The sequence below is a fragment of the Dasypus novemcinctus genome, chromosome 9 (assembly GCF_030445035.2).
Source record: "Dasypus novemcinctus isolate mDasNov1 chromosome 9, mDasNov1.1.hap2, whole genome shotgun sequence".
Classification (NCBI taxonomy): Eukaryota; Metazoa; Chordata; class Mammalia; order Cingulata; family Dasypodidae; genus Dasypus; species Dasypus novemcinctus.
The window spans coordinates 25,956,151-26,028,239 of NC_080681.1; the positions used below are offsets into that span (position 1 = coordinate 25,956,151).

At 36.0% G+C, this 72,089-nt stretch overlaps 1 protein-coding gene across 1 annotated transcript; it reads right to left on the bottom strand.

Annotated features, from left to right (window-relative positions):
- Positions 1–8,613: 8,613 nt before the first annotated feature.
- Positions 8,614–56,658, bottom strand: PLPPR4 (phospholipid phosphatase related 4). Its single transcript, XM_004471692.3, has 7 exons — positions 55,896–56,658; positions 33,257–33,442; positions 26,054–26,183; positions 23,720–23,915; positions 22,036–22,093; positions 21,102–21,275; positions 8,614–12,493 (listed from the first exon to the last, which is right to left on the bottom strand). The coding sequence occupies exons 1-7, from the start codon at positions 55,971–55,973 to the stop codon at positions 11,168–11,170; spliced, it is 2,148 nt and encodes a 715-aa protein (XP_004471749.1). The 5' UTR covers positions 55,974–56,658; the 3' UTR covers positions 8,614–11,167.
- Positions 56,659–72,089: the final 15,431 nt, after the last annotated feature.

Consider the following 72,089-nt stretch of genomic DNA (forward strand, 5'->3'; position numbering starts at 1 on the left):
ACATTTTTTGTTTATACTTTTCTTCCTCACCAGTCTCTGAGCTCTTCTAAGAGAGGGCCAGAGAAGGTGCCACATGAGTCTGGAGTTTGTAGGCAACAGAAATTCCTATAGAGTAATAAAAGGGAGTTGAGTTAAGGTCTGGGGGGTCTGTCATAGAGCTTCTGTGGAATGGGGTGAGGTAAATCCACAAGGCCCCACATAGAGCAGGATAATGAATGTGACTGAAACTCAGAATATCTGGAATTCCAGTAGGTAGAAGTGTAGACTGAGTCAGGAAGGGTGATCACAGGGCCCAACATCCTAAAAGAACAGACCCTGAATTTCCTAGTTGACTACATTAGCAGGAGGTGTCAATAGTATAGAAAACATTGCCATGGAAACCAGTGAGGACCTAGAACAAAGCAGGAGGCTCAGCAGAAGGACTAGTCACTGCCAACCTCAGTGCCAGATGGACATGCTAGCAAAATGGAAACATCAAGCTTAGATGGGAGACTCAGGAGTTGATGATTTGCCAAGAGTGAAGGCAGTGATGCTGGGGAGAAGGGGATATAATTGGACTATATTTTGGCAGTGGAATGGAAAGGACTTGGTTTGGAAGAGAATGGTGAGGGACAGGAATGTATTAAGGATATAGCTTAGATTTTTACTCGAGCACTCGTGTTTGTAGTTTACTAATATGGAAATCCTGGGGTGGGAACAGGTTTGTGAATGGAAATCTGGAAATGTATTTTCAAACATTGAATCTGAGATACTTGTAGATATTTAAGTAGAGGCAGTTACATATTTGAGGCCAGAGTTCTAGAAAGAAGTGAGAGCTAGAGAAATAAAGAAATCACAGAACTGTTTCCAAGACTAAGAATAAAACTAAAACTAAATAAAAACTAAGAATAAAAACTAAATGCCACACAATATTCTGAATGCTTTACCTATATTTATTCGTTTAGCCTCATAACAATCTCAAATTGTTGAACAGGAAAGAAAATGGAGTAACATAGTAGGTAGTATTGGAATTTGAATACTTCTCAGCTTGACTCAAAAGCCTTTTTCACTATTCCAGAATTTGGAAAAATACAGAGATATCCTAGAGGCAGACTGGGTGTGAATAAGAGCCCAGTAGAAATGTCAGATATAAAGAAATCACTATAGTCCCTGGACTCTAATCTCTGACTTTGGATTTGAAAAATAACCTTGAATGTTGATTATAATTTTTAAATGTTAAAATAAGTAGGTACTCTTTAGTGGCACTTGCGTCTGCAGATATTCTGTGAAGGTGGAATATTTGAACAAACAACTGTTGCTAAATCATATTTATTGTGAGAAGACAGCTTGTTCTCAGAAATCTGGCTTGTACCATATCAACACATATTAAAGATGCCTCAAATAAGAAAATGGAGAAAAATATAAATAACATAAAATTGGCTTCAGAGTCTTAGAGGGGATTTTTTTTTTAGAACTGTAAAACTTCAGGGAATAATCAAATAGAAGACCACTTCTTTCTTTTTCAAATTCTCTTATATTTCCTTTTATTTAACAAATTCTACTATTTACTTATTTTAATGAAATTATTTCATTCATAAGAGACAGAACATGCTGTATTCCTTTAATTATTTTGATATTTATTGAACAACTATTGTGCTAGGAGCGCTTACAAAGACCTTACAATTTAATGTGCGGTAAATGTTGAATGCCTTGCTAGTCAAATTGTTTAATAGTACAATATATGTATGTGAATACATTGGTCATGCACAACAAAGATCTATGAATATTCTCAAAAATAGATTCATTAGCTCTTCTGAGAAAGGTACCACCCCTGGTGTCAGTGGATTTCAGATCCCATTTATTAATTTCATTTCAGAATGTTTATTGAATGCTCAACATATATGATGGACAATGTGATAAATCTTAGGAATTCAAAAATGAACAGAAGATAGTTGCTCTCTGCTCTTGGTGTCTCCTAACACCTACCAGTTGTGTCACTTTGGGTAAATTATTTCTGTATGTGTTCTACTCTTCTCTTATATAAAACATAGGAAATAATAGTAATTATACCTAAAGGGATGAGTACCTTCCATTTTTTAAGGAAGATTGAGAATTAGCCCTGAAGGACAAATAAGATTTTTTTAAAAAGTGAAAGAACAGTCTCCAGGGAGGAAGTTAAAATTTGAAAAACTTGTATATATGCACATTGGCTAATGAAGAGGCCACGTTTTTTGCAGCAATTGGTGTTCTTGGAGGAGGAGTGGAATAGAAGGGTCTGTAGGACACATTGTGAAGGGTTTGCAAGCTGATCATTAGCCCCCAGAAAGCATTCTCATCCTTTTTCACTTAATTAAAGAAAACACAAAATTTTGGATAAGCCCAGGGCCTTCTGGCTAGAGATGATATCCCCAGCCTCTCTTGCAACAAGGTGTGACCATTGATCTCGTCTGGGATGGTTGAGTGGATTATACGTGATTTGGTACAGCATCTCTATCATTTTCTCAAAGACAAAGCAGCTTATCCTCAACTTCCTTTTCCCAGGCCTCCATTCCTGCAGGAAAATTGTGACAACTACAGCAATCTTGGAAGCCATATGTTAAAGATGGCTAAATCCCCTCTCCAGCTGTGAGCTGCTCATATCTGGATTATTACATGAGATGCAACATACTTCTATTTTATTTAAATCAATTGATTTGGCAGTCTCTGATATGATGTCTCACACTGATTCTAATTAATATAAATATAACCACCATTCTAACTACATCCATTCTCAATCCTGGATTTTCATAAAGGTGAATTATTAAATATGTATTAAATAAATGTATTTAAATATATATATATTAAATATATGATTGAATATGATTTAACTTTTAATATTTTATAAACTTTCTTACAAATAACTCTGAAAATCAGAGATCCTTGGTTAAACTAAATGTCTGAATTATTAAGTGTATAAAATCCAGTCCTTGGGAAGATGATGTAGTTGGAGGAAGTGGGCTTCTACCTCCTGCATGAGAGATCCCTGGATCGGTTCCTGGTGCCTCCTGGAGAAGGTGAGCTGGCGTGATGGGCAAGCGCAGGGAAGAGCTGATACAAGATGATGCAACAAAAGAGACACAAAGAAGAAAGACACAACAAACCAGGGAGCTGAGGTGGCTCAGGTGATTGAGCACCTCTCTTCCACTTGGAAGGTACCAGGTTCACTTCTCAGCACCTCCTAAAGAGAAGACGATCAGACAGAGTGAGTGCACAGCAAATGGACACAGAGAGCAGTGACTGCAAACAATGGGGGAGGGGGAGGGGGGATAAATAAACAAAATAAATCTTAAAAAAAAATCCAGTCTCTATAGCAAACTTACCCTTTAGTAAATACATGAAACCTGAGACGGGACTCCAGAACTTTCTTCTGGTGCAAGCTTAATGGCACATGTGGTGTGATCTCTTCTCTCTCTACTTTCATAGGAGGAATAGTGGGACTGTTGCTGATCATTTTCTTTTCTCCATATTTCCATATTTTCTGTCATAAAAATGTAAATGTATACTAAAAAGGAGAATAATGTGTTTACAAAATTTGATTAATTATTTCAGGACCAGGATTTAGGGTGTCACAAGAGAGGCATTCGCTTTGGGCACAAAATTTAAAGGATGCCCCAAACTCAATAATCAAGATAAATAATATATTCAGGCCATATTAAAGAATCTAAATAAATGAAAAAATCCATGATGAGCAAAATACCCACATTTTAAATGAAGACAGGATTAGTGTTAATGCTTCCTCCTTTTGCCTCAGGCTCTGATATGGCTATGCAGGACTTGGTTACTAATCCTATCTTTCCACTCCTATAGCAAAGTACAGTGAACAAGTGCCTTGACCAAGCTACTTGTTACTAACGGGAGAAAGTAAGGAATAATAGTCATTTCTCTCGCGTTTGAGAACATCAGCACTTTTGAAGTCACCACAGAATCACTAAAATATATTTTCCAAAATTAATATTTCAAATAAAAATATTCTTCCCTTTCAAATTAAACTTTCAATTTTGAGATAATTGTAAATTTGTATGGAGAAATAATACATGGAAATCCCATGAATCCTTCACCTAAATGTTCCTGGTTGCAGCATCTCGTAAAACTGTATTACAGTGTCACAACCAAGATATAGCTATTGATAAGTTTTTCAGATCTCGTCAATTTTTTTTGTATTCATTTGTGTATGTGTGCCTGTAAGTGTGTATTTAGTTCTATTCAATTTTATCACATGTAGAGGTTTGTGTCTACCATGATAGTTAAGAAAGAGAATTGTTCTATCACCACAAGGATCCCTCCTAGTGCTTTTTTATAACCACATCTGCTCTTTTCTCTTTACCCACAATCCCTAACTCTGGGTGACCACTAATCTGCTCTCCATTCCTGTACTTTTGTTATTTCAAGAATTTAATATAAGTGGAATCAGTAGGTAATCTTTTAGTATTGGCTTTTCTCATTTAGCATTATTCCCTGGATACTCATCCAAGTTGTGTGCATTGCTACCTCCTTATTATTGCTGAGTAATATGCCGTGGTATGGCTACATCATAATTTGCTTAGCCATTAACCCATTGAAGGACATCTGGATTATTTCTAGTTTTTGTTCTTTATGAATAAGCTGTTAGGAATATGTGTGTACTGCTTTTTTGTGGGCATAACTTTTCATTTCTCTGGGATAAATGCACAAGAGTGCAATTGCTGGGTTGTATGGTAAGTGGATGTTTAGATTTTTTTTTTTTTTTTAAGAAACTCAAGATTTTCCAGGGTGGTTGCTTCTTTTTACATTCTTACTAGAAAGGTATGAGTTACCCAGTCCCTCTAAATCCTCACTAGTATTTGGTGTTTGTCACGATATATGTTTTTTTATTTTAGCCGTTCTGACAGGTGTGTAGTGATAGCTCACTGTGATTTTAATTTGCAGTTACTTAATGGCTAATGATGTTGAACTTCTTTTCATGTGCTTATTTGCCACCTGCATATCTTCTTTAGTGAAACATCTCTCTCTGTTTTTATCTATTTTTTAATTTAATCTTTTGCTCTTTTAACATTTAATGTTTTGCTAGGTTCTTTGTTTGTTTTTTAACTTTTGAATTTTGAGAATTATTTATATATCTCTAGATGCTGTCTTTTGCCAGATATGTATTTTGCAAATATTTCACCACGTCTGTAGTCTGTATTTTCATTCTCTTAACAGTTTCTTTTATAGTAAATGTTTTTAATTTTGGCAAGGTCCAATTTAGCTTTTTCCTTTATAGACCATACTTTTGGGGTCAAATCTAATAACACTTTGCATAACTTTAGAGTTAGAATATTTTCCCCTATGTTCTTTTGTTGATTATAGGTTTTATAGTTATGTTCTATATTTGTTGGTTGACACATTTTGAGTTACATTTTGAAAATACTTTTTGTTCTTTCATAACAGTACATATTTATGTCATTATTTAATTTACATGCAGAATGGACATCACAGCCTAGAATATAAAAACCAGCATAAAGAGAAAAAAAAAGGCTGCTGGTATAGAGAATAATGCAGTTGCTATAAGGTAGAAGCCAGGTATGAAGTGTTCTGAGCAGATTAAGGGAAAAGATTTTATATGAATACAAGTCTCATATTTTTCATCTCCAAACTCATTCATACAATTGCCAGTTGCATTGTTTTCAAAAAGTTTATTTTAAGACTTTCAATGGACTTTTCTGATAGGAAATAATGGAGAGTCTTAAGGAAAGTGGAGAAGAGGCGATAAAATGGGCACTCAAGAAGTTTGCTAAAGAGAATTGGAGGCATAAATACACTTTTGCTCAGTTCTCAAAGCTTTATTATTGGCCATAGTGCATAACCACATACAATTAGGGACTTACATTGAGTAACAATTATATGGACAGAAAAATAAAAATAATTTGCATATCAGAGGACTTCTCTAGATATTCTCCTGCAACTAGAAAGCATGGTCACTGGGATAGTCCTGTGGCTGGATTTTAGCTGTAATACCACATATAACTACTAAAAATCATGTTTTTTGCCAATTGGAGGTATTTGAATCTAGAGCATCTTAGAAGCTCTCTACAGAATAAAACTGAGAGCCACACTCAATAAGCAGAGGAACTGAAGTATCTACTCAGAAATAGACTGTTAACTATTTTCCAGGCCATGTTTCTAGTGAGGGGAGCATCTGATGTCACGCTGCTCCTTTTGACCTGGAGTCCACTTAACCTGGTTTGTTGCTATAGAGAAAAAAATGTCCTTTAATACTTAAATATTTATATCACTCATGTTTAAATGACTCCCTTCATTTTGGTTAGTTTTTCCAGGAAAATTCTGGTTTTCCCTCCTATCATCAGTCTGTATTTTTTTTTCCAAAATGAAAATGCATCCCATAATTCTTGTTTTCCATTCATAACTGCAAATTCCTTAAGACATTCATGTAGACACAAGAATTCTCTTTCTCTAGATCATTGTACTTGAGGTAAGGTTCTTGTATGGGTCAAGAGGTCAACAGTTTTCACCTGTTGAAGATTATAACTCCTATGCCTCCAACATAGCAAAGTAACAGCCCAGTGAGTTATTAACCAGGAATTTAAGGGAAAACTGTGTGAAAGCAACAAAACTAACTTTTCTTTGCTTCAAGTTTCAGGGAAATGTGTGATTGTATGGGAGAAAACAATGGAGGAATCTAGAAAGTTCTATTCCTGTCATTTTGTCTGGGAGAGTTGATGGGTTAGAAGATGGGACAACTGTGAAAATCCACTTTCTTATTCTGGTTATTTTTTTTCCATTTAGGTTTATGATTTCTCACTAGTTTTCCTAGTTGCTTTTTCTTTGATCATGCCCATTCATTCATTTAAAAGGCATTTATTTTACATCAACTTTGTAACAAACACTAGGTTAATTTCTGGCTCTTAAGTTTCCGTTCAGAACCATTATCTGTAAAAGTAGCCTAGTTATAGCAGAATCTGGTAGTTCAGTGTGTCCATAGCAGATGGGAAATAACTTTGAGGACACTGCCCATAGCTGGGTTTGGAGATTCTATACATATTTTCAGTAAATTAGTTTGCAACAAGAATCAGTATACATGTAGAAATTTAGTGCTTAAAATGAATTACAAGGTGTATTGTCTTTTTTTCAGTTAAAAAAAATTTTTTAAAGAAGCTTTAAATTATATAACTGTTACATCAAAAATATAGGGGAGATATTATTTTTATTCAAGAAAATTGATAAAATGGAATAGAATTGTAAGTCTATTAATAATTGCTCATTACCCACTAAATCATTTTCTTTGTAGAGGAAACATCCCATTTTCCTTTTATTTCCTTCAGTTAAATTATTTTAAGCAAATTATCTCTGAATCATACAAACATTTCTGTATTCCTTCTGAAATTTAACACAAAATGACCTACAGGTATCAATAAAGACTTTTGGAAGACAGAAATGACATGGCCCCTAGTGATATCTTCTTGCGTATAACCCAAAATCCACTCACTTGATGTCTCATGAGAAAGGTACTAGTATCAGGGGAACCCATTTTTAGTCACCTGTTTTGCTACATCATATGGTAAACCAGTTGATATAGGCTCATCCTCTCCCTGATCAGTTGACTTACATTAACCTCTGTGGTTAATGTAATAGTCCAAGTTGTCATTGATGACAACACTCATTAGTCAGTCATCTTAGACTACCAAGTTATTTCCTATTTTCTCTTCAAGCAGTTTTTGTTCCAGATAAAATACATCATGGAATAATCCATAGAAATTTTGAAAGGACTTTTGGAGACAACGTAGCTTAATGTCCCCATTTTAGAAATGACTAATTAAGGCCCAGAAAGGCCTAATTCTGTATTTCACTCATATAAGATACATATCTTTTTCACATGTGAACATCTCCAAAAACAGTACGTTTCTTACAGTTGATAGCATCTTTTGGTCAGACTCCTAGCAAGCCTGGAATGCCTGATCTTGATTGTTGAACAATTGCATGGAGCTGGCGGCATTACTGAACAGCTGCAACGTCACTCTTCAGTCAGTGAACCATTTAAGGATCATTTGAGTAAAGCATAAGTCATGATTGTGGCCTAAAACCTCGTGTTAATGCTTTCTAGTGTGAAGCACCGAGTATGAGCGTTAATACTTTTATAATGGTTGTCAATAGACTTTGAAGAAAATCCTGGAATAGGGAAGCATTCTTTTAAGAAAAGATGCAACACACATGCCCATGATGGCACAAAGGAAGAAGCTTGGAAAGTTATGCACACCTACTACTCCTAGTAAAAAAAATTGATTCAGAAGACTAGACTGTCTCTTTTGAATTTTCATACATATTTATATGTATATAACATTGTTATATGAAAAGTCTACTATGTCTAAGTAAGTTTAAAATCTCATAATAAGCTTAAAATAATGATATCTCATTATCAATGGCATCTTAGATTAAATGAAACAATATTTAATAGTTGGTTAAAGAAATATTAGAATTCAGCATATTAGGCTCACCATTTGATACTCTTTTCTCTAAATAATTATGGGTTTAATTCATTCTAATTTCTTCAGATATTTTCCTATAAACCAAGTTAGTGTCGGTTCATACTCTATCTGAAGTTAAAAAAAACAAAATGCTTAATTTTGATGAAGAAATCTAATCTTTATTTCTATGATGTTAGCACAATATAGTCACACAATAGTTTTAATCTGTACTTAACAAAATACATTTATAGCACTTTACAAACTTTTTCAGTTTGGAAAACATTGCATAACATTTTATTAAACACATACTTTATATATTTTTTATATATTCATAATTTAATTTACTTTAAAAAGATAATTAACTCTCTTTATTCAATACTTGGTTTTATCAATAAAGCACAGCCTAACAAAGGAAGAAGTGCTCCCATTAGCAAATAAGATAAATAGAACACTACGAAGAAATACCACCTGCTAGCCTGATTTATTTTAAATTAAGGTACCAGTGGAATGTAAACAAATACTTTTTGTAATTTTTTTTTACAAAAGATGTGTTATCAAATATACATGCAGAGGTCTGAGTTATAGTTACTATCATTATATTTCCTTAACAATGTGGTACAATTTTTTAAGTCATTAAAAACCATAGCCTTTGGCACTTTGAGTAGAAAAAGAATATATCAATATTTATGTAAAGAAAACAAACTTCGATGACTAGAGAATTACTTTAAAATCTTTGTTAAGAAATAGGAAATATTAGGAAATATCATACTGCCCCTGAAATGCTGCAGGGTTTTTTTTTTTTTCTTCAGAGTACTAAAACCAGCTCACCTTTCCCTCTTTATAAACTGGCAAAAGCCAGTAAGAGTGTCATGATGTTGGTGGTGGTGAGAAGTGGGGAAGGCAACATTTTACTCCCACTCCCCTCTCTGAGAAGGAAATTGCCAGAAGGGATATGGTTGAGTCTGTTTTATTGCCAGAGTTTTCAATTCTGCTGGTTTCAGCTAAATCCCTAATGCCCTAGGAGGGTGGTTTCTCTGTGAATGCTCTGCCCTCTTCCCATAGAAGCTGCTGCTGACGTGATACTACCTAGCTTAAAACAACTCATTTTGTTCTTCTCATTGAAAACTGAACTAAGACCAGATCAACCAGCTCTGTTGTTTCCTTTTTATCCCTTTGGCAATCACCAAGAATATATTAGAATTCTTAAGAAATGGTGTAAAAAAGGTTTAATACTAAATTCCAAGAACCAAATATTTCTTCATACTTAAAATATCATGTAAAGTTTTAAATTGGAAAGCACATCAAAATTTTTTGTTTTTATATTCTTATTGACAGTATTGGTTTCCTTTGATGTAGGCTCAAGACTTCATTCAGGATAGGTAGCAAAAACTGTTGGTTTCCATTTTAAGCACTAAAACTGTGCCTAGTCAGATATTTTGAAGAAATGCATTCTTAAGAGTGTGAAATACTTTTATTTACTAATTTGCATGTTTTCTCAGATTCTTCCTGTTCATGTCTAATTAAGAAAAAATATAGGAAAGAGGATAAAACCCATTTATTGTGGCTCTAATTTACTTATTTTTGGGATACCAAAAAAGTTTAATAATCTGGAACCAATGGAATTTTGGGGCTACTTGTTAAGGTAGCAACCTAAGTCAGAAGGTTGGAGACATCTGAGGGTAGATTTGACCAACACTGTTGGAAATGTAACCCAGACTGCCAAGTTTTGGTTCAGATTATATTTAAAAATTCAAAGCAGTATATTTTGCTCAAGGAATGTCAACTGTTACTTCCGTTTTTAAAGTAGAACATATCTATAACATCAAAAATTAAAACTGATAAAAGAGAAACCATAAAATGCAAAATATGATTAAAACAATTTTAAAAGATTCTCTGAAACAATATTTTTTAAATTATACAAATTTACTCACTAAGAAGCCAGATTCTTCATTAGCAGTACTTGTACTAAAATAAAAAGTAAGCAGGAGAAAACTATGCAGAAAACTGCTAGTTAGTCCCTTTCACTGAAAATGGCCCTATGCAAATTGTTGTTTAAAAAGCATAATTTTGAAGAAATGCACAAAACCTTTCCATTTTTTAACTGTGACAGAGCCACTAAGGAGAAGCTGCGGGGTGTCCTATTCTAACACAAAGCAGCCAGGGTCGTCTTAATAAAGTAGCATTTCTTTGACAAGGAGTTGCACACCACTATTTCACAACTAAATAGAGTTTAAGAGTTTACATGGTATATGTACTATAATAATAAGCACCACCCAAAATTGAGCTTTAGGTGCAGGTTCTGCAAAATGATTATATAATACTGCATGGCCTCTGCTGTAGGGGAAATCACGTGTTCTGGATTTCCACAGATAATTGTAAAGAAAATCACCAAAATTGGCACATTCAGGAAGTGACATAGTATACATTGATACTGTCCTCTGCAAAACTGCTGAGTTTGAAGACAGATCTTAAGAAAACTCCGCACATGATCACATTATTTAGGTTCTCGCATTGTGCTTTTCCCCCTCGTGATGTGAATGAAGTCTACAAGCTTGAGCGCAGCAGTCTCCAGTTTCAGAGCCCCGGGTTGACCGCGCGGTCGTCTGGCTGGGTGAGATGGGCGCCCAGTCCGCTGGCACAGAGCGCAAGTAGCATCAACACGTGGTCTTCTGGGGGGAGGGGGGGGTCGCCCAAATCCTGAATGGCCATACCTAATCTTTATACGCCCGTGTTGGAGAGGTTCCTTTGTAGAAGATATTTCTGGTGTTTTCGGGGCTGTTGCTTCTTTCGGGGATTAAAATGATGTTCCCTTTCCTCCGCAGGGTGGAGTCGCGGGAGGAGGAGATGGACAGCGTCTCCGACCCGCCCTCGCTCCCCTCCACGGGAGTCACGCGGATGGTGGTGATGCCGTGGTGATGATGCTCGTTGTTGTCGATGTTGCTTCTCTTCCGATCGCCGGAGCCGAAGCTGTCCTTGAGGGACTCGCAGCTTTCCGAGTCCCTGTTCAGATCATTGAGCTCGTAAGTCTGGCGGAGGCTGCCCTTCTCGGGGGCTTTCCATTTCCAGGAGCCGCTGCCTTCGCCCTCGGTGGACGGGATCTGGATGATGGGCCGGTTGTTCTCCGGGTGAGCCTCAACCCTGACGATGCCGCTGGGCTCGTGGTCCGTCAGGGTTTTGTAGCGGATGGAGCCGGTGCAGGAGACGGTGCTGCCCTCGGTGTTCTTGGGGCTGCTCTGGAGGACGCCCTGCTGCTTGGACATGGCGATGACCTGCATGATGCGGGGCTGGCTGTTGGTGCGATTACACGCCACGGTCTTCTCAGCGGCTTTCAGCCATTTGGCCCGGGCGGAGCTGCTTTTGGGGGAGCTGCTTATGTTCTCCTGGGTCTCTTCAGGGATGTGCACCAGCTGCGAGGACCCGGGGCGGGACTGGATGGACACCCTCGGGCCTCCGGGCATGCTGTTGTTGCAGCCGGGCACGGTGCCGGGCTGGATCTTGAGGTACTGATTGCCAGGCCCGTGGTGGTCTCCATTCACCCCGACCCGCGAAGGCTCTGAACTTGACCTCATTTCGATGGATCTGGGGGGTGATTGTCCAGGCTCAGTCTCTAATACTTGCAGGGACATCTTCCGACTCTCATTCTTATTCTTCCACTGGGTGAGAAGCTGCTTTGATCGAGCCGAATCCATGGAAGCATGAATGGTTGCATTTCTTCTGACGGGATCCTCCACGGATGGGGTGTTGGCCCTGGGCAGGGTATTGCTGAAGGTAACCATGTTCTCCTTCCCCATGGGACTTCGTGGAGTGATGATCTCTACATCAGCATTTGCCCTTTTGAGGTTCGTCAGGGAGGTAGCATCTCTGTGGTTTCGGTTGAGGATGCCTTCGGTGTGAGCGATTCCATCACTGCTGCTCCCATTTTTAGCAGCTAATACTCGGCTGGGGTCTTGATTGAGATCTGTCAGAGACCTGAGAGCTTCTCTGTGCTGAAACATACTTTCTTCACTAGGCAGAAAGTTCCCCACAGCATACAGGCCCTAATGTTCAAGACAAAACAATAAATGAGCACTAGAAAGCATGGCTACTAGGAGTTTCTCCTAGAATAACCGTAGAGGTACACGAATGAAATATATACTCTATACTAAAATATTGACTAATACAAACAATAGAAAACTAAAATTACAACAAATTATAGGGAAATAGGGTATACATTTCATCATAAATCACTGAAGTAATCATTCAGAAAAGTATAATATATTATTGTTTTATTATTAGTTGGATTTTTTCCTCCTTTCTTCATTCCACTGTATACTTTTGCGAATCCTATGCTGTGTAAGTTTTTAGTAGAAAAGTCATGCAATGAGAGAAATAAGCATATTCTTCTGCTTTTCAAAGCATTCCTTTTTTTCTCATTTTAGGAATCTCTTATTGAGTGACACATCAAGTGGCTTAAATGATTTATTTTACCTTCCATTTTCAATCATACCTTTTGATGGAAAGCAGAAGAGGTGTAGAAAAAATAGAACAATGGGTAATTCAAAAAGCATGATATTAGGTTTTGAAATGAGGACAGAGACACGTATTGTTACAAGTCATATTGAGTACAGACTTTGGTATTCAGCATTGTACAGAGTGATCTCCAATGCAAGGGCACACAGTGTAACCAGATTTCAACACCCACATTCTTTCCTTATTTAAATTTGGTCTTAAATTGGAAATAACATTTGTCCAATTTAGTGCTATTACAGTAAATTCGGCCCAAATATGAGCTATGGGCAGCTGCTTCTGCCTGCAGGGCAAATTCTGAGAGGGCAAGTCTGATAGCAATGTCCTGATTAAGGTTTTCAGGCTACCACCGGATAGACTGGCACTGACATGCAGGCACTCCTGTATGCACGTCAGAGTAATTCTGCTCCCTCCAGAATTAGGCCAGGGATCCACAATGGGAGCACATGCTAGATTTTCACAATACCAGATGGTGACGGGAGAGGAATCTGCAAGGCCCCATGAACTTCTCCTACCTTTTTTCAGTTGCATTTTTTAAAATTCATTATCTACCCTGTTACTGCAACCCATTAATTGCTTCCTGGAGTTTTGAAGAAGATGACTTTGCCAGTTTTTGCTAGTTGTTCAAAGACTCTGTAAGGGAACAGATCCCAAGAGCAACTTATGCTGTCATCTTGGTCGACTAGATGTACCAAGTACAATATTTAATAGAGTATTAGGTAGGGTCTGCTTATCTTTTAAAATTTTATTAGTGACAGCATAGACAGACATTATTTAAGGAAAGATTTTTATTTAGAAATTAAAGTAGTTGGAGAAGCAGGAGAGTGACTTTATCCCATTCCTGTTTGTACTCTGTACCCCGAATTGGAAATTTATCAGTTTTAAACCTAAGCTGTTGTTTATTGTGAGATACTCTATAAAATGCTAAATACATGAAATTCCTTTGCTTTAACTTTAAAAACATCCAATGACTGCCTTCTATTAAAATTAACATGCACTCAGGCATTTTCTACTTTATCATAGCTCTAAACTAACATCTCATAAACCGAAAATTCCTGAAAGATTACATCTTCTATGTGTGTGACAGATAAAAATCCTGAACCTGAATTTTAGCTCTTTCCTAATTTTCACCATCAAGATAAAAAAAAACTCAAAATATTGATAGTCTGAATATGAATAATACTATATATATGTCTAAAGCAGTTTATGAAACAATTAAATCAAAGTAACCTATATTATTGGCTTTAAGACAGACAACAGAATACTCTGGAGTGGGGGAAAGAGGAAGTGTCTACCATATAGGGAGTAGAGAGGAGACTCAGAGTTCTGTAAATGGGGCATTCATAAGGCCAGGAGTACAAGCCAAGGACAAGATGCAAGCTCAGAAAAGACTGAGGGGATCCTGCGTTTTACTTTAGGCTGATCTTCACGATAGGGCTAAACTCTGCAGGAAAGCACCAGCAACGCAGAGTGAATATTGACCATGAAAGGTATTTTTTTAAATAATGGTTTGTTTCTGTTAGCTCCTGACACTCAAGGAAATATCTGAGAGTTTGCTATCTGGATAGAAACTTAAGGAAAAGACAGCTCAGGGACAAATTTCTATAGATAATACATTAAAATATTAAAAAGCAAACAGGAAATTATAGTCCTTTCAAAAGAACAAGGTAATACTTCAAAAAGCATCAGTGAAAAAGACCAACTTTTGACATACCAAAGACTAAAACTATGATCTTCATATGCTCAAAGCTAAAGGAAAACACGAAGAACTAAAGTATGTAGGGAAAATGATGAATGTCCAGTATGAGAATCTCAATAAAGAGAAATAGACATTTTAAAGGAAACCAAAGAAAATTACTGGAGTTGAAGACCAAAATAACTGAAATTAAAAATTCCTAAATTTCAAGAAGATTAGAGCTGACTAAAGAGTTAATCAGAGAACTCAAAAGACCATAGGCATTCAGGCTTAGGAAAAGAAAGCAAAAAGAATTTTAAAAAGTTAACACAGCCTAAGAGACTAATGGGACACCATTAAGTGTACCAGTGTTTGTATTATGGGAGTCCCAGGAGGAGAAGAGAGAAAGGGGTGAAAGAATATTCAAAGTAATAATTCAAAGAAATATTCAAAGAAAAGGGGTGAAAGAATATTCAAAGAAATAACTCAAAGAAACAGTCAAAGAAAACTTCACAAATTTAATAAAAGAAATGAATATTTACTTTCAAGAAGCTCAGCAAACCCCGAATATTAAAAATGAAAAGAAAACCATGCCCAGACACATAGTAATCAAACCATCCAATACCAAGGACTAGGAGAGAATTCTGAAAGCTGAAAGAAATCAGCGAAGTATTGTATACAAGGAAGCTCCAGTAAGCTTAAGAGTCAATTTTTCATCAGAAATCATGGAGGCAAGAAGGCAGTGGGATGGAATATTTAAAGTGCTGGTAGAAAATAATTTCCAACCCAAAATTTTATATCCAGCAAGACTGTCATTCAAAATGAGGGAGAGAATGAGACAGTCCCAGATAAGCAAGAGCTGAGAAAGTTTGTCAAGAATAGAAACTGCCCTAAAAGCAATGCTAAAAGGAATTTTCAGGCCAAAAGGAAAGGACACTAGATAAGGGATTGAAGTGACATAAAGAAATAAAGACCTCTGGTAAAGGTAACTATATGCAATTATAAATGCTAGTATCATTGTCTTATTTGGTATGTGAATCCACTTTTTACTTCTTACAGGTTCTAAAATGAAAATTAAAAATGTAATGATAACTCTATGATTTTGGACATATACTGTATAAAGATATAATTTTTAATAAACACAAAAAAAGTTGGGCACATGGAGGAGTATAGGAATGGTGACTATGTATATTATTGGAATTAAGTTGGTATCAAATCAAATGTGATTGTTATAGACTTAAGGTGTAAAATTTATGCCACATTGTAAACACACACAAAAAATCTGAAAATATATACAGAAGAAAATGAAAAGGGATTCAGAATGGTACACTACAAAAAATCAAATAAATATGAAAGTAGGCATTAAGGAAGATTTGAGGAACAAAAAAAGGTATAAGACTTGAAACGGTCTAGTCAAAAGGCAGAGATTGGCAGAATGGGTAAAAAAAGCATGTCCCGACTAGATGATATTTACAAGACACTCACTTTAAATTCAAAGACACCAGTAGTTTGAACATGAAAGGATGGAAAAATATTCCATTTGAGTATTAAAGAGAGTTAGATTTCCTCTCTGTTATGAGGGACAAAGGAGCACACTGCATACTGAAAAAGGGGTCAGTTCAACAAGAAGATATAAAAATTGTAAGTGTATAAATATACAAAATATATGAGGTTAATAGTGACAGATTTGATGGGAAAAATAGATGGCTTTATATTAATAGTAGGAGACTTCATATACCTATTTCTCAATAAAGAAAAGAACATCTAGACAGCAGATTAATATGAAAACAAAGACTTTAATGATACCACAAACCTAACAGACCTAACAGACTTATATAGAATATTTCATCCAACAGCAGCATAATAAATATTATTCTCTAGTGAACATTGTTCACTCTCCAGCACAGACCATTTGTTAGTTCACAAAACAAATCCAAATAAATTAAAAAATATACAAATCATACAATGTATCTTCTCCAAACCCAATAGAATGAAGTTAGAAATCAATAACAGAGAGAGAGATGGAAAATTTACAAATGAAAATTAAGCAACATACTCTTAAACAACCAGTGGGTCAAAGAAGAAATCACAAGGAAAATTAGGAAATATCTTTAGGTGAATTAAAAAAAAACCCCACAATATATCAAAACTTATGATATGCAGCAAAGGTAGTGCTGAAAGGGATATTTATGGTTCTAAATGCTTATATCAAGAAAGAATAAAGATTCCCAATCAGACACCTAACCTCACAAGTAGAGATCTAGATACAGAAGAGCAAACTAAATCCAAAACATGCAGAAAGAAGAAAATAAAATAAAAGCAGGGACATATGAAATCAAGAATAAATAAGAAATAGAATCAACAAAATCAAAAGATGGCTTTTGGAAAAATCAATAAAGTTGATAACCAATAAACTTCTAACAGATGAAGAAAAAAGGAGAGAGGTAAAAGATAGCTAAAATAAGAAATGAAAGGGAGACTTCACAACAGACCCCACAAAATAAAACGGTTTATAGGAGGATACTGTGAACAAATGTATACCAAGAAATTCAATAACCAAGATGAAATGGACAAATTCCTATAAACACTCAAACTATCTACACCATCTCAAGAAGAAATTGAAATCTCCACAAAACAATAACAAATAAAGAGATTGAATCAATCATTAAAAGCCTCCCAACAAAGAAATGTCCAAGACCAAATGGATTCACTAGTGAATTTTACCAAACATTACAAGAAGGATTTTCACCAAACCCTGCCCAAAATCATATAAAAAATTAGCACAGAAGGAACACTTTCTAACTCATTTTATGAGGCCAGAGTCATCCTAATACCAAAGCCAGATAAAGATACCAAACGAAAAGTATATTACAGAACAATATCTCTTATGAAAATAGATGCAAATCCCTCAACAAAATACTACCAAACCTAATCCAACAGTACATTCAAAGAATTATACCATGGTCAAGTAGGATTTATCCCAGAATTGTAAGAGTCAAAATAAATCATTTCACGTAAAACACCGCCTCAATATAATGAAAGAAAGAAAAAAACCATGATCACCTTAACTGATGAAGAAAAAGCATTTTACAAAACACAGCACCCATTCTTGGTAAAAACAGTCACAAAACAAGGAATAGAAGGAAACTTCCTCAACATGATAAAAGGGCATATATGGAAATACCCACAGCTAACATCATACTCAGTGGAAAGATTGAAAACTTTCCTCCACTAAGATGAGGTACAGGACAAGGATGTCCACTGTCACAATTCTTAGTCAGCATTGTAGTGCATGTTCTTGCCTGAGCAACTAAGCAAGAAAAAGAAATAAAAGGCATACAAATGGAAAGGAAGAAGTAAAACTTTCCCTATTTTCAGATGACATGATTCTTTATAGAAAAATCATGAAAAATCCATATACAATAACAGAATTCATCAAAATGTCAGGGTATTAGACCAATACACAAAAACCAGTAGTGTTTCTATACAAGAGAAATGAACAAACAGAAGAGGAAATTAAGATAAAATTCCATTTACAATAGTAATTAAAAAATCAAATATCTAGGAATAACTTTAACCAAGGATGTAAAGATCTTTTACATGGAAAACTATGATACACTGCTGAAAGAAATTAAGGTCATCTAAATAAATGAAAAGACATTCTGTGTTCATGGATTGGAAGATTAAATATTGTCAATGTTTGAATTGTTGAGATTTCAAGTCTACCCAAGTGTTATACGAATTCAATGTAATCCTAGTGAAACTTCCAGCAGCCTTATCTGGAGAAATGGAAAAGTCAATCAAAGGGTAACAGTCTCTGAATAGCCAAAATCATGTTGAAAAAGAACAAAGTTGGAGGAATCACATTTCTCTATTTTAAAACTTATTACAAAGCTACAGCAAACAAAGTAGCATGGTATTGGCATAAGGACAGATATAGAACAATGGAATAGATTGAGAATTAAGAATTAAACTCTCACATCTATGGCCAACTGATTTTGATAAGGGTCTCAAGTCCATTCAATGGGAAAATAATAGTCTCCTCAACAAATTGGTGCTAAGAAAACTGGATATCTAGAGGCAAAAGAATGAAGGTGGACCCTCACATCACATCATATACAAAAATTAACTGAAAATGATTCAGAGTTAATATAAGAATGTAAACTATAAAACTCCCAGAAGAAAACAAAGGAAAACATCTTCAGGAACTTGTATGAGGCAATAGTGTCTTAGATCTTACCTGAAAATTAAAAAGACAATCTACACAAGGGGAGATAATATTTGGAAACCACGTATTTGATAAAGGTGTAATATCCAGAATATGTAGAGAAATCTTAAAATTCAACCACAATATGACAAACAACCTAATGAAAAAATAGTTGAAAACCTTAAATAGACATTTCTCCAAAGAAGATATACAAATGAACAGTAAGCACATGAAAAGATGTTCAACATTGTAAGTCATTAGGGAAATGCAACTTAAAACAACAATGAGATATCCTTTAAAATCCACAAGTAGGTACTATTTTTTAAAAATACAAAATGACATGTTGGAGAGGATGTAGAAAAATAAAAATATTCATTCATTATTGGTGGGAATGTAAAATGGTGCCACTGTGGAAAACAGTGGTCGATCCTCAGAGAGTTAAGTATAGAATTATCATATCACCTTGCAATCCCACTTCTGTGTATATACCCAAAAGATTTGAAAGCAGGGACATTGCACACTGATTTTTCATAACAGCATTATTCTCCGATGCCAAAAGTTAGAAGCAACCCAAGTGTCCATCAACTGGTGAATGGATAAACAAAATGTAGTATATACATATAATGGAATATTTTTCAGCCAAAAAAAGAAATGAAGTTCTGATGAACCTTGAAGTCATCATACTAAATGAAATAAGCCAGATGCCAAATGACAAATATCATATGATCTCATTTACATAAAATAGTTAGAATAAGAAAATTCATAGAGTCAGAAACTAGAATACAGGTACCAGAGGCTAGATTGGGTGTAGGGAATGGGGAGTCAATGCTCAATTGCTTCAGAGTTCCTTTTTGGGTGATTGAAAAATTTTGTTATAGTTTGTACCAACAAAAAATAAATCATACCACACCACAGCATTTTTACTACTTTTTTTAAATAAAATTTTCCTTATTACACCTTTTTGCAAGTGCACCCAGCCCACATGGCTGAGAACTGCTGCTATAGATGATTCTTTTATTTCTCTGTCATCAACTTCTCAATTTGCTTCATTATTGTTTTGCTTTGTGAGGAACTATTCCCTGGTGTTCCCTGGCTTCATTTGATTCTTATAATCTGACATTTCATGTACCCCCATAACTACAACAATGCTTCCCCCAATAATGTTGATAATTCTTAAATCTATTTATCCAGTACTGATTGCTCTTTTGAGCTTCAGCCCCAACTATTGAACTCCCTGTTTATCATCTTCCCCTTGATTCCTAAACTGAGCTTGGCAACTGTTCCCCCGAACCCCCTCTGCTTCCTTTATTTGATACCCAGTCTGCTAATAAAGTCACCATCTGCTTAGTCTCCCCAACTAGAAATCTGACTATCATCTTTCATCTCTCCGGTTCTCTCACCCTCCTATATTTGCATTGCTCTTTCACATGTCCTTATCTTTGCATATGTAATTTTATTCTGTTTGAATGCCCTTCCTTCTTTCCTTTCCCTGAGAAACTCTCAATTTTGACACTACATCACTTCTATGAATACTTTACTAACTTCCTTAGGCAGTTGGCTATTCCAAAAGCACTTTGTTCACATCCTATTCTATCATTTAATGTATTATAACTTTATTTTTATGCCAGTCTTTAGACTGTAAATTCCTCAAGGATAGATCTTATTTCTCATTGTTCAGATGCGTAGCATAGTGCCTGACACACATCAGATATTAAATAACTGTAGAAGGAAGGAAAGAAGGGAAGGAGGGAAGGAAGGAGGGAAAGTGAGGGAGGAAGGGAAGAAAGAAGGAAAGAAAGATGGGAACAAGTTAATTTACTTTGTACTGAAGGTATTTCCCTTGGAGGGAGATTAGATTTGTAAATAAATTACTGTGAAAATTTCGGCGTAAATTGGATTGCAGCTACATCCAGGTGCTACTTTTGCGTTGTTAGGCAAGTTATGTGACATTTCTATACTTCACTTTCCTCATTTGTAAAATAACTCTAGTAACAATATTCCTACCTCTTTTATGTTGTTGTTGCTGTTGTAAGGTTAAAATGTGATAATCCTTCTAAAATCAATTTCTGGTATATAGTGAAAGTGCAATAAATTATTTTAATTAAACTGTAGTACAGTTTTGACTTAGCATGGAGATGCAGCTAGAGATTTTCTTATGATAATAAAACATATTACTAGCAGATTATTTCAGTGCAAAATATTTTATGCATATTTTCTGTAAATTGTGGTTTGTCAAGTAAAATAATAAATTATTTACCAAGTACAAAGCAATTCCTCCTCCTATTAAAAATCCACAATACACATCAACTGGGTGGTTCTTATACTGAGTTATCCTTGTTAGCCCGCAGATGATTCCACAGATGATAAATGTAAAGACCAAGAGTGGTTTCAGAAGCTTAGAGGAATCTGTTAATGTGGAGTTGAAGTACATCTTAAAAAATGAAAGAAATGGGTTAAGCCTCCTAAAAAGTCCATTTTATTAAATTGCAATCAAATAAAAAGTTAAACTCAAAGTCTGATATGTTTGGCATTAATTTTATGTTCCATTTCCCTTGCTATGCTATATTCTACATCTACGAAGAAGGAAGATACATGTTGAGATTTATAAGATAAATAACAGATTTCTCATTTAATTACATAAAAGTCTGAACAAAAAATGAAGCAGAATATTTAACCAGACATCTGTTTAGTCTCCATGTTAATTGTCATATAATTTTAGTTTATTTTACTCACAAAAGACTTCAAGGCCTACTGTATTAAGCAGCTACAATGACCATTCATTGTATGGCATACATTAAATTTACACTGGCTTAGAATTCATGTTTCCTTATAATTTTACATAAGTAGTGAAAGTGTGAGGTGTGAACTTAAAAAACACAATTCTTTCAGATTTAGCACATAAAGCATCCATGTAGCTTATAATTCCCTCATGAAGTATAATATTACATTAAAAGGATACCAGACTAAATACACAGTATTATAACTGTACAGAAAATTCCTTTACTGTACTATTTTTTAATAGTAGCATCAAATTTCCCCCTTGCAATGCCATTGTATCCAAGGCCTGCAGTCCTAAAGCTTACTGTTCTATTATTACTCTGCTAAAGAATCTAATTAGTAACCTGAAAAAGACTCTTTTTCATCTGATTTTCTGTAGGATACAGCTTAACAAAAAACACCCAACTACTTACTGAAACATACACAGCTGCAAATGCGGCAAGGGTCGCATGTTGAGAAGGAAATGACTTTCTGCCAAAGAAAGACAGTCAAATTGAATTGTGTCACTTAGTTCATATACAATGCAAGCAATCATCTCAAGAACACTCAGGAGATAAAATGTTCAATATAATAGTCACAAGGCAATAAGCAATAACTTTATATCTACTTTGTTTTCTTTGTTTATTTTGTGAAAGAACTGGGTGCTAAAGTAAACACTTCTAATCACCATTAGTATTTAATAATGGTGATATACTTTCCAATATAAATATGAGCGCCAGCTGGGTAAGGGACCACTTGTTAACCTCATTGAAATGATGGTTGAAAGTAGGAACTGATTGGAAAACATTATAGTTGATCTTATGTATTAGAAATACTTTCAATTTAAAGTAAAAGTTCATAAAACCTGGAGTTTTAAATCTTCTAAACTTTTTCTATGCTCCTAAATACATGGCCTTATTTACATAAAATTTTTAAAAGAGGAAATTATTTTCTAACAACAGTGGATTAAATGTTTCTTTAACAGTCAGGAACACCAAAGTCTAATTTTAACAAAATGTTTATCTGTATATTCCACTTTGCAATAATTATCATGTCAAGAATCACAGATTTATAGGGCAGGGTGGGGAAAGTAGAACACAGGAGTGGGAGGGACACTGAAAAGGATAGATAAAAGAAGGAGAATATAGATTTGTTTCAATGGGTAAGAAAATCTGAGAAAAAATAACATTCAAAATTATATAAATGTCCTCTAATTATTTGGCACGAGAATAGAGTGCCTTACCATATAACAAAGGCAAAATATTACAAAAGCATCTAGACAGAATAGAGGATATAGGATTTGAATGTAAGTTCAAAATTATTGAATGGTTCACAGAACTTGAAAATGTATAATAGCATAACACCAGTATCTGGTTCTTTATATGTACCTATTTACTTATTTTAAGTTGATTACTGGGAATACACTTAAGAACAATACTAATTTGTATAATGTATATTAGTCCTCATCCCGAGTTTAGCTCTTTTGAAAGTATAGGATACTATCTCTTGACATACAAGCTTATTTTTACTTTATTGATTGAAAAAGTAATTTAATTCATTGGTACTTAAGTTTTTCTATCTCTTACTTTTTGAAATACAGGGTCGAAAATTATACAGGTCTTCTGGGGTCATTCAAAGAAAACCTGAAATCCCAGATGTTACCCTTCCTCAAGCTCTACCAAAAGGAACATTTACATGATTCTTTTGATAAAAGATATAATGATCATGTAAACATCACGTATTTAGCCTTGCACTTAAGCCAAAGCAAGTCACGTACTGACTGTAGGTCATTACTGACTATAAATATTCTAAAATAAACCAATTGGGGTAAAGTTAAAATCAAAGTAAGTATAGGGTGGATCACAGAACATGAGTGGAATTTGGTGTTACAAAGTCCAGTAGCAAGAATATAAGGCTGAAATTTGGAGAGACAGGGAAGTATTTGGAATGAGCCACTTAGGTGTTTCTATCATATATTGCTAAAGAGATCACGAAATTGAAAACAAAAATATAATACAAATTGTTATAACTGAAAAAGATGTGTGTAAGATAAAACTGCAGGTGATTATTAAGCATTAACAACAGGAAATGGAATGCTTTTAGGTCTCAGTTTCTAACCTTCCACTGTTGATAACGGTAAGGTCAGATCCTGAACAGATATCTTCTACTATGTAGGAGTTTTCTTTGCAAGACACATTGAGAGAGGTATAGTTTGGCTTGCACACAGTCAGAAAGTAGGGTGCCTGATAGCCTGTAGATAGTTGTATGATATCTGTAATGAGGGCTGTAGAGCATAGTCCAAATATATGAACACCTGAAAGCAAAAGGAAAGAAATCATCAATTTCATGAATGTTGCTGATGTACCATCATCATCAACCATGTTTATTACCTTGACAATTGTGAAATCTGCTGTGATCGTTTCACTATATTTATTTCAGGGAGATTGTATAGAAAATCCCCCAACTCATAAAAATATATTCAAGACCAAAATAAGGGCAATGAGTAGGTCCAAAGTAGTACTTTGGTTATCAATTAGGTTAAATACGGCCAATTCTTAATAACATTAACCCCAGGTCATTTATCAGACCCCTGGAGCATGTCAAGGTGAACGGCTGTTTGATTTGAGAAGTATTAATGTGGAGAATGAAGCCAAATTCAAAATAATCTAAAATTGTTTAGCATGCTTGAAATGCGAGGGCTGTCTCTCCCAAAGCTTAACTCTCTAGCACAGTCATCAAACCCTAGAGTTCACAAACGAAATGTTAAAGTCAGAGAGAGGGCCAGAAGGTCCTGTCCTGGAAATACACATTATTCCCTGAGTACATGGCCGTAGGAGCCTGCCCATCTGTTTTGAATCCCGAGATGCTGTTCACAGGTCTCTATCTTTTGTCATCTGGGGCTAGTTGTAAAATCATGAGATCACAAACCCCCATGCATGGTGTACTCAGACCTGTTCCTGCTTAAGGGATGGCTTTATCCTCAAGAGTCTCCCTCTTTGCTTACACACGTATGACCTGGAACATGCCTGCTTCCCCTGGATGTCTGGATAGCCTGTATTCTGAATTGAAAGCCTGGATTCTGATCATAATTTGTTTCTAGAAATCATTATGAGAGGCACGGGGTAATTCTTCCATGGCCTCCATCCATCTGCCCAAGATTGCTGGCCTGCATATTACCCTGTTTTGTACTTTTCGTTTTCTCCTTATTGTCACCTAACCACCACTGCCCCAATCCCTTTCCTCCCATACCACTGGGATTCATGACACAAGTCCTTATTTCCACACTCCAATTCCTAGCAGCATGCAATGGCTTGGAGAAGAGTAGGAATAGGACGGGAAGTCCACCTACTTTTACCTGTGGGGAATGAAAATTAGAGCCCCGGACCGGGAAGAATGGGATTGATGAGGGAGAACCTTGGGACACTGTTCTCTAGAATAAGATGGACCATCTTTACAGTCATACATATTTCAGAGGGATTTGTCCATAGCATTTTGTTAATTAGGGAACAATGTAATTAACATTGTGAGGTTTTATCCGCTTGCCTCTTACAGCTACACATTGTGAGGTTTTATCCGCTTGCCTCAGTTCATGGCCGTGCCCAGGGGCCTGTTGTCTTATCAGCTTTGATGTGTGTTGCTTAGTGGAGCAGAGTCCAGGGCACGATTTAGTCCAGATTTTCCCTCTCTTAGGAAAGAAGGTTATATTTAATTATCTAGGTGTTAAGTGAAGCTACCTATTTCTTTGAGCTGATAGTTTATGAGTAAAAAGAAACCTTTTGCTTATTTATTGGTAAAGAATTTAGGAATGTAAAACATTCTTGGTGTAATGTACCATGACTTGTCTACTCAGATCAATTACAAACAAACAAGTCTGTGACTCAAATGACATTCAGATGGTTCATGGAAATCAGAAGAGATAAAAGTTTAGATACTCTTAGGGTTCAGATGCTGGTCAACCCCGGTCTAATGATTTCCTGTAGGTCTCATAAAAAATAGGGGGTAAAATCAGAGAATATAACCAAGGAAAAACAGTCACAGATCCTGGTTGAAAATAGGACAAATGGAAAGGAATCACTGATGTGGCTAAAGTAGTTTCTGAAGTGTTGCCCATTCATACTGGCCTGCTGACATTTATTTTCCGCTTCAAAAACTGAACACAGAACCGGTGAAATCACTTTAAAGTAAATTCATGTTTCAACCAGAGCTAGACAAAGATATTCTGAAATGTATGGCCTGTTAACTCTGAAAACAAGGATTGTACTGTAAACAATACATTTCAGATACAAAGCACAAATTTTAGTGTTCTAAAATTTCTTGAATAATGTAAAGCTCATCATGTACCTGAAATTTTACATCTAAATTATAGCTTTAAAGACTTAATATCTGTAATTAAATATAACATTCTATCTGAAAAACCATTTCCTTTCTTTGTAATTGGTTCCCCACACCCACCAACAAATCTAACAGCTCTTCTAAGGAAAGAGTTGAAGTTGCAGCCTCCAGCATTAATGTTGGGCTCCAGTCCAACCCCGTTTCTTCTTTTGGACAGGCAACAGTAGAGAATTCCTTCCCCCACCATAATCTGCAAAGAAAAGAGGGTTTTCAGAATGAACTCAGTGGTTACAAATGAATTTATAGGTCATCTCTTAACCCTTCATCCATTCAATAAGACAAAGGTGTATTTTTCTTAAAAGCCTTAGAAATATAAGCATTTTTTTCTGAGTATTTCAGCAAGCAGTGAAAAGTAAGCGATCAGAGCCACTGTAAGTAGCATTAACTGGATGCCCTGCACTCCGATGACCTGGTCGAGGGTACTATAGTATCCTCACACTTTGAAATGGTTACAGCACTCAGGCTTTGGCCTTTTGCCCCAAAAAACCCAATGACACTTAATTGATTAATCACATGGTGTTTTTGCCTGGTTAGAGTCTTAACATTTTATCTGGAAAACCAGGAAAACCAGGAAAACAAGACGAAGTTGGGGGGGTGGGCGATGAGGGATAAAATAAGCACCAGTTTTAGGATTAAGAACATTTAATAAGCAGATTGATTCAACAAACTTAAATTAGAATTGAGCAGAAGAATCGATCTATGGAAAATATGTGTCGGGGTAGAAAGACACTCTCTATCTAGAGCAGAGCCTGCCAATAAAAACTTCTGGGATGAAGGAAATGTTTTCTGCACTGCCCAGTGAGGTAGCCCTCACTCACATATGGCTAGTGAGCACCTGAAATGGAGCTACTGCAACTGAGGAACTAAATTTTTTATTTCATTTCATTGGACTTAATTAATTAATTAAACTGAATGAAATAAATTTAAATGTAAAATTAAATAGCTATGGGAGCGGATGTAGCTCAAGTGGTTGATTGTTTGCTTCCCAGGTTTGATCCCCGGTACCTCCTAAAAACAAACAAACCGAAAAGCCACTGGGGAGTGGGTGTAGCTCAAATGGTTGAGTGCCTGCTTCCCATGTACGAGGTCCCAGGTTTGGTCCCCAGTATCTCCTAAAAACAAAGAAAGAAACTGGAAAACCATCTCTCACGGGGCTCAGTGGCTGAGCGTCTCTCAGTGGCTGAGCGTCTGCTTCCCATGTACAAAGTCCTGGGTTCAATCCCCGGTACCTCCTAAAAATAAACAAATAGCCAGAAATGACTAGTGGCTATCATACTGGAGAATGCAGATTGCAAAATAATCTAATGACCAGAATAGTATTTCCTGCACTATTAGGCATTTAGAAAATCTGTTCAGATGGAAAGAAAGCCTTATGTATCAGAAAGACTGTCTTAAGGTAAGGAATGGTGCAGGTTGCTGTAGGATTTTGGATGCAGGACATCATTTAAAGACCTCAGTATTATTTAGGCATCTTGTCCTTCAGGAAGTCGTCCTTGAAGCCCCGTATAATACCTTAAATTGAATTGGGTTCCCTTCTACTAATATGGCTGTGTGGCATTTTGTCCTCCCCTCTGCATAGCTTTGTTGAAGTACACTTTTTCTTGCTCATGTTTTTCTCTCACTAGATGAGGGCCTCCTGAGGGAAGAGCCATTTCTTATCTGCCTTTGTCCTCACTGCCTAGCACAGTGCCTGGCATGTAGGATTCACATTTGCTGTCTTCACCTGTTTGCTACCTAACCTGGGCATTTGGGTTGAAAATTGTTCTGCATGATACAAGCAAGATTTTAAATTATGAGGTTTCGTTATGCAAAAGTGCTTCAAATATTTGAGATTATTATGCCTAAGAGATTTTTGTGATATTCGATATTGACTTGTTTAAATGTGTGGCACTGAGAAAAGTTGAGTTACATGAAATACTTACCAACAGTCCTTCAGATGCACGTGATGGTCACTATAAAAATGACCCCTTATCGTCATCTGAAGGGGCTGAAACAGATGTTTTTTCAGGGAAACGTCTATTTCTCATGAATAGCTTAACACTTATTTTGTGACATGTTTAAAATCTATGTGTTTTTTTTTTTTACAATGACAGTAGGTCTACAGCCTTCTGCTTCAAATGTTCAAACCACTAGGCATAATTTGAATTAAATCGATATTTAGCCCTGTAGCTAATATAGTGGTATGTACAATGATAAAAAAAAAATCTTAATTAAATTTGTATTAAAACATCATTCTCCTAATGGAACTCTAACAATAATCATATATGTGTGGAAATCATGTGGCCTGCATGATAAACTACTTGAAGATCAATCAATTTTGGGGATTGACTTACGTAGCCCACCAAGGATATGAGCATATCCTAACCCCTGTTCCTGGGGGTATGGACTCATTTGTGATTAGATCTTTGGAGATTCTGTAGGAATGAGGGAAGTCCTTAATCACTATGACTGGACTCTTACAAGGAGAGGAAATCTAGACAGAGACACAGATGATTGAGAAGGAAAAGTAGAAACCAGAGGAGGAGACAGAGACAGATCACCACTTGACACCAGACGCTACGGTCTGTGAGAATGTAAGTTCCTGTTGTTTAAGTGAACCAATGTGTGTATTTGTCACTGCAGCCCTAGCAAACTAAGACATTCAGTATAGAAAGAATCAAAAGAATTTTTTCCCCAAATCATTGAGCATTGAGCTTACCATTAATGCCTCTTGAACAATATCATCCCACATTAGCACTTGATGTTAGAAATGGGAATACAAAAGGTTCTAACTCTGTGTAGATTGATGTGATGTGGCATACCATACATACAGAATAGTATAATGACTGTCTCAAATTGATCATTTCAAGAAAATTACCTCTCATTCTCAATGCATGTTGCATGGGTAAAAGAGATTGGTTTGATTTTCACTTCTTCAATAATAATTCTGTGAATAAGTTTTTTTCTTTTCAATTACATTTGTAACAACCTCACATTTTGTCCATGAAGACTAAATTATATGAGAATTTATTTGTACAGTCTCATCAGAGAAAAGTGTTTCATTATACAACACATGGGTCATTATCTCAGATGACCTTGAGATTTCAGAAGTTTCATTTTAGCTGTTTTAATATGCTGAAAAGTCGTATGTCAAGAGAGTGCTTCAACACCATTTTGGCTTGATTATGTAATCCGCGTAGAGGTTTCTTGTCAGTATTTTGACATCCCTCAGCCATCCCTCCCTATGAAGCACATCAATTTTCTCCTCACTCTTCTATTCATTTAATCTCAATATATATGTTGTTGCATGGATTTTCAAAATGATTAATTTGCATTAAAGGTAGAAATTTCCTCACTGGAAGGGAAGAGGCTTTCCAGTATATTTCTGTATCTCTTACTTATTTCTTCTTTCTGAACAGTACCTTTGCTGTGTTGCAATGTGGTATCAGGGATTAGGCTCTGAGGATAAAATTATTTGTAACTGTTGCTATTTGTAAACAGAAAACAGTTTATGACAAGCATTTTCTCACAACATTCAGCTTATGCTGTACAAAAGTTCAGAAAGAAACAATGCAATTTTTTTTTTTTTGTGGTTGCTGTGCCAAATGTCATGGACAGGGTTTTGAAAGAGACCTCAGAAAAGATGTTGAGAAGAAATATATGGCTTTTTTTATGCAGGAACTGCTTGGAGAATAGCCACCATCAGAAGAATTCACAATCCTGAGGGTCTTTCTTGTGAAAAAACAAAATAAAATAGCAGAAACAGTGTAATACTTACCATATATCTTTAATATTTAGTTTGCAATGAATATCTTTTGGGTACCCAAACATATTTAACAATCTGTGTTAGAGGTTTCTCCCTTACAAGGTTTATAATGGTTAACTGATCACAAGGTTTACACGTGCTTTCCCATGACATAGAACAGCCCCCCATTCAGAGCTTACATGTTCAGATACAGTTCATTTCCTCACAAAAATAGACAAAGGAGCCTCATGATACTACCAACCTCTCCTGCACCCCTAGAATTCACTACTCCTAGCCCAACACCCCCAAGCCATCCCTATGGGCCCTTGTGTCTTATCTAAGCCCCAATTTCCTCCCATTGACTAAACATTTTCCTGCCTAAAGATGTACTGTATAAATTCATGACCACCTCTTCCAGAGGCAGGTTGAAGTCTCTCTTCAGAACCTTGTTATGATGGCAGGGGTGCTAAGGTCTATACTTCAGTCCCCTTCTGTTGGGAAAGCTTCCCAGTAAACTTCCTGCCTACAATCATGTCAGGCTCAGTGTCCCAGTGGGGGCCATTTTTTTTCCCTAACATTCTGATGGTCTCTTAAATCTAAAGTTACCCTCTGGGAAACATAACCAAATGCCAACATAATTTTCCTATTAAATTAAATGGGTTCATCTTTGACAATATTTAATAAAATTGTATTTCCAGGGAAGAGAAAGAAACATTTTTTTACTCAAGTAAATTCTATGAAGATTTATCAGAAACCCAGATATTCTGTGTTGTTTTCTCTGCAAAGAATCTCCAAAAGATCTTAACAAAATGTGTGTTTCATTATTCTAAAGTAAGTGCAAATTGAATATTAAGGAAGAGATTTTCCAATTTAAGAACAATTTCAAGAATCTTTACAATTTCACATTCAATGTCACAAAGACAAATTATTTTTAAAACATCTCACAGAGCATAAACAAAATCTGAGCAAACATTAAATGATTTATATTTAAGCACTTATATAAAATTTCAATTGATTTTCCTTTTGCTTATGTGAAGGTCCTTTTAAAGAATACTACTGACATGAGGTCTTTTGATTTACTTTGTCTTCTTTCCATGTGAATTGGGTGAAAATAAGAAACCCTTTCCTCACATATCTATTTTAAAAGCCATTTGCAAATGAACGATTCCTGTTTCCCCTCTGACCTCCATCACCCAATTTTGGAACGTTTGACATACCATAAAGATAAAAGGAAAACAATATTCTTGAAAGGCAGAGATTACAATCTATTTATTCATTTTTAGGAAGAGAGAAAAAGGAGTTAGAGTAGTAAATGTATAATAAAATCAGAAACTCTGGGACCAATATTGAGAAAATTCATGTTTCAGGAGAAGGCCTTAAAAACAGAGGGGGAAATGAAATTACAAAGAAATCTACAAGAAGTATGGCATATGTTTGGAGAGAAAGGTGAGAGAAACAAACTGGCAGCAAAGTGAAGATTTGTCTCGTCTCTCATTTTCGTTACCCAAAACCCATGCAACCAACAGCAGAAATGAATCAGACATTTTCAAGTATCATTGAGCTTTAGGTGATAAGGGGAAATTAGGATCTTCAAGGTACAAATACTTCCCTAGTTTGCCTGTTGTTCCCATTCAAGAGTTTTTGGAGGCCCCATGGAGACCCACAAATCCAGTGGGGCTTTGGGAAGACTTCTTTACCCATAAGAACCTCAGGGTTCTGATGAGGCTCTTTGTGGAAAGGGTTAGGACTGGGGTTACCACGGTAGCTCTGTAGGAAAGAGTCACAGTAGATGCCCCTTTATTTCTTCAGGGCTCGAGACAGAAAGATTTGACCCAGAATCCCACGGAAAGCTCTCCTAGAGTGAATATGCAAATTTATTATAGGAATAGAGGGAGTCACAGAGGAGAAACACATGCCCAGGACATGCAACAGTGTCAGCAAAAGAAGACATGTGAGATAAATAATGCTGGTGTAGAGTGCAATTAGACTTGCTTTCTTAGCAGTATGATAAAATATTCTAGGGAAGAAAGACTTTTGCATATATAAAAAACAAATCATTTAAATGATTACACATTAACAAAATCTTTTCAACAGTCATGAACATATTTATAGTATTTTATTTATTTTATTTCAAATATGTCAACTATAATAAATTTGGGCATTATATCCCAATTTAGGAGAAATGCTGTTTGGTGTGATAAATGTAAAATATATATTCTTTCTGTTTTTGCCAAATAACGGGATGATATGGATTTTTAATAAATCTTTAGAGAAATGACAGGGATATGCTGTTATTCTGAGCAAGATTGCCCTTTAAAAATGTTTTACTAGTCTCGGTGTCTTAGTTACTTCCGTAGACATTATTAAATTTCTAATAACTGTGGATTCACTCTAGTTCAAACAACTCATTAATTTACAGAGTATTTTGATATCTTTTAAATAAAAAAAAATCTATGGAAAACTATTTCAATTTTACCTTCTGAGATTATTTTATATAACTTATTTACAATGTAAACAGGATGTTATAATTGTTTGATATATGGGGAATTCTTAAATCAAATCCATGGCTATATAAAAGCAAAGCACTTAAAAGGTCTATGAAAGACTTTTCTAAAATTGCTGATGTACTGAACCAGAATAAGCCAATTCATTAGGGAACCTTGTAAAAATTCCATTCAAATACAGCTTTTAATTTAATAGCCACCTTCTCTGACATTCATGGGCATGATAAAAGCAAAGTAAGCGTTCCTACTGGTAGAAACAAATATCATTAACCTTGAGATAGGATTCTTTTCATTTAGGTAGTATTCTAGGGGCAGAATAGATGGTAGAAAGGCTTGGCCAGTCTAATTTTTAATGGATTTATCTAAAAATGTGTTCTTTAATATACATACCAGTCTAAAAACAACTGTTTTTAATTAAATTGCAAGAGGTTAGGGAATTTCTCTTTTATGTTACATCTTTTAAAATGCTTATGCTAGTTCTGAATCTAAATTATCTGATTCTGTATGAGTGTGTATGTCTGTGTCTGCCAGGAATGAGAATTCTGCCATCTTTATTCTGCAATTGCTGATGCTCAGTGCTCATAATCAAGACAAATGCAAACCTAGTAAAAAAAATGAAACTGCATTTTTTTTTAGGAGAAAGTCTGTTTCTGTCAGCTATATAATTGTTTGTTTTTCCCACGGAGTTTTCCAGAGTTCAGATAACAAGTAAATGCATAAAAATACATTAACTAGACAGTGTATTGGAAATTTCATATCAGCCATCCAAGGAGAACTTTGTATTTACAAAACCTTTCAGAACGATTTATGAAAATAAATACTAGTGCACCACGATTTTTTTTGCAATCATATAATTTTCTTTATTAGTACAAATAATTTCAAGCTTTTAAGTATTCCCACATAACACTGTCTACCTCTCTCAAAAAAACATGATCTTTTCTTGACCTTTTGTTTTCTTTCAGCCCACTTATTGAACCAAATGTGATCGTTTTAGTTGTCTGGAATGGACAAACACAATTTGGGGGCAATCCTTACCGTAATTGCAGGTCCAGCAAAAGCCAAGCTGAGCAACATGAGGAATGGAATTGCCTCCTGGGTTGGTTCAATGTACGGCATGCTAAGACTCCGGTCATAGCAGCTGAATCCAGAATGAACAGGCTTGAAGACATCGGTGAGTTCGAGGAAGTAGAGGCTAACCACTGATGATGCCAATATAGGCAACTGAGAAGAAAGAATATAGAAGCTCAGTTTATTGTTATATGCAGGAGCATAAATATAATCGATACATCTTTCTGTAGGAAACATATTTTTCTACTGTTCTCTCACTATCCCTCTCCGACCCAGAATTAAAATCATTCTTGAGTACTAATGCTCCATCTTCAAAGTGTATCTCCCATCCATCCACTCCTGTTGGCAACCTACTACAAGCCCAAATCATCTCTCACCATTGCTCTTGGATTGCCTCCTAATTGGTCCTGTAGGTTCACTGTTGCCCTCTTAACCTCCCATCTCTTTTCCACTCAGCATCCAAATGATCTTTTGAAAATATTACAGATCTTATCAATCCCCGACTTAACGACTTCCAATGGTTCCCATTCTACTTAAATAAAAACAAAACATCATATCATGGCATGCGCAGCTCTGTGTGATTTGGTTCTTGCTTCAGCTTCTTACGTCTTATTGCGCCCCCCTTTCTCCATTCCTCACCCTACTAACTGCAATCAAGTCACAGTGATCTTCCTTTTCCTCTCACAAATTCACTTTTACCTAGGGGCCTTTGCACTTGCTATTCTTTCTTTCCTTCATACTCTGTCCCTGGCTTTTTGCACGAATGACTTCTTCCCATAATTTAGCAATGCCTTCTAGAACATTCCATGTAATGCAGCCCTTGCCCCATTCTCACTCTTTATACATCACCTAGCGCAATGTTTTTCATGACTCTTACCCCTCCTTTAATTCTTCACGTGTTTATTTTTTGTATCTCCCCCTGTAGCTCCTGAAATACATATTCCATGAAGTTAGAGTCTGCCTGTGTTATTTATTGCTGAGTCTCCAGTGTGTAAAATTGTTCCTGGCTCATGGTAGGCAGGCAGTACATCATTTAATAAGTTAATGGAGCAATAACTATTTGTTGACAAATGACTAAATGCATCAATGAATGAAGCTTAATTTATTTTAATAACTAGACTAGAGTTAGAAGATTTACCAAATAAAAATACAAGTTAACTACTTAAATTAAATTTTCAGATAAACAATAAATAAATTTTAGAAAAGTATGTTCCATGCAAACTTGGAATATATTTGTTCTAAAATGTTTTTTGTTATTTATGTAAAACTCATATCTAACTGGGTGTCCTATTAACCTGTTATTTTGTCTGGCAGCCCCACCTCAGACACAGTGTACTTTCTAGACACTATGTTATAAATTCAATTATTCAAACAGTCAACCTATAATGTGTCAGGCACTATGTAGGGATTTGCTTGTGGTGAATATGTTAAACATGGGATTGGCCATCAAGGAGTGTACATTAAGTGAGAGACCTGTTCTCAACTAAAGAGGAAATACTGTGCCAGGCCCTTCAGAACTTGCAAATGCAGAAATTAAAAATTGAAAGAATAGTTTAGCTTAAGACTTTGTTAGTTGTGAAGGACCCAATACTTCATGACTGAGATTTCCACTTAATTTTACTTTTTAAATTTTAAACTAAATTTCAAAATTATTAATTAAAACTACTTTAAATGATAAGTTCTACTTATTCAAGTTTTAACTTAAATACTTAATATAACACTATGTGACAATGTCCTAAGTGATTTATAAATTTTAATTAATTTGATAATTTAAAAAAATCTTTTAATTAGTACCTTTCAATTATGACATGTGTTATTATTATTGTCATTTTGCAGATGACTGAATAAACCCAGTCACTGCTAGAAAGTGGCAGAAGTAGGCTTTGATCCCATGAAATCTAGCTCCAAAGTCTGATTTTTTTGTTTAGGATAACAAAATCCAACAAGCTTCTATTAATATGGCCGTTGTTTTGCTCAAGGTTCTGGTTATTTAACGGTTTCAATTTGAAAATCGTTCGATAAATATGTACCATTTATTAAAAATATACTTTGTTTTAAAAGTATGGTTTCCATAAAATAAAACAAAAGATTTTCACCATTAATTCAAATGTTAAATATTTCACTTTTAATGCAGATTGCATAATTCGACCTTCTTCCCTTTCTTCTTGATGACGTCAGTTCATATTTCAGATCTTCTGCATGTATTTTGGATGTGGGAAGCAGATCTGAGATTTTCAGCAGCTACTCAACATCTTATCATCTCATTTTTAAATACTCATGTTCCAGGGAAATGAATTTGGTGTCTTCTGTGGAAAATTGGACACAATTTTATCATGACCAATCTGGATACTAACAAAAAACTTCCCTAGTACAGACATACTCACTATTGAATTTTATGGTTGATAACTGTATAATCTGTCCAACCTTGCCAATGAAGGTAAGGCCACAGAATAGAGAGTTACTGTGTGTGTGCGCATGCACGCAGGCGTGCATGTAGATTGCGGAGGAGATTCCGAAGGGGGTGATACGGCCTTCGAGGTATCTAAGGATTTTCTCATATCAGCGTTGCCACTCACTACTACCGGTGTGACCTTGGAAATGTTTTCTTAAATCTCAGTTTTCTCATCTATGAAATTGATAAATTGATAGCATTCATCATCACAGGACTGTTGTGAGGACTAAATGAAGTAGTGCAAGTAAAATTTAACAATTCCTGGGACGAAGAATGGCTATGTAATGGCGGTGTTTGTTGTTTTTATTGTTGTTGCTATAACTACTAACAATAACAGACTGGTCAAATATTACCTTTTTCAAATTGCCTTACATGATCATTTGTTTTGAGAGCAAATTCTTCACTCTTAATTCACTAGCTCCTATCTTCAGAAAATTTTCACACACTGTTCTGTACAGTTATCTGTTACAGTTTAGTTATATAGCCTTTCCTCTATTCTTAAAGGCAGGAGGCTAATCTTACTCATTTCCATAGTTCCACTAATAATATACATCATATTAACTTCCAAATATATATATAATGAATTAATATATGAATGAAAATAATTTCTGTCCTAATAGTCTGCTTCTTTCAGACTTTAGACTTCTTGAAATCCCCAAGTTTTCCTGTTATACCATTTTTCTATCCAGGTATTAATATCTTCTATAGTTCTATAGAAAAATGTCTCAGACTTTCATTAGTTTTCAAAATAGAAAGAATTTTCTTACATTTCCCCTTTTGATGTTTGTTTCTCTAATTTTCTAAAAGCATCATTTATTCTTTGCCTCTTTTATCAATTTTGTTATGAATAGTTATTTGAACAAAATATAATGTTGGAAGATAAGTTAATTTTAGCATTGTGTTTCTATAATGTATTTGGCTACTCAACAGTACAGTGAGTTAAATTACAGTGTTTACTTTTATCATATTTGTCTTCAAAGATGTCTATCATATCTGTTTTTCATTGTTTTGAAATGGTCATCAACAGAACATTCTTTTAAGTATAATAAACTAAACAAATGATACATGATGATCTTGGCATAGATATAGAATTGATATACATGTAATAAAATTACAGAGACATATTTATTGCATGCAAAATGAGATTTTGAGAAGAGATTTTGAAAAGTATAGCTAATCAGGCATTATGACCTGTATTCTCTAGTAATGATGTAGCCAAGAGAAAAGTGTGAACAAAGCTATTTTGATCCAGTAATACAGAGGAGCAGAATTACCTGAAGATTAGGTAAGTGGCTTTCAAAAAGAAAAGTTTATTTCTTACAATTATCATCTGCTAAGGAACTTGTGAGTAAAAATAATAGAGCAATTTTAAAGAGACACATTTCTAACTGTTTTAGAAGACAGGACAAACAAAAGAAATGTGATTTGAAAGATCACATTTCCTAGATAACATGTTTTGATGCCAATTTAAAAGATACAGATGTATAGTCAATATCAACTTTAGTGAAACATTTTATGGATTCTATCATGATATTTTATCTAGGTGAGATAGCTTACTTATTTTTAGCATAGTGATTATAAGACAAGTTTTACTTTTCAATACTATAGAGAAGATAAAAGAAAGCATTGCAGGAATTGAGTGCCTGTGTTACTATTTGAGAGGAAAGACGACTGATCTGAGTAGGTACCATTTAAATAGAGATTTGAGTGGACAAGAAAGAAACAACCAATAAAAATCTGAGTAAAAGGCATAGGTAAAAGTAGAAGTGATACTCAAATAAAAATTGAAACTCTCTCAACTTCTACAATACAAGATGAAATCAAGAAGTAAACAGGAACCCAGATGTTGCAGAGACTTAAAGGTTGTGGTAGGAGTTAGGATTTTATTTGAAGTACATTAGGAAATACTTTGGAGGATTTAAGTAGCAACATAATATAATTTGGAATATATTTTGCAAGTATTCTGGCTGTTAGATTGAGAATAGATTGTAGTTAGTCAAAAGTAGAAGCGGGAAAAATAAAACACTCAACAAATAATTATTTAATACCCAGTTTGTGCTAGGTCCTATCTAAGTGTGAGGAATATAACAGTAACCAAAAACATAGAGAAATCCCTGCACTTGTGAAGCTTACCTTCGAGTGGATGCATGTCTACTTGAGTAGTCTGGCTAAGAGGTGAAGGAGGCTTTTACTAGGCTGTAATACTGGGCATATAGAGAAGGTGGCAGAATCTGGATATGGTTTTAGGAACAGAAATGACAGGACCTGTTAATGTGTTAGTCATCAAAGAAGAGAAAACAAAGGTTGATTGGAAAGATTTGGGGCTTAAGGAATTGGATCAGTGGTGTCATTTGCTGCATAGGGGGGCCTGGAGTAAACTATGGTTTGGGGAAAAAAGAATCTTTGGTTCTGTTTTGGAAATATTAAAATTGAGACGCCTCTTTGATATTCAAGCATAGCTGCCAAGAAGAGAGCAAGATGAGAATCTGGAGTTCAGGGGAGAGTCCAAGGCTGGAGGTATCAAGTTTTAAGTCACTGATATGTAAATGATTTAACAGTATCATCTTCACTTTTGAAGAACAACACTTGCACAAAAAATTTCAAGTTAAATTATCTCGGTGAAATCATGTGTAATATTCCAGGAAGTCAAAGAATGTAACCATATATACATATCATTCGTATTTAAGATAAAAAGAATATTTTATATTAATAACAAGTTTTAAATGGGATGCTAGGCACCCATCCTGATAAAAATCCCAAAATGATATAAAATGTGAAAATTAAACATTAATACAATATATCAAGATGAAATTCATACTGGAAAAAAATATTTGCTGATCAGAATAATTTCCTGAAAGCCTGTGACCACTAAGGAGGTTGTCACAAGTCAATACGTAGTGATGAAGCATTTTTCACTTCCTCTAGTGCAATCTCTATTGACATTCCATGGTGGGTTTTTTTTTATGTTGTAGCTGGTAGAGATAAATATTTCCTTCAAATATTAACAATTATAATAAGTAACAATATAGCATTAGAGCTTTATGGTTTGTAAAACTACTTTTGTTCTAGTAGCAGCATATTCAGATTAGTTACAATGTTCCTCTAAATATAAACACACTGTGGTATCATTAGGGGGAAGAAGAGGTCAGGATGAGTCTGCAACATTACTCAAGGTTTATAGAAATAGAAACTAGTTTTCACAAATGACAAAGAAATTTGGCTCAATCTGGCCCAGAATATGGATAACCAAAACAGAATTAAGAAGTTGACAAAAGAGGTCTCGCTGTGTATTAAAATGATATATGATAAGGTAATCAATCACTTATAAACCATGGAGAAAGAAAAAATATATAATAAATTATATTGTTATAGAACTAGGTAGGTGTAAATTTGGAAAAAATAAAATCATGTGGACCCAGCCTACATCTCAGTGTGCTTCAGATGAAATAGTTAGATAAGAAGGAAAATTACTTGATTTATTTGCCAAAAATAAGATTTATTCTAGAAAAAAATCTTCACTTGCTCAGCTATGAAGAAACTGATGAAATTACAAAGATATATAAAATGTAAAATAATCATTGGAAATATAATAAAACTAAAAAAATTCAAACAGATTTAGAAGATATTTGCCTCAAATGTGTCTGACAAATATATTAAATAGACAAAGGAAATGCCCAGCTAATTCACAAAAAAGAAATATTTTAAAAATTGGGAAGAAATATTTCTCCTTATTAACAATCAGATAAACAAAGCAAACTTAATATAATTTTATAGTTTAATGGCAAAAGTAAAAAGCACTCAACTACCTAAGGTTGATGTGAATTGTTATATAGCTGCAAAGTAGTAAAACCTTTTAGGAAAGCAAAATATTAATACAATATAAATTATTCAGAAGACAAAAATTTTAGTCCTGGTCTGAAAAATTAACAGAATTTGAAAGTTATTTCTGTACACACACACACACACACACACACACTCATATACACACATTAGGATGTTCACTTAGCATTTATTTATACTACAGAGAATTGGAGATCAATCTAAAACCTCAATAATAGGGAAAAACGCAATTTTTAATATATTAATTTGGATAAATATTATGTATGCATAAAAACAATTTCTAAAACTCTGTAAGAACATGGAAAATCATTTATTATGTAAAACTAAGTATAATAAAACAATTAGATAATTTGTATGTATAGCTATACCTGTAAAATAGAAATAAAATAGAATATGTAAACGTAGAATTTTATTAGTATACTTTTGAGATTATTTTTCCAAAATACATTTTCATTATAACCTAAAAGAAATAAGTTAACATAATTATTAAGAAATTTCTCATTTTAATTTTAAAGGTAAAGTATAATGATGTGGGGGCATTTTCGGGGGTTGGAGTTGTCCTGGGTGGTGCTGCAGGGACAGTTACTGGACATTGTATGTCCTCCCATGGCCCACTGGGTGGAATGTGGGAGAGTGTGGGCTATGATGTGGACCATTGACCATGAGGTGCAGCGGTGCTCACAGATGTGTTCACCAAGTGCAAAGAATGTCCCATGATGATGGAGGAGGTTGTTGTTATGGGGGGAAGAGTGGGGTGAGGGGGGTGGGGAGTATATGGGGACCTTATATTCTTTTAATGTAACATTAAAAAAATAAAGACAAAAAGAAGTACCCGTTAAAAATAAATAAATAAATAAAGAAAGAAAGAAAGAAAGAAAGGAATGTGTAACAGACAAATCTTGTTGCAACATACACAGCATGCAATGATAATATGCCTTTATACAGTGAAATTTGAAAATTACACAAAAATATAAAAATATGGGGCCTCCTGTTTGAGCAATTTTTCTATACCAAATATTTCAGATGTTTGGGAAAAATAAATGTGCTCAAATTAACTCCCAACTACAGAGGGTGTAAGACTCCATAAATGGAGGTGGCATCTACGGCATGCATAGGTACAAATTAAAACAGGCTGGTGTGATAGGGAGGAAACACTCTGGCTTCAGAACCAAGAGAATCCAGTTTCTCCCCTCATTTATTTCATTAGCTTCTAGTATTTGGGCAAGTCTCTTCACCTCTTTGGGTCTTATTTCTGCAGAAACAAATGGGCCTCATTCCTTACCATTGTAATGAAGGATTTCTTATTGTGCCATCTCATTTTAAAATTCTGCATATGTAGTCATGATTTATGGAACATGCCTCTCATTTCTTTTCACATTGTCATTACACTGTATGACATATTAGATTTTTCTACCTCTAGTCACTCCACAATTTGTTTCATCTACAAAGCTTCCAGGGTAATTTTCCTAGAATTCACATCTCTTTTTGCCTTTAATAGCCCTCAATGATAACAAAATAAAGTGTATTTTTTTTAGAATGACACGACCTTTCATAATATGGCCTCAAGCTGTCTTTGACTTATTTAATTTTCCACCATACCTATTCTTTACAGCCACATTCCCATTAAACTCATGTCCCAAAATGACATGTCCTAGTCTCGGCTTTAAGCCAAATTTTCCAATTTGTTCCGCAAGAAAACTCTCCTCATTCTTTCAGACAGGGATGACATATTTATTTTACCCTAAAATATTTCCCCGTGTTTTCCATTCAGAATTAAAGACCCCTGTCTCGTGTACTCCATCTGTAACTACACTGTAAAAGCTGCTAACGTGCCTTGGATTGTAGTTATTTGTGTATTACTAGCTTTTATCCTAAGACCAGGTACATAAAAGTGAGAACTTTAATCGCACAGTGCTTTGAATGTTTTAGGTGTTCGGTAAATGTTTGCTGAATGAAACTGAAAGAAAGCAGTAATTACTATTAAATAAAGAGAAAATGTGGACAATTTCTTAACAATATACAACATGCATTAAGGACTTAAGTACCAGATACTCTCCTACGTTTTTAAAACAGATTGCTGTATTCAGTCTACATCTTATAAAGTAACAATTATTATTACCCCCAATTTACAGAAGAGAGAACTGAAGTAGAGATCGGTTACATAAATTGCCCAAGATTCACAAAGCCGTAAAGTGGGAGAACCCAGATTCCTACAGTGGCTCTTAAGTCCAGGAAACCTGCTATGAACTGCTTGCTGGTAGGTCTCAACCTGCTGTGTCTTCAATACCAACATACTGGTGGTAATTTCCAGATGGGAAGATGCTGATGTAGGGGATATGTGCAACATGAAAACAAGTCACCCAGGTGCTCATTGAAATAACTGTAAAGACTTTTTTTCTGTACTTCTTCCCCATTACTTGGACATGGAACTACTCATTTTGCTCATATATAAGATTTATCTTTTCTAGAGCCCATTTTATTGTTACCGAAAGCAGAATTTCTTGAGAACCTACTGAAACCTAGAAAGAAAAGAGTATTTATTATTTACTTAGATACCCCCTCCCTTAAGTTATCTAATTTAATTCTCTCACTCCGCTGGGGAAGTACTATCCCCATTATAGGATAAAGACTCTGCCCCAGATAAGTTACAAAGTATGCCTAGATTCTAAGTGACAAGGCTAGCAATTGAGACCTGATCTGTTGAATTCCTGAAAGCATGCACCCCACTTCTGCACCTTTCTGCTGCTCCACCATATGCTGCCATCTGGCACTAGTCTGACACTTTTCAGGAAAGGATGGCCCCGGGCTTTAATGGGAATGCCAGCTTAAAGGACAGTAGGCAGCCACGTGTGCAAGGGGTTTAGGTGGCCCCAAGACTGAAGTGGTGGCGTTCACTTTCAGACCACACACTTACTGACACAGAACTCCGAGGTCTTTAAGGTTTTTCCTGTGCAGCTTTTCCAAACTTGTTTTATTTTCTGTAATATCCTTAGAACCTTCAATTATATTTTGGATGTGGTCTGCTTTTACTTTCACTTCTGCCTTCCCTAGTGAATGACTTCTAATAAAACAGATCAGAAATTGGGATATTTAAGAGTCCAGATACTTTGCTGTCTTTAGTGCTTCCATTGGATTGCGTCCTCTGACTGCACAGATGAATGTGCAGACACAGTGAATGTGCAGACACTGATGAATGTCTCTACCATAGAAGTGGTCATATGGTAAGCCCGTTTTTCTTTACTTTTCTCTCTCCTATTCAATGTCATGATCCTTGAGAGTAGAGAAAATGTCTCATCCACCTCTGTATCTGTATCCCCAGGGTCTATAACAGGGAAGGCCCCAATATACTGGGTGTCTTTGATATTGAATGAAGTATTATATAAAATATATAATACTTCATATATGAGTGGTTTGAATAGAGATGCCAAATATTTGGTCAGTTCTTGTAGTGTGGTTAATTGGAGAACCACAAGAAAATGCTTCCTATTTTGAATTTCTGGAATACTATTGATTTTGTTAGCATTAAAGAACATACGAAACTCAAAGTGGTTTCTCCAAATAGCAATGGTAATTAATAAGGAACGCTACCAGACCTAATATATATGTTAGGTCTAATGGGAAAAATCTGTTCTAATTGTTTATGCCTGAACATGAACTACATCTTTATAGCTTTAAAACGACTAATTACAATCACTCAATGATCCAACAGTAAAGTCTAAAATAATGATGAGTGGCTGTTTTATTACCTAAATATTGATCTAGCCTTCAGCTTGGGGTAGTAGGCTTTGTAATCACCAGCTTTAACCTTGGGCACTGGTTTGCTCCTCTTAGATAATTAGACACTGAAGTATGTGCATTGTCTTGGAAAGCATTTTGTTCTTTAAGCCAAATTAGAAAATAAGACCCTAGGCAGGGGCATATATTTCAATTGTTAAAAGTAATTGCCTTTAAATACTTTCTTCCAGCTGTCATTTCTTTTCCCTTAGAAGATAAAGCTGACTTTCACAACTGTGGATACCAACAGCAATATAATGCTACTAATATTTGCTGGGTACTATTTAAAGTACTTTACATGTGTTAACTCACATAATCTTTACAATATCCTTTTGATGAAAATATTATGATCTCCATCTTCCAGATGAAGAACTTGTGGCACAGAAAGATTACATGATTTGCATAATGTTGTACAGACTGTTAGTTTGGCTTATAAACTCAAGCAAATTGGCCCATGAGTGCATCTTCATAATCATTATGCATACTGTTCTTCCTAGAAATTCCTACCACTGATGTATGCTTTTCCATAGATATTGAGAAATAGAAAAAATAAAATAATATGAAGCACATCTTTTCTTTACATCCTATAAATGTCACCCTACTATTTTTACTGTAAGTGGTACTGTGCATGTATTTTTGTCTCCCAAATATAAGGTAAGGTCTTTATTACCCAAATTAAATAAGCATTTTCACTATTTATGGGACTATTTTATTCATAAAGAGAAAGCATAAAAGCATATAGATACTCACCTGAACAACATTACAAAGGAAATACCTATCACATTTGTGGTTCAAAACATATTTCTTAATACCAAAGAAAAAGGGAGTTAGGGAAAATATTGTCATTACAATAATGTCAGAAAAATAAAATGTAACTAAAAAGTCCATACTTGAGATATGGTAGAAAGAAGAAGAAGAGCAAATTTCTGATTTTGAGATCTAGAATGACATATATTCTTGTGTTATATTCTCATGAATGATTGAATTAGAAACCATTAGTATGTTGCCATTTTTTCAAATTGCTTGCCGAATTCATGGTACCAAATTTATCATTATACCATGTTATATAAGCATTTATAACAGTTTGTATTTTCTATTATGTCATCAGCTTATTTAGTAAGTGCTGAATGTCAACTCTGTGCCTGATGTATTTTATTTGACCTATAAATTATACAGAGTAAAGAATGATAATTTTGGAGATGAAAACGTAGCAATGGATCATGAGTCCCTCCCTCTTTCAGCCTTGTCTCCTGTATACTTAGATGTACATTAAGAGTTGACCTTCAAGACTGAAGACTTTTTATTTAAGACTTTATTGGGAGATGGACTTGGCCCAGTGGTTAGGGCATCCATCTACCACATGGGAGGTCCGCAGTTCAAACCCCGGGCCTCCTTGACCCGTGTGGAGCTGGCCCATGTGCAGTGCTGATGCATGCAAGGAGTGCCGTGCCATGCAGGGGTGTCCCATGTAGGGGAGCCCCATACGCAAGGAGTGTGCCCTGTAAGGAGAGCTGCCAGTGCAAAATAAAGTTCAGCCTGCCCAGGAAATGCACTGCACACATGGAGAGCTGACACAACAAGATGACGCAACAAAAAGAAACACAAATTCCCGTGCCGCTGACAACAACAGAAGCGGACAAAGAACACATAGCAAAAAGACACAGAGAACAGACAACTGGGGCAGGGCGGGAGGGGGGGAATAAAATCTTAAAAAAAAAATGACTTTATTTACTTGACTGTTACTTTTGGAAGTGATTAATGTACATCAGAAATATTGAAGCTGGACTGATAATATAGGACATTAGTAACTTCTGTCTTCCAAGATCCTAAAGCTCTCTTTACATAATATGTAATTGTGTTACATGTCTCATTGTGAGATGCAGCAAGAAACCACATGTAATGTGACATGCAATACAGATACACTGACAAAGAAGAGCATTTTATTACAAAGGTTTAAATGAATAAGTCTAACTGTACATCTAATCCAGCTGATTTCTTGAACATAAGTACCTGATAAGGTAAGTGATTTGAGCCAAGAATAAATGAGATCAGACTCCTTAGTCATAACTCAGCTGGAGCTCTCCCTCACCTAGCTTTAAGGGAGTTTGAATTCCCGCAGGGACCATGCCCAGATCTTGGCAGGTAGTCCAATTAGAATAGAAAGAACCCTAGGCTGCATACACCTATAAGCAATGGTTTTTCAGTTGGTGAACATTTTTAACCAGCTTTACCACCAGTTCAAGGAATATCCATGGCATTAGAGATTTATTTGACCCTTGGTCATATCCAATCTTGAGCATCCCCATCTTATACATAGAGGAAATCAAGCTCAGCCTCTGTCCCTCTATTATGCTACATAGCTTCTTCCTAGATTGCAAATTGCTGTGTGGTTTTTAACATGACCTAGGAAATGAAAAAAATTCTTAGCTGCTAAGGAAATATTGTGGGACTGAGACAACACTCACTAAGATCTTTGTGCTTCTTGGGACCACCTCCTTGGAGCCACTTATTTCCTCTTCCTTCTCTACTCTGCTCCAGTGATATCTGTCATCTTGGGAAGGTGGAGGGGTGGTGAAAAGGGAAGGAACTGGAGCCTGTTCAGTTAGGTGGGCTGTGAGCTTTACAAGGGAAAGTTCTTGAAGGCTTTTTATACTCCCATAGAGCCACCATCTTCTAGGAGGTGCTATACTTGGCTTTTCTTGCTCATGTTGGAACATAAACCTGGACACTGAAGTCTTGGCATTTTCTTCTTCTGTTTCTGGGCCATCAGGTCAGCCAAAGAAGACTAAGGCCATGGTCAAGGCTGAAGCTGAGTTACTGGTCTAGGATCTATCTCCCCATTTCAATAAATTAAGTTGTTTTATTTCCTTATCAACACAGAAATTAAAGCAACAAAATCTACTGAAAGCCTACTATGTGCTCCCTGCTACTTGTGTTGCTCTAGATGCTGGATGTAAAAATCAGTAAGAAGAGGAATCTCCTGATCTAACCATCTAAAAAGTCACTAGAACACAAACTATTCATTAAATAACCTCATAGTTCTGAGACCAAAATAGCAAAGAATTTACCATAATCAAATAATTTTTCTTTGTGCAGGTAAAATTCAGCTGGAAGCTAGAACCCAAATAAAATCTTGGGGTAAAAGAGTTTTCAAAAGTTCATCATTTTATAGCATGCATTTTACATAGATAGCTGTCCATCTTTTTGTAAGATTTTCTCAAGTCAAAGCCTTTATAATCTATGTCAAAGTCTTTACAGTTTGAAGTTCTGCCTGTTTTAATGACCCAAATCTCAGCTGCTTCAATATGAAAACATCTCCAGATTACCACCCAAGAGGAAAAAATTTGTTTAGGGTGTAGCCTGATCACTCTAAAGAAAGAATCCAAATAAATCTCACCCTAATAGCCTAAACAAGGTCCGTTATTCCCCATGGTTGGATTATCCTTTGATTCATTCATTATTTTGTGGCAAATATATTTTACTTTATCCCATATATGTTCAAGCTGAGAAATGGGAAGATATATAATTTGCACTGGACAGACTTGCTGCTAAGTTAATATGTGATGGCATAGAAATCTGGAAAGATGAGACTATTACAGTCTTACAAAATCATGGATCTACCAACATCTTTGGAGATTGGATGCACAGTAGAGTGTTACACTGGTCTATAGCAGGTGCTCAGTAAATAGAATTCTGCTCTATTGACAAGATCAATAAGGTTACTTAATACTTAAGACTTGTGGTCTCCTGTGTGTGTGCGTGTGCATGTGTGTACCTCTATCAATAAAAATTGACCATGATTTTAATAAGTGTTGCTTGTGTATTTAAAATTATAATGAATTATTCTAATTATTCTATCATTGCATGCATATTGTAAAACATAATGAAATGTGTGATATGAAAACAAAATAAGGGAAACAAACCTCATTCCAGGATTCCAGGACCTAGGAAATTGGAAACCATAGGGAAAGTTGCCTTTAGACAAGACAGGTGGGGCTGGTTGTGTAGGGTAAGTGGGAAACAGAAATTTCATTCATAGCCACTGACTGCACATTCAAAACTGTAAGCCATATTATATAATTTGTATATAATTACAGGGTCACAACAATTCTAATGAGACCATAATATTTTCATAAATAAGGGAACTGAGGTTTGGAGGAAGTTAGTTATTTGTCCAAGAGTACAAAGCTAATAAGTAGATTGGGTGAAAAGAACACTACATTATTTTAAAAGAGCAAAAATAGATATCTAATAGTTTGATCTACTATAGATGCAAAAATTGTCTTTGTTCGCATGTGTGGCGCATATGTAACTAAAATGGTTTTCTATGGAAATTAACATTTTAAATTCGTTGCTTCAACAATGCCTCTCTTTGCAGCCCCAAATATCAGACAATCCATGGGTATGCCCTAGATTATAAAATGAGAATAAATATAATTAAGAAATGGAGACTCATATAGACCTTGAAGACTGATTTAATCTTAAATTGTTCAAAAATTCATTGGAGCAGTATCTGATGGGACAGTCATCAACACTGTATAAATAAAAATGTTTCCACTGGCTGAATAAAGAAAGTTAAATAAAAAATATGTACTGCTTTATTCCAACTGTTAAGTGAAAATTTACTGAAAGTCTACTATGTGCTATGAGCTATGCCATTAATGGTTCCATGTTATTTTCATTAATTTAACTAAAGGCATGTTATAAGCAATCAATAAATATTTATTTAATGAATAAATGAATTATTATGAAAGTGAAAATCAGATTACACCCTGGAATTTCTTTTTAGCAATGCTTTTTGGAAATTACTTAATATAAAGATTGGCTTCTTTTGGATTCTACCCATGAGGACCAAGTTTCTGAAGCATGACTAGTAGTTTATTAAATGGCAGTTTTGCCTCTAAGGCAATCTACAGTACAGGCTTTTGGGGAAAAAATTCAATGTTAAACAATATCCATATATATCTCCACTGACCTTACTCCCAAACAACATTCTTTTAAACATAGTGATGATTTATTTTTCTTTTCCACAAAATACATTCATTTTAATTATCTGTAGTTCCCCTTCTTTTTAATCTATACCTGAATGGTCTATGTCACTTTCACAAGACCTGGATATAAACCAATTTGTTATAGCAAAAAAGAAGCAATTATCCCCTTTTATATTGATTGACATTGTTTTGTGATTAAAAAGCAACCATCCAAACAAAAAGAGCAAATAAATAACAGAAATGAACCTAATGGGAAATTGGTGCAGTGTCTAATTACTGACAAGAAAAACACTTCAACATTAATTATGTTAAAATTTGCATTTCTGTCCTTGGCAACTACATTCCAAACTCCACTTGACTATTAGGGAATTTCTCTATTCCTGGTATCTGGAAGTAAATTTCTCCGTTTATTCATTCTAGAATAAACCACAGAAAGCTGTGATGCTCATATTTAGACATTCCCAGTTTACATGCAGACATTTTTTACCCTGTGGCCAAGATGGGAGAACAGCACTTCTTGGGTTTCAGGTGACTTCTTGGATTCCTTGAGATTTCAGTCACTTAATTAGCAAGAGTTAACATCTACTCTTCAGTTGTGTTTAAAGGATCAAATAAGATAATTTCCATGAAAACATTACATAAATCTGCACTGGCAATTCAAGTGTATGCTGCTATTGATTATGTAAATTATATTCTTATTCCTTTCAACGTTTCCTCTTGTCTACTCTCTGATATCTCCTGTAAAGGGAAGTAATTGTGAAATTTGAGGCAGTAGTAAAAGAGAAATATCACCTCCAGTCCTCTGATTTTTAGCTGTAAACATGCTTTTTTAAGAACCAAACAATTTTAAAAACTAAACAGAAATTCATTCATAATTGCTTTAAGATACTGTTTTGTGCAAAGTGGGAGCATGAAATGTGAACTTTAGGTATTTAGATTTCTGTTTCAAACAGCTAGCATGATTTGTTCACATACAGACTTAGAATGACCCATATTTTAAATGTTAAAATCCAGAGGGAAACTTTCCAACATGAGGAATTCTAGAAATAGTAATAATTAAGAAAGAGCACTAGAACAGGAGTCAGGAGGCCTAGGTTTTATTCTCAATATAAAATTAACCAGAGTTTGAATTTAGGTAACTCAGTAACCTTTTAAAGTCACAATTTTCTCATATGTGATAGAAAGGAGTCAGGGAAGGTGACCTTGCAGGTCTCTGTCAATTATTTGAGTACATGATTTTGTTAGGTTTAATTCTGTGGAAGACATTTCCTCACATTTTTTTTTTTTAATATAGAAAAGCATTTGAGAAATAGCCTGTGCAATATAAAGATACTTAGAAGAAATCTGTTTGCTGTAATATGTGTAACACATTCCTGACACAACTGGCAATAATTTCTGCCCCAAGTGTCTTTTTATTTAACAAACCGTTTAGATATCCCCAATGACTAAAGAGGTCTTCATGATTTGCTCACAGGTTGCCTCTTTACCCTCACCGGCACTTCACTCTGTTTTCTCATGTTTTGTTCCTCACCCTGCGTGGCCTGGCCTCTCTCTGTTTCTGGTATCTCTTCGGGATTCTTTCCTCCACCCTCTCTCATTCTTGGAGACCTACAGTTAACGCTTTTCCAAACCTAAGACTAATGGAAAGCTATCTGTGCTTTCTGTAAGGAGCATCTTCTTCGGTGGACCATCACTGTGACTTCTATGGATCCATGTCAGAATTAAACCAGCTGCCATAAGTAGGAGAAGACTCTAACAAAGCCAAGTTTAGTAGTGAATGAAGAAACAAAAGTCCACTTCACAAAGCAGATGAAGCCCCAACCAGACATCTTCCAAATACATGCCTTCAGGTACCACAAAGGCTAACTAAGACATGGCAGAGGCGGGGATCTTCCTCCCACTTCATCATTAATTTTAGTATGTGAGATAGTGTGTCGTAATGTAAGAACAAGATTGGTGGCAAGCATTCAAATCCTGGATCCTTCACTCAGTTGCTGAGTTACCCTAGGAAAGATATTTATATCTCTGAACCATAATTTACTGAACTAAAAATAAATAAATAATACCTTCTTGGTCAGTTCTTAAGTTCTTAAGCCTAAAGGTAAATGTATGCAGAGGCTTTGTCACAGAAATGAGACTTGAAAATTGACTTTTTTTTTATCATTGTTATCATTATTATTGTAAACATCCCTTTGAAGTTGGTAGAAAATGGTTTTGTTTCCCTGTTAGGAAAAAGTATAACAAAGAATATGTTGAGTGACTTGGTCATGGAGACACAGACGGATGGTGATGGAGCCTAGGAATAGAATATAATTGCCTGACAGCAGTCCTATATTCAATACTCGGTCTTTGTACTTGTGGAAATGTCCTTATTTAACTCTATCTCTATAACTTAGAAACCTATTATCTTCTCTATTTTCTTTTTCTTTTGCATCCAAGTACTCTAAGGACAAGGCATTGTGACTCTAAATAGTAGGAAAGATTTGCCAGCTCATCTCAGTTGGCTGGGTTTGGAGTGCTTCTTTGAGCAGACTATCCTCCTATGCAGTCTTGAAAAGGGAGAAAAATCTACAGCTACTATTTTGGTATATACAATGCAGGCAGATTATGATTTTGTACTTCCTACTGGTGTTAAAGTTTATGTAAAAGGAAATAAGATAGCTATATTTCACAGCAAGGAGATGAAATGGGTTATATAATTTTCATGTGGAACTAGCACTGTAATAGAAATCCTATGAACTAAAGTTTGCTACAATCAAAACTCTGTGCACACTTTCCAGTGGGAAAGAAACAAACATTTTATAAAGGGAATTAGATTTTGTCAAGATACCACAGTTGAGACGTGGTGTTCAGACTGAACTAACCAGAGTGTCTTTGCTCAAATAAAGGCTTTTTGAACTTCTCCTGATAGGATGGCAATAGTGTAGCAATGGGTTCCACTCTGAAAACACTATCTAGTTGTTGATACTATAGTTATTAACCTGTAATAACAAAATCCTGCAACATAGCCATTAAAAAATATAGCATTCCAACTAATGAAAACTCTCTATATAATTTCATTTCTGTTGAGTCTGAAATATTCTGAATCTTGAATGCTTCACACACAGTTATTTTGTGCTGACTGGAGAGAGAGATGATATTCTATCTGTTTGTGTTTACCGATGTGCACACTTGCATGTGAAAAGCAAGGAATTTCCAACTCCTATCTGTATCCATAGCCCTGTGAAAATACATAATAAATTAAACATAACTTTTCTACCACCATCAAGTAAATGTCAGGTTGGTAAAAGGAATGTATGCCATAAAGCAGAATGCTTAAATGGAAAGAACCTTTTCCCCATTTCTTTCTTTTATATTAAGAATTTATGTATTTTTGGCTTAAAAGCTAATTTATCATTTGTTTACATTTCCTGCTGAATCCATGTGAACTCATGTCTTTGCACTAAAGAGAAGAAAATTGTGATTCTGAGGACAGGTGGTATAGAGGAGATGCATTAAGCACATAGACAGCCTCACCACATATAATATTTGGTTATTAGGCTTGTGAAAACCTTTCACTAATTCTAGGTGTGCTGCTGGCTGCAATTGCTGTAAGTGATACAGCCATCACTTGGAGGGTGCTTTGGAACTTCAAATGCAAGAGAAACCTTTTCTTCAGTGGAAGATTCCTTTTTACCTTTCTCTTCAATCTGATAATACCTTGGATAAGCTTCTTTGAGAGTGCATTTTACAAGGTGACCTTTCTTTTCCCAAGTTACAAGATACCAAGCTTAATTATCAAATTTGTTCAGAAAGTGAGGTACCTGGAAATCATCAAATACTTTAAAAATAACCACATAATATTGACACATATACTTATGGTCAACCATAAACCCCTTTATCAAAAAACACCTGATATTATAAACTACAGATGTAAGAAAAATTCATGCTGTACCTTAACAATATTTGCAGAACATCAAGTTTGATGAACTGGGAAAAGATTAGTTGATGTGAGTGGTTGAATATCTCAGCCTAGTGACCACAAGTATATATAGTAAGAGATTCCTTGACACTCTGAAAAGAGGGCGCTAGCTTTCACCTAAGGACCAGCATGGAGAGTGAGGACTGCCCACCACTCTGTGCTTGGAGGCTCTCTATGGAGAGGGAAAGGAACTAGAGAGCCTAGTCTATTGCCAGCAAAAATTGTATCATCTTCGTCAATGCACCCTTGCCTTAGATTTCATCTTCCTATCTTCACCAGTGTGAAACCATAAAAAATCACTTTGTCTATAGGACTATTCTTTCAAAAAGTTGAGAGAGGCAGTTATCATGTGGATAAAAGCTTGAACTCTGAGTTAATGCCCAGCTCTGCCTCAGACTTTGCTTTGTAAACACAGGCAAGTTGTTGAACTGTGAGTTTCAGTTTCGTCTTTAAAACAGGGATAACAATGGACTTTTTCTTAAAGAGATTCTTTGAAGACTGAATGAGATGGTGTGTGTAAAATACTCAGCTTTAATCCTGGTATATAGCAAGTGTTCCATAAATGGTTGCTATTATTATTGTACACATCACCAACAGTGTTCCATTCTCCCCATTCATGACTTTCCACTTCAGGAAAACTCTGGAACCCAAGCATTCTAGAAATTGGGGAGGTAGTGGTTTCTGAATAATGGGAAATCCTAAGATAGGCCTGGTCAGGATCATCCTTCAAGATCATCCTAGAAGTAAAATAATTCTTGTAAGGTAAAGGGCAGTGATGTGAGGTGAAGGGAACTAACAAGTATTGAGTGCCTACCACATCTCAGGTGTGATACTTGGTGTCTTACATGCTTTAGCCTCATAATGTTCCTGAGGGGTGAGTATTATGATTTCTTGTTCACAAATGAGGAAACAAAGGATGAAAGAAATAACTTGGCCAGACTAATTCAGGTAGTATGTGATTATAGGTAGGATTTGTACCAAGTTAATCTGACTCTAGGACCCAAGTTCTTTCCAGTAGCGTTTTTCTTGCCATTAATCAGTCTAAATTGACTTTGGACTCTGGTCTGAGTGAAAGTTTCTTCATATCTCTTACCTACCATGAAATGGCAATTTAAAACAACCTGAACTCCTTGGGGAAGCAAAGTTTAAGTTGTCAATGGTATCACTGACTTAAGACCCACAGACTTAGTTTTGTCCTCAAAATCCGGTTCTTTTAGCCATGTTTTGTTGCTTACACTATGATCTTTAATAAAAGAAAAGGCTTGAAATGTATGCTTTGGGTTGCTATGTGAAGGAAAGAGATCCTCTCATGTTTCATTTTCAATTTTAATCATGGATGCCTTGGGAAACTATGCTGTAAAGCAAACTAACATTACCCTTTAACATTTTACCAACCTGTTAATTCATGCTCTATTTATTTATCATCCAAAAGAGATATAATGTTCATTCTTACAGGCTTCCAAATGAGTCATTCCAACAGAACTCTGTAATGCATCAAATCAACCCCTTAAATACTTGGTGTACTAATGTCTTCTTCCATTTTCTGGAGGCTCTTTAGTAGTTCATCTTGCATTTAAGTTTCAAGGAGAAAACTTGCAATCCAATTTTGTGGCTCTCCTTATATATCTCTACCCCAAGACATAGTATCATAAATGCTCATTCATTATTTTATGAACTTTCCTCAAGGAATTGTTCTACGTATTGCCCTATTAAGGAATTCGTAGAGGGTATCTAAATGAATCAAAGTAAATGAAATGAATTTGGGATATTTCTACTCATGGATAAGTAGTAACATTTAGGAGATATTTGTTCCCAGAACACATTTCAAAGGAATTATTAGGAGCTTTCATTTTAGCATTCTAGATTAAGGGGCATGGACACCTGTTAAAAGTATCTCAAAGGCACACTATGAATGCTTTAAAGGCACGTTTTTAATTCTCTGGTTTGCATCCTTTTTATGAGTTCTTTAGAACCAGACAGCTTCAACCCACATGCGGTTAGCTTCTGGTTGACCTCATGTGTGTTCCTTCTTGGGGTTACCTAATTTCTCCTAGACAAATGAAGAGATTAAAACATGAAATGCAAGTACTTTCTACAAAAATACAGTGGATTAGCAATGCAACAAGTGGCCTGATGAGATTTAATCCGAAGGCAGGTACCCAACTATTCCTTTACCCTTTCCTCATCATGGGATCCTTTGTTGTCCACATTTTTCCTGAGAAAGTTCTTTATTATTGTTCATTGAAATGACCTAAACCCATGTCCTCAAAATCCTCTGTGGAAAGAGGAAGGATAACAATAAATGAATTAATTAATTACTCTAAATTAACAGGACTATTTCTTTTCTTTGGCTCATGAAGCCACTCATTTTCTGAGATTTATGCAAGTCACATATACCTTTCTTAAAACTGAAATCATTTTTAAAATGCATTACACCTAAAGAACCTTGAAAATATAGTGCTATCTATAAGAACTGTCAAACAGTATCCCTTCCCCAAGTTTCAAGGCAGTCACTATTCTTCACGGGAGAATAAAGTCACAGACCTAAAGTAGAGAATCTCCTATCTCTGTTTGGAAATGCAAAACCTCCATGTTTGGCTGGAAAGATGGCCAGAGAAGGGTATTTGTGATTCAGCAACAGTCATAATAATTCTCAATACAACCTAAGGTCTAATTACACAGAACACAGCCACATGCTTCATATATTCTGATTTTCCCAAACCTATCCAATATGTCTCTTTCCCACTTATGGTTTAATAAACCTCCTGCTTAAAAATGTCTTCCTAATGCAATGGACCACGGTGCACAGAATCACTGTACCTGTCAATCTTTATAACCCTCCCATAAATTGTACCTCTCTTAAATATTGCATTTCTGTAAGTTAGATATTCATTATAAATACATCTGCCTGTTAACTGCTTGTCTATAAAGGTGCTCAGCCTAGAATAAGGGCACAAATACAAATCATGTAAAATCAGATGATACCATTTATTAATTATTTTTTTTGCCACGGAAAAGGGCCAGTAGATGAGTGTCTAGAGATGCAGACCCAATTTTAGAAGCAGATGTGAGCACCATAGAAATTATACTAGAGGAAAGGGTGTTCGTATTTTGTAATAAAAGCAACCAATAATCTTAATGTTTAAAAAGCACCCCCAGCTCTCCCACACACGGGGCATGGCTGATGTGCACTCGAATTCTCACCCAGGCTCACACGGTCCTAGATGCACACTCAGTGTCCTGAAGATCCAAGTCCCTAGACAGGGGCATCACGGCCCCTCAGGGGCGCTGACAGTGAGCACACCCGCCCGACAGGAGGGCCAGGCAACGAGACCCGCACTCACACAGGTATTCCTTCTCTGCCTCCCAGCAACCCCATCTCCAGCAGGGAACACCGCGGGCTGGCAGGCGCTCACAGTCACTCTCGGGGGAGCTACCGAGAAACCCGGAAGATGCAGGGTCGGGCCGATGGGGGCAGCGGTGCGCACCCCGGCACGCTCTCCGCGCCCCGAATACCCTCCAGAGCCCGAATTTGCCCCGGAGCTGCCCGGAGGATCTGCAGTACGCCAAAGCGCTGGGCCAACTCACCTCGACGAAATAAAAGCAGGGCAGGAGGGTGACGCTGTCCTTGATCACTTTGCCCTTTGGCCTCTCCTTCGCCGACATCCCGGCTGCCGGCCGGGGTGTGCGTGCTCTCCCGGGCGAGGTGTGCACGGCGCAGCCGAGGCCAATTGCTCCAGCCGCAGGCGCCCGGGGCCGCTGATGTCACTCGCATTCCCCGCCGGCACCGCGGGCTCCAGCGCGCTGCACGCAGCGCCCCCGCCTCTCCCCGCCTCTCTTTGCAGCAACCCAGCGGTTCCCGGAGCCGGCAGGTCTTCTCCCTCCCCTACTCTGGCTCCTGCTACGTTTTTCTCTGCGAATCGACGTCCTGCGCCCTCCTTCAAGCTGTTGCTGCAACGGCCTCTCCTCCCTCTGCTCTCCACCCCCCTTGTGAGTCTTCAAGGCTATCGGAGGTTGACGTCAAGAATCAGAAGGGGGACGCACTCGGGTGTCTGCAGCTGCCAGGCCGAGGAGCCCAGGCGCCCACCGCCTTTTGGGCAAGCCTCTCCGTTCCCTCCAGGAACGCTAACTTTGGTATTGCTGGAGAGCAGAAGACCGGTGGCTGCGGGCTCACCCACAACGAGAAAATCGATTCTACCTGCGCAAAATTGTATCTTGGAACCCACGCTAAAAAGTAGGCCGTGGTGGAAACTCATTGAGTGCCCGTTGCTATGCAGGAATGACCACCCCTTCTGAGGATTCTCTTTAGAAGTGAATCCAGGCTCCTTGCAGCACCAAATCGCCTGCTGACAAGCGTTCACTATCAGCTGTCTGGGACAGGTGAGGGACACTGTGTTAAGGGAAGCTGGCGTGTGACTACTGAGGTAATGGGCATCCTCGCTGAGCCTAAAGGGCAGGACCCTGCGTTTGAACCCCACGATCACACCCCCAGAACACTGTCAGCATTACAACGATAATCTTGAAAAGAAGACTTCTTTGGACACTAAAAATCTAAATAAAGTTTTTCTGTTAGGTGCTGTGCTTGACTGGTCTCAACATTGTGATTATTTTGGCAACTCAGAAGTATTAAGTAATGCAGAAGAGAAAAGCACCCAGCAAACACAAAACACTGTATCATGCTAATAAAAGTAACCCATTTCCATGACCTCATACCCCATACTATTCCCCGCATCTCCAAGGTCTCCATTTCAAGCTTGGGACCACCAATTCCCACCTCACTTTCCAGTTCACGTTTTCAATTGCTTCTCTGGTAGGACTTGGGTCATATGGGGACTATACAATTCATTACCACTGCCACCTCAGTCCCTCACTTTCCTCCTTACCAGGCTTGGATTCTAGAGTTCATCAGTATAATCACAGCCCTTACCTATACCGCATCCTCACCTCTTTCCATCATACTTGCCTGACAAATCACGGTTCCAGTTAAACCCAATTCTCTGTGGCTAGAGGAAAACACACAACCGCATGGTCTCATCCCACATTAGTTTCATGACCACGAACTTCAAGTAGGCCCTACTACTCCACAATCCTAATATTTTTTTCATAGTCAATGCTCTTTCCCACTCTGAGGACAAACTCGCTACTTATTTCTTTTCACACCTCCTCCTTCGCAGCTTGTGACTTCAACTCTTACTCTCTCAGAAAATAGAAGTACTCAGAAGAGAGCTATTTTATCTTCCAAAACTGGTTGTTTGACTCCTTCTTTCCACTCCCTCCACACTACCATCTTCTCTTGCCTGGACTGCTACAGCAGCCTCCTAACAGTGCTTTCAACTTTCACCCTGCCACCCTGTAACCTGCACTCCGTTTCCTATCCATGAGCCAGAATCATCTTTGGAAAATGAAATCCAGTTGTTTCATTTCCCTGCCCAAATCCTCTAAGTGCTCTCCATCACATTCCGCAAAAAATCCAAATCTAGCCTACCACTTCCTCAAAGCACCTGCTGAGGGCCCGTTTCAATCATTCATACCGTCTACGCAGTTGTTCATTCTAGCTATTAACTACCTCGGGGACTTTGCATTTACTGTTATTTTGTCCAGAAACTCAGTTCTGCCAGCATTCATGGCTTCACCTCTCAATTCATACCTCTGCTCAAATTTAAATTCCTCAGGGAAGTTTTCTTTGACCACTCCATCTAAGAAGCATTTATCACCCCATTCCTCCCTTATTGTTTACTCTTACTTTATTTTATTTTTCTTTTTAGGATTTATCACTATCTTATAGTTTATCAAGTATCTCTTTGTCTACTTTTTCATTGCCTGCTCCTCCTACCAGAATGGAAACTCCACAAAGCCAGGCATTTTTTCACCACTGCATATCTAGTAACTGGAACTGTGCCTGGCAAATAGTGGGTGCTCAGTAAGTAAGTGCTGAAGAAATTAATGCGTCAATAAACTTAAATAAACCATATGAACATAGTTTTATCTGCCTAATGGTTAATGGGTGTTGTTGGCTGGTCCTTATGAACAACGTAACTTTTTCCATCACATTTTATAGTTAAAGAAACTGAGTTGCAGAAAGAGGTTATGTCATGTATGGAAAGACACAACTATGACTGAAAGCACTGAGATGGTGATCCCAGGAGCTTGTCCCAAGTTCTGTGATCTTAACAGCTATGCACTGACTCTAACAAACAAATATATATTTAAATTTGGTGATATGCACTATTAAAGAAACAAGTAGGGTGCAGTTGTCAGTATGAGAATCTTCTTAATATGGTGACCAAATACAGCCTTGCAAGGAGCTGATCTTTAATCTAACTTAGTTTTGAGGCTACTAGAGAATATATTTTTGAATTAAAAAATATGCCCCACTCCACCTTTGTCATGTAAATCTATATTTGGCCCAAGGGCAGAATTTGTACATTGAAAGTTGCTTCAGGTATGCTATTTGCCGGTCTTTATGATTAGTGGCATTAAAATCAATTTAACGTGTCTCACAGAACTTGAACATTTTCAGTGGAAATCCTGTTGCAGTGCATTCAAAGGAGAAATGGTACCCATTGAAAACTGATGTTCTGGTATTTCACAAGGCAGAGTATTTCACAGCACTAATAACCTAGAAAAAAATATGCCTGAAAACGCATTTGACATCATCATTAAAACTGTCAGACTCTTAAGAAAGAAGCCATTTTCCTATGTGTTGTTTTCTTTGCCACAGCCAAACACATTGTTTTTCAGCTTCTTGGCAACTATTCGTCCTTGAGGGTATTTGCATGACATTTATCTTAAAGGTCATAAAAAAGTATTTAATTTGGTAAAGTGTCTCCCAGATATCAGCCTGCTCATTTTGAAAAGACAAAGTAATGTTTTATTGCATTTTTCCTAAAAGGGGGAGTTTTAAAAGAACTGAATATGCAGATGTGTGAAGTAGGAAAAGTACTGAAATGAATGCAATCCTCAGAGATGGGAAAGTGAAGTTCTGGCTCTGGCCTCATCGGTGACTAATTTTGTTGTTGTAGCTAGAATATTTTCACTCAGAGACTCAGTTAGCTCATGTGAAGAGGGCAGCCATGGTTTCTGTTTGTCTTATTCTTTGTTTTTATCTTATGACAGCTACTTGATTCTTCCCATGATGCAATATCCTTCTCTCACTGCAATCAAATCCTAGAACTGTAATCCAGGTGTTCAGCCCCCTCTGGTCCAACCGACTCAAACAACTGGCTTTTGTTCCCCAGGAATTTGACTCTTGAGGGAATTAAAAGAGAAAATTCTTGATGTCAGTTCATGGCAAAATCAAAGAGAACGTTTTTTGATTCTAGCTTTTTGATTCTCAGCACTGTCCTTGCTCCTTTCTTTTCAGAAGCTCAGATATTAATTTCCTTTTGTTTCTTTGCACCTCCTTAAATCCTTTCTATAAATTCCTTCTCACTAATTTAGCCTGAGTTCATTTCTGTGGCTGCAACAACAACAACAACAACAACAAAAACCCTAACTAATACAAAGAAATCACAAAAAAACTGATTTGATGAAAGAATAATGTAACCCAAAAAAATCGAATACCAATTTTGCATCACACCAATTCTTCTGTGGGAGTCATTTTTTAAGATAGAATTTTGCCTTTTCTTCTCATCAATTACTTTTGTCCATCATGGTCACTTGTGATTTCCTCTCTGGTCATGGTAGACAATTTACACATTTCTAGCCAGCCACATCCCGCAAGATCCTCTCTTTTCTTTGGGAGTCAATAGCTACCTCAAGGAATCCCATAGCAGTGAAACAGGGAATGAAACAAAAGTGTACATTGGCATACCTATGTGTTGAGAATTGGTTACAATTGTAGTTCAAGATAATGATTTACCACAGGAGGACTAATCAGTGTCTGGGGTACAAGAGCTTCTGGGTTAGTTACATTATTGTCAGCATCTCCTGACAGCATGTCCAAGGAACTAGAGGGCTACAAGCCAGGGGAACAGCGTCAGAACTTGCTACTCCACCCCAGCACACGGAACATAGCCAAGAAGGGACGAATTTCTTGGAAACACACTGGAAACACCTTCTGCAGAGCCAGCTGCAGAGCTCATAATTGTCCAGGTTGCTCTGGGCACAGCCCCAGGGGTGAACTGTTGTGGATGGTGAAAGAGTAGAGAGAACTAACAGTGCTCCTTATGGGTGCAGCTAAAGGCAATGGCTGACATCTGTCTTCACTTTTATTTAATTCTGTGCAAGGAATTATCAATGTGCCTTTTATGTGCTGTACAACGTAGCACATAACCACTGCTCTAAAAATGCATACATGTACTACAATTAAGAGCATCACTTTATTTTGAAACATTTGACAAGAAAAGGTTTAATTGGATTTAAAATCCACTCAAGTTATCAGAAGAATTATCAAAGAAGAGCAGAATTACGAAAGAAGAGCAAGTTAGATTCTTTGAACATAATTTTAACTGTTGTTACATTTTAATGATTATAAAAATAATGATTTTAGATTTTATTTCATCACCTTTTTGCACAGGCATAGTTTCTCTTCAATGGTGATTTTCAAGAATTTGAAGAGCTCAAAATTAAAAGTTTTTTTAATCAGAAAATGTATGTAGCTATTCCTTGTTAAAACTCATACTCATGGAAGTAAGCTCAAATTTCTGCTTAAAATAATTGAATATATTTTACTTGGAAATTTTATATAAATTTAAACTCTTAATATATTTCCTTAAAACATGGCATTTGGTCTTCATGCTTAACTACTATAAAAATGTAATTATTTGCATCACCAAGTTCTATATAACTGCCCTCAATTCCCTTCCAGTTTACCATAGTGTGCTGTATAAACACCACTATTCTATGTGTGAAAATAAATGTTGGAAAGTGCATGAGCAGAAAGGTAGGCTCTGCCATTCCTTCGGTGTCACACTATGCAAATGTTTCTACACTATCTTAGTGGAAAGTAACAAGTAGCCAGTCACTAATGGAAGTGAGTGCATTATGCTCACAATTACCAGTCTAAAAATTGTGTCATCATCTCTGATTTTTTTTCATGCCTTTCATCCTTTTTACTTAGTCTCCAAATCATTTTGAATTTCCATGGAAATTTTCCTCATTCCTATCTGCTCTTTCCTATTTTCATTGGCATCAAATAATGCCTGGTTACCTGGAAAAGTCTGTTACAGCTCCAGGTTCTCCCCCCACATAACATGGCTATGGGTAATAAACACCCCTTGTGTCAGTTACCCAGCCTTGTTTCTCCTTGCTCAGATGTGTGTCCTCTCCGTTGACCAGCCTGCTTGAACTATGATTATGCTGTTTTTTCCTGCTTCTGTGCCTTCTCACATGCTGGTCCCCTCCCCTGGAATGCACTCACATCTCATGTTTCTGAATTTGATCCTTGCTGCTCCAGTGATCTGTAGTCCTTATTTTGCACTTGATTATATACTGTTTTGTTTCAATACTTTCTAATCTTGTAATTTGAATTATAGGAGAAATTAAAGGAATAGCACATACAATTTCTCTTCCATTCATCCCCTCTGCTCTCCTCCATGTCTGATCTTATCATCTTACTCAATCCTTCATTATTTCTATGACATTATCATAGTCTCTTGGATAATTTTCCTGGTTTTCCTTTTTGATTACTTTTATAAGTTTTCAACAGATTAATTTTTTTTAAAGCGCAATTCCAGTCAAAAGCTTTCCATAGTTCTCTATTGTCTAGAAATGCTATTTAAGGGCTTCCATGGCCTGATCTACACTAACTTTTCCATCACCTCTCATTCTTCCCCTGAGCCAACCCTACACTCAGACACACTGGCATACCTGGCATACATGGCATCATAAACCATATTGTCTTGCGTGAATGTCTTTTACGTGCTCTTCCTTTTTCCATTCTTCAAGTTTCAAACCAAAAGCAACCTCCTTTCGAAACTTTCCTGATCTTTCTCATCTCTCTGTTCCTTTAGGGCATTCTTTGAACACCTCTTATAGGTCATGTTAACATGATTATCTTATCTTTCTTCAGGGATAATTTGCTCCTTGTAAGTATGTGCCAAATCTAATTCTTTTTTTTTTCCTTTTGAACTCTTGACATAGTATTTTATATACATCAAATATTAAGTGAATATTTATTGAACAAATCAACTCTATGATTTCTCCTCTTCTCCTACAGTATCAATATAGCCCTGGACCAAAACCTGCATAAATACTGATTCATTTATGGGCTTTCGATCTATGATTCCATTTGCTTAAACTCTCTTTTTCTCTCTCTTTCTTTCAACACTTTTTAGAACACCATCACCTTTTAGAAGAAATGTAAAAGGAATCTGACACACAGAAATGATCATCTTTTCTAATTAGCCCAGAGTGATTCCAGTTCTCTCAGTCCTTCAATAATCACAGATTGGTTGCATAGTTAGAGACTGGGTAGTACTCAGTCCAACATCAGAACTCTGAGCATATCTCTGGAGCTGCTGAGAAATATGCATACTTTCTTCCATTCCTCCTTTCTTTCTAGTGTCCTATTCATATATACTTTCTAGCCACCTATTCCCCTCTATTGCTCCTCCTTAAATATTGTATCTTACATTCTACAAAATTCTACTGATGACTCATTTTCCCTTTGAGGTTTCCTAGGCTTGGCCCCAGGCTTTAAATCTTCCAAATGTTTTATAGAATCCATGCATTGCCTTTTCTTTCTCTGTGTACCTATGCACTTCCACGGCTCTTGCATAACTCTTCTCACCTGCCCTGTTCTTCTTAGCTGCTGTTGAACTCATCCGTAGGTTGGAGAATCTATTTTCTTTGTAATACTAAACTACAGTTTTTCCCTGTGCTCTCTTAACTTGACTTCTATGGTGATAATCATTAAACTTGATAAATAACTTTGGCAAAATTAAGGACAAGAGTGCAACTGACTTTAGATGGAGTAACAAAAGAAAACATCTTTATACACATGGGAAACAACATGAGATGATTTAAAGTAATGGTTCTTAATTTGATTGCTACTCACACCACTTTCTTCCTCATAGTATGTTTGGACAACCCTTATCAAAAGAGCTGAAGCACAATAGTTTCTAAAATTAAGATATCTAATAACTTTAAAAAAGAAGTATATCTTATTTTTAATTTCACATCATTACATAAAGTGCATGAAATTTTCACACTTAAAACAATTTTGCCCATTTCATTTGATGTACATTTGTTAGCTCATATTTGAAAAATAGCCATATTCATGTTGTGCTTTATTTTGATGTGCAAAAGTAATACAAATTTGATGTCATACAGGTATTGAGTCACAAAATGGCAGAGACACTTCAGTCCTATATTGGCAAATGTGGACACAATGCTCATTCAAACTCTAGAATTTTTAGATTCATTAACGCACCCTTTACATGGATCTACATGCCATTTGTTTTGTAATTCAGTGAAACATTCTTCCACCAAATTTTTAACTTTGATAAATTCCAGGTAAAGGAATTACTTTTACTATTACTTTGGGCTGTACCCATGCCTTCTGACATGATCTCTCCTTCCAATGTAAGTCAACAGGTGGTCCAGAGTATCAAGGTGTCTCCTGCCACAGAATCCATCATGCTGTTCTTGGGGTGAGCATACAACTGAGGCAAGGCCAATCGTATATGGCATCCCTTCCTCTGGACAAGGAGATTTTTCCAGAGATGGTCATAAAACCAACAATGGTCTATTGAATAATGCTCCCTGTGACAGAAGATTTTTGTGGATCTCAGAAAAGATCATAATGTCCCTAGAGCTAATCCATTCCTGTGCATGTCAACCTATTATAGGTGGGAACTCCTGATGAAATTTCTTCTGTTACAGGCCTGTGAGGTCTTAATCCTCTTACTGGAATCTTTTATACATGGAGGACTCAAAAGCCACATACAGGAAAAAAAGCTGCAGACAGGGAAACTCTGAGAAGCTGAGAATGAGCTCCCAGAGGCTAGAGGCTGGAATCAGCAGAGCACAGAGGCATGGAACGATGCCCCTGAAGAGACTGAAAGAGATGAAACCTGGAGGTGAGGGGAGAGATGAGTGATAGCCCTAGTTGCCCACAGCTGAGCTCTGAGAGAAAGTAAGCCTGGAAGAGAAGGCAGAGACTAGCAGAGCCACCACTGTGCATTGCTAGTCTGATCACCCACAACTGAAACTTGGTGAGACAGCATCTCCTGATGATGCCTTGATTTGGACACTTCCATGGCCTCAGAACTGTAAGCTTTTAACCTAATACGTTCCCATTCTAAAAGCCAACCCATTTCTGGTATATTGTTCCCAGCAGCCTTTAGCAAACTAAAACACTCCCCAAGTTTTCTAAGTAGAGCCAGGAGGGAATAGTGCCTTTCTCTTTTGCTGTGGCAAGGCCTTATAAGTCCAAAGCTTGTGCTTCATGACCATGTTTCTTCTGCAAAATGAATATAGCTTTACTGTATTAGAGGATAAAAAAGCTGACACTGAGAAAGAAGGCGAGATAGAAGATGTAGATAGATTCCTGAAGTTTTGAGTCTCTGGATTCAATTACCTATAAGGCTAAATTTAACATGGCTCTCCCTGAGGCTTAGCTACATTAGTCTAATCACCTTCTCCCCCAACAATTTTTGCCTGTTACTTTGCTTTGATTTCCTGTCACTTATAACCCAAAGTCTCCATGTAATACACTCTCTATACAGTATGAAAAATAGACTTTGTAAGACTTTTTCTTTGGGAGTAAACTATGAGGTGTTAACAGTCAGTGTCTAACTGATTTCCAAGTAAAATCCTGCCACACCAAAATTCTGAAATATATCACAATAGACTACAAATTATGTCTTAACACAAGCTATTCAACATGTCGTAATTTGCTGCCTCCCAAAACTTGCATATGGGGTGACAACTAGAGGTGCACATCAACCCCTTTTATGTAATAGCCACGGAACTTCACTACTTGCAGGGACATGAAGTTCACACATGTACACCACTCACTGGGATTAAGTAAAATAGTCAGGTGAATTGAGCAAGGTGTGGTATGGGCCAGCACTTGTGAGATGATAGCAAACTAAAGGCAAATGCAGACACGGCAATTTAAAAGAATCAAGGTATGCTGTGTTCATTTAATTTGCATTTTGCATAATTTAGCTTCTATTCACTGTAAAATGTCTAACCCTTCCAGAGGGTTTCTTTCATCCAAAGGAAAAGACCACACACCTAGAAAATACCTTCCTTTTAATAGGGTTAAATTTTCTTTCTATGAGGAGAAACTGCAAGTTCATTCTACAGGCAAAGAAAGAAGTCACCTTGGAGATAATCTCTGCTTTGAAAAGAATTGACATATGCAAATGTAAATTGACTAGGATCCACTGTCCTTAGGGAAGGATGTCATACAAATTTTGTGTCCAAGAACCCACTTCCAAGGATTCTTTGGTATATTGAGAGGTGAACCAGTTTTATAAAAGTCTAGATTTTTGTGGAAGAAAGAGACCCAGATTCTGACCTTTACTTAACTGGGTAAAAGCTAAGAAGGACTCATAACATGAGGTTTGGAAGGAGGATATATACCAAGACTCACAAGAGGAATTCACCAGAATAGAAAGGGTCTCCAATTTGGTGACCAAGGCCCTAAATAAAAGTTGTTGAGGAAGGACTAGTTCTGGAGGAATATGAAACTAAGGTTGAAAATCAGTCTGGACTTGGCCAGCCTGGCATGGTGTTGTGCTTGAGGAATGATGGATGAACGTGAGATTGTGAAATGAGAGAACTGTCACACAGTAGTGCTAATGTGGGGTACAACTGCATTCTGTGCAGGGTTCTAAGCCAAAGAGAAAAGTACAGTGGCCTCATGCAAACTGACGTTGTCCAGTATAACACTAGTGTGTGGTAGCAAATGAAGCAAAATGCAACAGGAAAAGCAAGGCTTTTTGAGTCTCTATCTCTTCTGGCATTGGAAGTGGACTGAACTCTTTGGATCAAGTTAGTCCCTGGAGGTCTTGGACGCTGTAGAGAGGGGTTGCTAAACTACCAAGTCACACATCAAATCCAGCGTGATTTTATAAATTGTGTTATTGGACTACAAACACATCCTTTAATTCCATATTGTCTCTGGCTGCTTTCACACTACAGATTTGAATAGTTGTGACAGAGACAAAACCTAAGATATTTATTCTCTTGCCCTTTACATAAAAGTTTGCTAACCCCTTATATTCAACAGCTTCCACAATTTCTCATTATCTATCTCAATTCTCACTAATTCCCAATTTTAGTCTCTGAGTTTACTCTGCACTGGTTTTTCATCTTACTGTCTCCAGAATGACCCATGCATTTTTCCTTGTATACCATTCATTACCCTTCTTTCTCATGGCTGAGTTCTTAACATGCTAGTTAAGAATAGTTTAGGTTTGATTCTATAACATAACATTCTGTGGACATGAATTAACAGAGCGCTGTGAATTTCTGTTATAAATTCAGATACACAGGAATAACATGAACACAAAATGAAGAGTCTTAAGTTTAATTTTATGAAAGATTTGATAGAAATTAAAAAGATTACCTAAACTACCATAAAATGTAGTAGAGTAATATTTTAATATGATATTAAATTCCAGACATTCATTTACTCTTGCAAATATTATCCAGGAAAAAATTTTGAATCTTAAAATGTTATGAAATGACAAAACCCACATTATACAAGATTTAATTGGCTCAGTCTATGCTGAGTTCTTTTAAAATTATTTAAGATGGCATTCAAATCAGAGTAAATTAACTAAGATTTCAGAAAAAGCAGATGGAAACTTGGTCTTAATGTCATTTGAACACTGAAATTCAAAGAAAGAAAGGAGTATGACTAGATTATAATGGAAAAATGTTTCCCAACATTGACCAATTACTCATTACCATCAAAACACAACACAATTTCAAAACGTGCATATAGTGAACAGTTATATACTCTTTACTGGTTCCTTCATGCCCTCACTTCTGTGGTGCATATACATATAATGTGTGTGTGTGTTTAGAGGAAGAAGAAGCAAAAGACATAGAGAGAGGAGAGAGAGGGTTATATTTTGATATATGTATTAATACTTATCTCTATATACTTATCCACATTTAGTTTAAAATAAAAATTTAATAATTCAAGAAATTTTTACTGAGGAATAACTCTATAAGGCACTACACTAAGTGCAAACATTATAGAGATACATGAGAACATTTCCTGTTCTCAAACAATTTCACACTATATTAAGGAAATCTATGTGAAATGAAATAATTAGAAAACCAATCATTGGTCTTCAAAACTTTTTCTCATATACCTTTAAAAATAATATTTAAAAGTTTCTTTTCCTTGCTCATTTTGTGTTAGCATCTTAAATTTTAACATGTTTAATTGCTACAAATGATAAAATTTTGGCATATTTTAAATATTAATAATATTAGATAAATCTGTTAGACTACTTTTAAAAATGTATCCAATGGAATCAAAACACCTTATGATTTGATAACCACCTTTTTCTTTTAATAATTAAAATGAAAAAGAGATGATTTCAGTAATGGTGATTTAGGTTGATTCAGACTACACTTTTAGGAAGAACAAGTAAAAAAGCTAGACACAGTACAGAAAATATCCTCTTAATAACATTAATCATCCAAGTCACGAAGAGTAACCAAACCTAGATCAGAAAAAGTGTAACAACACACAAAGTGAACTGGAGTTGCTGATAACAATGGCATTTTCCCATGGAAAGGAGCAATTTGTACTTAAATGAGGGTGGCAAGGACACTAGATGGGAACTCCTAGGTAAACAACTGAGAGGCAAGTGGTCCTTGGGGCTGACTTTTGGAGATTGATGAACTGGGTTGAACTCAGGACTTGCCAAAGGCAGAAGCCTAGAGTAACACGCCAGCTCTGGAAAAAGAGCTTAGAGGACTAAGTTCCAGAAGTAGGGTGTAAATATTCCCATGGGTGTCATCTAGGCAGCACCGAATCTTCAAACCTTGGTCCCCTACTGTAAGTGTCCATAGATCAGGGTTCATAACAAGGGGTCCATGAACTTGAATTGTAATTCAAAACATTATTCTTGTGGGGACTTGAAGGTGTGGGTCGGGTGTGATATATTTATGAAATAATACACAGTAGAGTGTGGACTTGGTAAGGGGTCCATGGCTTTCACCTGACTGGCAGAGGGATCTGTGAAACAAAAAAAGGTTAAGAGCCCCTGCCATAGTTGAATGGAAGCAAGAAACAAAATTCTTGCTAAAGAAGATTATAGAACACCAAGTCAAAAATTTCATCTAAAGATAAATATTCAAATAAAATTGGTCAGTAAATAGTTTAAAATTATAAGGCATATAATGACATAAGTCTACATGGGTCAGAATCAGCAGAAGCAACAGTCATCAGAAACAGGCTCAAATGAACTCCAGATATTAGATTTATCAGACAATACTGTGATACAACAAATACTTATTCTCTCCATGAACAGATTTGAAGAGGAAATATCTAGAAATCATATAACTTAAAAACTGTACAGATGGGATTAGCAGATTAGACCCTGATGAAAGTATAAGAATGTGAGAAGAAATAAAATAAAATATAACATTAAGTCAAGAAGAGGCCAAGTAGTTCTACAGTATTCTAAGGATATTGCATTGTATGGTAGGAGGGGAAAAATACAACAGATGGAACAAATAAAAAGTACATTAGAAAATGAAAGGTATAAACATATATATAATATACATATTGCATATAATACATAATTATATATGATTGTCTTGACTTCATATTGACTACAATATTTAGTTAATATATAATTATTAGCACATAAGATTAAAAAATTAATTATATGTTATTTACAGAAGAGTCTGATAATTTGAAAGTATTTGAAAGAAGGGGAATAGTCTACCACATGAAAATCTAGCCAAAAGGAAGCCAATGCAATGGTATCAATTTACAATAGAATAAAAACTTAAGTTCCTAGAAGTTAACAAAAAATGTATATAGTCTCTACAGTAAAAGCTGTAATATTTCAATGAGATAAATTAAAGATACAAATAAATATAGAGTTATACCATTGTTATGAAATTGTTAATTTTGTCCCAACTTACCCTTAAATTCAATAAAATCCCAATAAATATAATAAAATATTTCCTTGAGAAACTTAACAATTTGATTCTAAAATTTATATGGAAATTAAAAAGTCAAGAATTTTGTCTGTCTTGAAAATTTATTTGTTAAGTAGACATTATTGTTTCTTATTTTCTCAGTTTCTTAGAAGTATACCAGAAAGGTTTTACCAAGACATAGCAAATGACTCATAACCACTCCTTACTCCTTTAGTAGAAGTACTACTGTGCTTACCAAATGAAATTTTTACAATGATTAAAATAGCCTTTTACAATTAGAAAATATTTATTTTTGGATATTTACCTTTGGCTTCAAATAAATACCTAAGTTTTTGTGCCAAATGTTCCTAAAAGTTCCTAAACATATGTGACAGATAAACACACAGATGGAAATTTGAGAATTATTACACAGAATTTAATTCATAATTTTTCATGTTTAAAAATTATTTCATTTATAATTATGCACTTGGTTGAATTTGACCAGCATATCTCCACCTGAGGAGTAAAATCAATCCTAATTAATTAAAGTCTGTTCTTTAAAATTTAATGTATTAAACCTTAGATTAATGTATTAAAACTAGATTACATGATATACCAAAGGCAAGTGTCAAGGTGGGTGAAAATTTTGTCAGTTTTTTGTAAAGTAAGAGAAAATTTGTTGTAATGAGTAGACGAGAAAGGAGAGCCAACCTGGTGCCTGGAACAGAGGTGTTTTCCCAGGGAGACCAATTTTAGAAAAGAGTTTATATGGCAGTTGAGGATCTGGAAAATTATTCCTTTAAAACTACTTATACAGTGGGGAAGTCTTTATGTACCCGACAGGCACCATATTTCAATTTGAAAGTCTCAGAAATAGATTTTATGATAGAAAGGAAGATGTGGTAGGAATTACGAAAAAGGTTATTGTAAGGATTTTTTACCTCACTTCACACACTCTTACTGGACAGCTCATCCATTACCAAGACTTTAAATGTTATGTAATGCTGATACCATGCAAGTTTTTCATGTAAACCCACATATAATTGTAGAAATATAATTGAATGTCCAACACACATGATGCATCTTCCCTGCAAAAATGCTCTTCCTCTTATATTATTTTATTGATTTCACACAGCCATCCTAGACTTCACACAGCCATCCCAGACTTCTCCTCATTGACCCTTCTTATCTACCCCTAAGTCCTGGTAATTTATTGAGATTTCTTCTTCTTTCTGTCACAATCACCAATGCTCTATAACCTTTCACTGGTACAAAATCCTTCCAACTATTTACCTGGTGTGATGGTTAAGTTCATTTGTCAAATTGACTAGGTTATGGTGTCTGGTTGTTTGGTCAAGCAAGCCTGATTGTTACTATGTGGGTAACTGATTGCATCTACAATCAACAAAGGAGATTGCCTTCAACAACGGGAGACATCTCCAATCACTTGAAGGCCTAAAAGGGAGAACTGAATATTTCAGCAGTCAGAGAAAGAATTTCTATCTCAGCCAGTTTCTCCTAGGCATCAAAACTTTCATTTGAGTTCCCAACTTAAAGCCTGCCCTATGGAATTGAGACTTGCCAATCTCCATGAATGTGTGAGCCAATTCCTATAATACATCTCTTATTCACACACACATACATACCTCCAGTCATTTTATTTCTCTGGAGAACCCTGACTAATTCATCTGACTCCAGCTTTGCTTCTTCATAACCTTCTTACTTTATGCCAGAGTGATTTATTCAAATTGCAAACCTGAACACATCACACACCTGAACATTTTAATGTTGCCTCATTATATACAGCAGTATTTGTCAAACTTTTCTATCCTCTAGAAAAGGAACATAAGTTTCTATGTACTAAAGATTTAAATACTTTTGAAAATGCACATTTTAGTTTTAAAATTCATGTGAATTAATGTCACTTTATGATGCACTTGTGTGTTTTAATTACTTACCGTTAAATTTGTTTACTCTTTCTATCGTCCTCCGTATGTTTATTGATCTCCTTCCTTCTCTATCACTCATAATCTCCCACATATTAAAACTCTAGAAAGTTGTCCCAAATTGAGTCAGCCCTCTTGTTTATCAGATTTCTATGCTGATGCAATTTTTACATCTGATTCTCACATATTTAAGAATAATGAGCTACTATGATAAAATTTGACCTCTCTTTATAATTTATTCAATTTTTAAATGATAAAATATGATATTCATAAAGAAAGGTACACATGATAGATATACAGCTTAATTACTTACAATAAAATAAACATCTAAGTAATTATCACTTAGGTCATGAAATGAAAGGTTGTCAGTATACCAGAAAATCTCCTTGTGTTCCTCCTTTTGAGATTTCCTTCTTTCATGAAAACTCTTAAGATTCATCCTCTGGTAGTATGTAAACATAGTTCCTTTTTATATTGTCCTACAATATTTTAGTATGTGAAAATATCACTGTTGTTCATACATTTTAGCTATTATAGAATTTGGGGTTGTTTCTACTTTCTGATTATTGTAAATAATGCTTCTAAGAATATTCTCCTGTGCACATGGGCACTAGTCACTCTAGAGCATAAACCTTAGAATGAAATTGCTAGCCATAGAGAAGGAATATTTAGAGTTTGCTATAGAATGCCAAACTCTTTAATAAAATGGTGATACTAGTTCACATTTTCACTAGCAATATGTGAGAGTTTCCATTGCTCCATATAC

Excerpts from the sequence above, each read along its gene's own strand:
- PLPPR4 (XM_004471692.3), bottom strand. The coding sequence starts at position 55,973 with ATGTCGGCGAAGGAGAGGCCAAAGGGCAAAGTGATCAAGGACAGCGTC. Across the intron at positions 22,094-23,719 it reads ACCGTTATCAACAGTGGAAG|AAAGTCATTTCCTTCTCAAC; the intron begins GTTAGAAACTGA and ends TTTCTTTGGCAG. Across the intron at positions 21,276-22,035 it reads TTGCAGCTGTGTATGTTTCA|ATGTACTTCAACTCCACATT; the intron begins GTAAGTAGTTGG and ends TCATTTTTTAAG.